We start from the raw sequence: 63404 nt of genomic DNA, 5'->3' as shown, positions 1-63404 counted from the left end.
AGGGTGAAATGAAATGCTGGAATGTAAGAAGGAGTATACTTAAGGGAGGGAAGACAAAGGGCAATGAGGTGGAGTTAAAGGCATGACAGTTGCACCATGTTTTCTATCCCTAGCCCTTCTTTTTCAGAACATCTGAGCCAGTCATGGTGTGAGGAAGTCAGCCTGGTCCTGCACCCTCCACTGGCTCTGGACTCTGGATGTTTTGAGCTTTGGGTGCAAGGCTGATCAGTCACTCAAGAAAATTTCAAAGGTCTGGAGGAAGATGCTATTAGAAGCCCTGTTTAAATATTACAAAATTAGTTAATGATTTTGACCATAGAGGGTCTGGTTTATGTTTACTGTTGCCACGCTGAGGGGGAAACCTGTACGCATGAATGTATGGAATTAAAGGAACAGTGGCAGTATGTATACCTCCCCGCTAGTACTTAGTGCAATACAGTCCACAAAGTGAGTCCCATGATTATCTGGGCAGGGACTACATGCCTGCTTTCCTTTCTGTGTATACCTGTATTTTTTCCCATTAAAGACTCTGGATTTGGCAAAGTATGAACCCACACTTAGCAAGTGAGATGTGTTTTTCAGTTTCCTGGTATAGGCTTGTCTATTGTGACCATCTCATGTGATTTCTTGCATTATTCAGGATATAGAACTTCTCTGAATTACTTCCTACATCATGTCCAATAGGTGTGGTTGTTAGCATAGTTTACAATTTGCAGGATTAAAGTCTTGTAAGGCAGTTTGAAAGCTGGCTTAAGGCTTAAGTCTCCTCACAAGTAATATACACTTCATTTTTAATATAAATTTCTGTAGGTTTAACTTTCAGTGACTGGAGTTTTGTGTACCAGACTGAAGAGACTGGGATTGTCTCCAAACATCCAGTATGACCAAAATTTTCCCCAAGCTTGTCTTGGTACTAGTCCTTATTTAAAGCTAGTTATGAGCTATAATAACTCTGCAATGCTTCAAGTTGCTCTAAAATTTCGTGTTCCAGGAAGTTTATGTATTTAGACTAATGAAAACTCAGAAATGAGTCAGTGCTTGGTCACAAACCAATATGTAAAGCAGGGATATGGTTGCACTCTTGAATGAATCAAGTTAGGTGTGTAATTCCAGCTAGGTCACCCAGCATGAGGTTTCATTTCAAATGCCTGATCTGTGTCAGGCATTTGTTCATCCATGACAGGCCCATAAATTGATAACCTAATTAAATTATTTATCAGGATTGTGGAATTAATATATTTCTCCAGGTGCACTAACACTGCTCTTTAGAACTTCTGAGGAAACAGCTTGCTCTGGGTGAGAGATTCCAATTTAGAGGACACAAACGCAGAGGAGTGTGGCTCCAGCTGCACCTGGGAGATCATATCTGATTCCAAAAGGCTGTGACTGTGTCCTGGCAGTCCCTAGCTCAGTGGAACAGAGGAGGACCTTAGGAACATCCAAATGCAGGTAGTTAATGAGCTAAGTTTTAACTTTGCATCTGTTTTACAGATTCAGTAGTTGTTTTCTTAACTTCTTGAATTCTTGAAATTCAGTCAAATAAACCTGATTTTACTTCTTGCCTAAATCTCAGCTGGTACTGAGAGTGATTTCAGTATATTGCAGGAAATGGAATGCTTCGGCATGGACAAACTGAAGGAAGGAAGGTACATTGAGTCATTCCAAAAATGTCTTAAATTCAGTCCTGCAGATTGCACAGTTGTTTCTTGTTTTGCTGAAAGGATTTACCTTGGGATTGATTACCTTGAGATTTGTTGTACTGAATCCCAAATAATGACGTTAATTTATGTATTTGACGGCCTCCATAGTGTCTTCTAGGGCTACGGAAAAAGAACATGATATTTATGACGTATGACAAGTTAAACTTGTACCTTTAACACTGTAAAATTTATATTGGTGATGATAAAGATCATTCTCTCCTTTGCTATAATACAGAGTCCTTGAACCCTCTTAAATAAAGAGAGTCCTTCTGCTCGATTAATATTTTCACTAGTCTGCCCTGAACACCAGATCTTCACATCTCTCAGAATCAGCTGCAACAGGTCAAATGCAAATCATCCTATCTCCTTAAAACTATGTTCTATTTTTCCATTCCTCCTAATAAGAATTATTTTAATTCAGTGTGTTCATGGTATTCACATGCTTTCTAAATTTCTCTGAGTCATTATTACCCCTGAAATAGTAAGGTTGCTTATTTATACAGCTTTGTTTCTTCTTCCTTACATATGCCCATGCTGAAATTGTAAGTCCAGAAAGCTGATTTCTTGTACTGATTTTTTACAGTAACTAGACAGCTATTGTAAGTGACACCCAGTATCAGGCACTTCTGTTACAGTTTAAAGGCTTTAAAATAGTTTTTCTAGTCTTAAATGTAAAAGAAAGCAAAGACAAATATTAAAATAACAAAGGCCTAATGGCACAAAATTAAAGTAATTGCATCTTCAATAAATTGAACTGGGAGCCAGGAAGGTGGCTGGCTTTAATGCAGGCTAATTTTTTGAGGAGAATGTCTGACTTGAGTCATCTCACTGTAAGTAATATTAAACAAAATATTAAACACAGTAAAAATTAAACGCAGTAATATTAAACACAGTAAACACAGTAAATATTAAACGCAGTAAAATTAAACACAGTAATATTAAACAAAAGATAACAACCTCCCAAATGCCTTTCAGAAGCAGAGAAAACCCTGGAGATATTTCATAGCATTTTCTTCCTTTAAATCATTGTCATTCGGCTGTCCTCCCAGCTTAAACCAATCCAAATATACGTCTAATAGTTCATAATGAGGTATTAGTGGGTATTTACTTTCCAGAACTCTCCTAATCTCATGTCACACCGATTTGTAACATATGAAAGAGTCTACAAGAATGAAATGCGTGATCCACAGACCACTTCGTTTTTACCAATTAGCAACCAACACCAGAATTAGACCTTACCATGACTTGTGTCTAATGTTAGCTTGTCCTAGCATTATTTTGCTTGAGATTTACAGTGGCAGGAAACCTGCTGAACATGCTCCTAAGTTTTGACTGAGATATGTCATGCTCTTAGAAAGGATATGCTTTAAACATATTTTTCCTGCTCCTGCCTGCATTACCTTGCACCTTGCCCATCATCTGGTCCAAAGCTCCAGCAAAGCTCTTCCCATGGCATTTGTGCAGCACAAAACTGGATTCATACAGATGCTTTGTCCCTGGGGCCATTCTGTGACCACTTGATTGTGCAGCTGCATAATTGGGTGTCTTGTGAGGCATTTATCTCTTGTTGAACCTGGGATTTCTAATGAGCTGTCCGTTGACAGAGTAAACAAACCTAGGTATTTTCTGTGACTCACCAACAGCACTGAGATGGTTTATTTTTATTCGAGGGATCCCAAATCTCAGACAGCTAGAGGACATATGAGATAATTTTAGTTAAGAACATTCTACTGCCCTGTTTGACATTAGGTTTTTCCGCAGCACCAAAACTGAAATCACACTCAGCCCATGAAGTAACACATCTGACACAATAGCTACTAAACTCTGTTCATTTCTTTATTACACTGAGATCAAAGCTGCACAGAGATTTCCAGCAGGGCTTCCAACGAGCTTAAAATTTGCTGAGAATACCCTTGCATGCTGTTCATAAATAGAGGAAACTTCTTTCAGATGCACATTTTTTTCAGTTTCCTTAATTCAAAAGCAGTCCCCTATATGTTTCATAATACTAAGAGTTTGAAGAAATGCCTAAGTGAGCGAGAACAGCCAAATCCTGTTGTTTTTCAATGGAATTCAATTCCTGAAAGGCGTCTGAATGCCTGCACCTGCTTTTGTACCAGGGGAGTTAGGCCCTGGTATCACTGCTGCCCTTTTGTTGAACATGTGGGTACAAGATGCTCTGCAGTTCCTGGATTTCCTTGCCAGAAATGCTTGAATAATGCAATCATTACTACATTATCTGAAGGTCTTATAACATAGTATCCCCTTAACATAGTATTCCTGACTATTGTACAACAAAGATGGTAAAAAGACAGAGATTGAACTGAATTGGTGTAGCAAGAGAGCCCTGCCTGCATTATATCCAGAGTGGGACAGAGCAGAAGGACTGATAAAACCTGACTTCAAATATTAACTGCACAAATTTTCCTACTTTTCTACAGCCTTTAGTGATTATGATTAGATGCTCACCAGTTCCTGACATAGATTATGAAGAATCCACACATGACAGAACCTCATGGTCAGACTTTTCTACCACAGCAGCCTGGTGACCATCCTGTGGTTCTCCCTTCTTCCCCATACTCCCCACACCCTTTTTTTTTTTTTTTTTTCCTTTTTCCTGAAGAAGTAATTTATTTTTTTTCTTTCAAGTATAGAATGAAGGCTGAATGAGGCGGACAGTCCCATTCTCTGACTGTCTGAGGGCATGTGAAGCAGGGATATAAGAGGGGGAAAAGTAGCCAAAAGCAGATGGTCTGTCCAGTATTTGAAGGCTGAAGGTTAGAGCAGTCTCACCAAATGGCCTTTGGATGCAAGGATTACTCATTACACAGGGATATCTTGCAGAATTTTCATCTTTTAAGCAGACCTTGTACAGAGAATGCAAATGTGCCTACTTACACTGCTCAGGTAGTGTAAAGGAAATGAATCCCTGTCTGTTCAGAATCTCCAGAGATATTATTTTTCACAGGAGTACACAGTCTGTTAAAACCATCCAAGTGCTGATATCACGAAAGAAACTCCAAGCTGGTCTCTTGTGCAGCAACCTAAAATGCATGCCAGGTCAGTATATTTCACACTGTGATCTCTGTTTCAGCCATAGCAAAGCGTTTATGTCAATCAAGATGACTTGTACTAGTTTTTGATGTTAGCATAACTCTTGCATAAGGGTCCACAGTCAAACACAGGGCATAGGAGGCCATGGAAAACATTTTGAACTGTGGCTTGTCACCCCACAAAGGAGTCAATAATGTAACATTTCCTAATGTTGATTCACCCTGGTCCCAAATCATCACTAACAAATGGAATCTCACCATCATAAAACACAATGTGAGGACTCTGGCAACCTATCAACTTAAGAAGGAATGTGACTATTTTAACAGACCCTATTTTATATTTGAAGCATGGTGCAAAGCGTTAAAAAATGTGTTTTTCTTAAGAAATTCTTATGTGCTTTCTTCCCCTTAAGGGTGGGTCATCACCCTAAGTACTTGTCTTATTTAAATAGATTGAGAAATCCTGGCAGAACAGAACTGTCCCATCAGTGTATGTATGACTACTTAAATTATGAAGGATGCTGAAGAGGCTGCCTCCCAAAGGCCAGGCTGCAGCATTGTCTGGAAGAAGGTGCAAGGCAGAAGTGTCCTTGAGGAGTCCAGCTACCAGGAGTGGCACTGAATCACTTTCAGGGGTTTTATATCACAAAGTCCGTGAGGCTGGTTGTATATAAGCCCCAGTGAGCAAAGACAGCACAAGCCCTCCCAGGCTCTGTGCACACATCTGCACCCGAAGAATAAACAGGGGCTCCATGGCTAGTGCAAAAAAAATCTGTATGAGCAGATAACTTTTTCTTGTCAGTACTGGGAAAGGAGACACTGCCAGTTCATGAGGACATTGCTAAAATAATTTAGAATTTAATATCACAGAATCACAGAATGATTTGGGTTGGAAGGGATCATCCAGTTCCAAGCCCCTTGCCATGGTCAGGGACCATTCCACTAGTCCAGGATGCTCAATGCCCCATCCAACCTGGCATGCTTAACTTTAAATCCCACCAGGACCATCATTTGCCTTACACCCAAAGAATGTGCCATACTACAAGAGCCTGACAGAAATGCAAATGATGATTTTAAAATATTGGAAAAGTATTCCTAATTATTTATATTTCATATGGCTGAACTAGGTGGAAAATTGTTGAGGTTTTGTTCCTAAATCACGTAAATTCTCTTTCGCTCGTTCCCTGAGTTTAGTTGCAAGAGCTGCAGTGCTTGATTCACTATTCTGGAATCCGTCCAAGCCATAGGTCAGGACACCGTGGGATGTCCCACAGAGACAGGTTGCCTTCTGAAAAGCACTCATGATGAGACAAGATGACTGACCACCTAATGCCTTCAACAAATTTCAAAGAACAGCTAGAAGGAAGACATTCCCTCTCTCGCAGAGAAAAAAAAAAAAAAAAAAAAAAAAAAAAAAGTTTTAACCTCTTTTTCTTCATTTTTAATCTCCAAATGATGACAGTTATGGAGCCAAGATGCTGTTTTGAGCCAGGAACAGCAAATACCAAGTTCAGACAGCATCCATACAGATGCCGTTGTGGGAAAAAGAATCTGCACTTGGCCAGCACCAAAACGGCCTTGAAAATCTTCATGGGAAAACTTCAGTAGCGTTACGACCCTGTGTTTTCACGCAGTAGCCCTTCACGCTGGGTGCCCGCTTCTCGTTTTTCCCTCGCGTTCCTTTAACAGGGAGGCGGGCGGACGGGGCTGCCCCCGGGGCGGCCCAGGCGAGGAGCGGCGCGGCACACGGATGCAGCCTCTCTCCCTTGCCCGCTCCACGTCCCGCCGAACGCCCAGCCGGGCACCCCGCGCCCCTTCCCGGTGGCAGGAGCGCCCTCCCCCGGCGGTTTGGGCGGCTCCGCGGCGGCCGTCGGGGGCGGACCGCGGCCACTCCCCGCCTCCGGCCCCCCGCCGGGCGCCGGCTTTAAATGCGGGGCGGCGGGGCGGCACTAGTGCTTTTGCCATCTCCAGCACCGTGTTTGGAACACGTAGCCGGCCGCCATGGTCGAGGCTTTCTGCGCCACCTGGAAGCTAGTAGACAGCCACAACTTCGACGAGTACATGAAGGCACTGGGTAGGTACGGCCGGGCGGCGGCATGTTAGGAAACATTGGAATTTTCACCATCTGGAAAAAAAAAAAAAATGAAAAGGCTCCCCGCAGTTTCCAGAGGTGTAAGTGAGACATTGGCAGTGGTGGTGATGGACGGGGTGGTTTTGGCGGCTGTGCTTCTATCCATAGAGCTAATTCGATGCAAATCATTCACCTGGGGGAGACGGTGTGTTTGTGTGGGAGAGGCTCGGGGAAATGCCCCCGGGCTAAGGGAAGCATGTGAAAACGAGCACGTGCTGCCTGCGGATAAGTTTGCAGCAAACAAGTAAGAAAGAAATCATAAGGCTGGAGTGATAAAGAACAGAAACTCTGAGCAGCGGAAGAGATCGCGGCCGCGTGTGTGACCGCGGACGGAGCGCGGTGCTGCCTTGCTCGGTGGCGCGGGAGGGCGCGGAGCTGCAGCGGGCAGGACAGTAGCGATAGATACTCTCGGTACAAGGGCACGAGAGAAGCAGAAAGCAGCGTTTCACAGGGATAGCTTACAGCTGTAGAGCGGGGTGAAAAACCTCTGTACTTCGATATGTGGGGGGAAAAAAAAATCCCGAAGTTTGATGTATTTCTCTTTTCCCTTGAATGGTCTAGGAGTGGGGTTTGCAACACGACAGGTGGGGAATGTGACTAAACCCACTGTGATTATCAGCAGCGAGGGGGACAAAGTAGTGATCAGAACTCAAAGCACTTTCAAAAACACAGAAATCAGCTTTAAACTCGGAGAGGAATTTGATGAAACTACCCCCGATGACAGAAACTGCAAAGTAAGTGAACTCTGGGGCTGCAGCCGCCTCTCTCTTTTTCTTCCCTCCCCCACTCCCCAGGCTCTTGCATTCGTAGGGTCAAAAAAAAAAAAAAAAAAAAGTAACTTCTGCTGCTACCAGTTACAGCACCGCAAAGGACAGGAGAAAAAAAAAAAAAAAAAAAAAAGAGGAGAGAGAGAGAGAGACAAGATTGAGTCTTGCCCTGGCTGCTTACACCATGCCTTTTCTGAATGTATCAGGTTGCAGCTCCCTGTCTTCAGTGTCAATTGATTGTGTTCCTGGCCAGCTTTTCTCACAAGCCAAATATCATTTGGCATTACTTTTCCCAGTCAAAATAGTCAGATGCTTCTTTACCTGCACCTTTGGTGGCTTAACATCAAATATTATTCCAAGGCACATCTGGAGTAGGTTCTTGTGAGACTGGAACTCAAAGGAAACAACTTTTTCATCCTTCGACACAAACAAGAATTGTGTGGATTTCATGCTTAAAAACGAGGATGATTCATAGCCTTGGCTTTAAAATGGCTGGGACTACTTTATCATTCTAGATCCACATCCATCTATTGAAGAGAATTCAATACAACAGTGCATGCTGAATGTGTGAGCAGAATCCCAAGTACCCTAAATAAAGGCATGTCTTTGTGTTTCTTGGTATCTCGCAGTCAGTTGTGACCCTGGATGGAGAGAAGCTAGTGCACGTACAGAAATGGGATGGCAAAGAGACAAACTTTGTGAGAGAAATTAAGGATGGCAAAATGGTAATGGTAAGTATAGAGCACACTGAACATTTGCATGCACTGCAAACACTTCCAACTTACCCTTATCTCAAGCTTTGTGAACAGTGGGACAGAGACACAAACCCTTAAACTGATTGGTGGGGAAAGCTAATGGGGATTTTAAAAATATTTCTTTTGGTTTGGTTTCTGTCTTGTTTTGCTGGCAATTAAAAAATTGCTAGTGACTTTAGAAACGCCAGCCTGTGGATTTCCGGAGTATAGATGTTCTCTTTCTAGACTTTTGTGTAAATACCCAAGAAAAAAGTCCTGGTGAGCTTGTAAATGATACAAGGTTCTTGATGATATAGGAAATTATCTGTTGCCAGTGGCAATTTAGACTTCTTTAAAATTTTGTTTTATGTATGCACACATAAATAGTAAATACTTACACAGAACAAGTAGTTTCCTGTGAAAATAAAATTACAATATTGCAGGAACTAATAGCATTTTCATATTTAATAATAAAGGGTTTAGTCCTCCTGTCTTGTTAAGAAATATGATAAACAGCAATTGTGTGGAGAAAAGTCTGAGTTTAAATTCACCTGCTTTTCCTGACTTTTTAGAAACAAGACTATGTGGTGAATAAATATTGTAAGTTACTATAGCTAATGTCCAGGATAGCACCTTTCATGACACAGGAGATGTAGCTTTCAAAAGTAAAATGTCTTCAGCTATACTAATTTATCAGACTTGGTTGTTGGAGAAGACCAGTTATTTTGTTTCCTAGTTACTTCAGAGAGTATCTGTGTGGATAAAGACTTGCAAATAATACCAACTTTAAAGCATATTGAAACACAACTTGGCAAGTGTTTCAAGGGAAAACATATTTTCCTCTTGGAAGCAGCTATGCACTAATCACACTGATACAGAAAATCTTGTCCTTTGGAATTTGAATGAGGTGCCCCGTTCTACTTCAGGAAATACCTCCAGAATGCACACTGTAGTTGGTGTTCTGCTCAACTGCAGTGACTAGAGTATTTGGTAGTTCTAGCGACACAAGCTACAGAATGCATTTTTTAAAGACAAGGTTCTCCCGGAGTTTATATTTATGTATAACAGTATAGAGGCCTTATAATTTCAGGCTGCACATCTTAGTGGGATAAGCTTTGGGAAAATAAGTGGTAAGTCTGTATTAAAACAATGCTGTATTTAAAAAAATTAAACAGAAAGTTAAATTTTTAATTGCTGCCTTGTAAATTTGCATTATGTGTTTCTTGGGTGTGAAAGCAGCAAGGAGAAAGTGTCATATCTTATGGGAACCATAAGAAAGCTAAGGCTTGGCTTCTTATTCATTTAAAATGTCAGTAACTTAGATCTATTTGTTTTTCTATAAATTACATAATGTAAACCAACCTTGATCTAGCACGGACTTCATAATGTGTTAAACCATTGCAGAAGATGGTCCAGCCTCTAACACGTCTCTCTTTTCTTTGGACTTGCAGACTCTCACCTTTGGTGATGTGGTTGCTGTTCGCCACTATGAGAAGGCATAGAGTATACCTGACTTCTGTCCTGATGTTACTTCTGCTGGATGGATTAATGTCCTGTCCATGATTGAAGATAGCTAAAATGTACATTTCTGTCATGAAAGGTTAATAAAGATTTTTTCCTTTTTTTTTTTTTTTTTTTTTTTTTGGGGGGGGGGGGGGTGGAGGTGTTTTTTACAAAAAAAAAAAAAGTTATGCCATCAAATTGGCATGCTTGTGCTGTGTACCGAAGCAGGTTAAACTTGGCATTAAATTTCTGAAACACTTGCTTTTTTTTTTTTTTTTTTTTTTTTACAGTAAATGGAAAATATTTGAATTCTTTTGCAGTGCAGCTAAAACAAATTAAAACATTTTTTGAACCTGTGCTCCTTTTGTATTTAATCAGCTAATATTCCTGTGTCTCGGAGGGAGGTGTTCAAAGTGCCTTTTTCTGAGTTAAAGGCCAGAAAAGCATGTGGGTGGTACACAATGATGCAGCAGCCTTTCTATGCTGTGTAGAGTACTTGGGGAAATGAAAAATTGACTTTGGTGGCTTTTCGTTGGAGAAATCTAAACTTAACTGTATTTATGTAGACAGAGAAGTGAGATGTTCATGTAAGTTTCAGCTCTTGTCTTCACTGGGAACTTGTTACTATGTGCAGCTTAAAGTCAGTAGATTGACAGATGATGTTCCAGAGTTTGTAGAGTTTTGGTTTTAATAGTTAAAGAGTTTTAAATTTGTTTTGACAGATTTGGTTTTGGTTTTTTGGTTTGGTGTTTTTTGTTTTGTTGTTTTTTGGGGTTTTTTTTGGTTTTTGTTGTTTGTTTTTTTTTTGCTAATATGCAAATATTGAAGTCTTTCACAGGGTAGGAGGAAAGGGTCAACATGGTAACTCCCTTAGATCAATCTCCACAGGAACTGGGAGGAAAATAGTACCTCATGAACCTACTGCACTTCCCTCTCAGGATTGTTGTTTCATAGCTAATATGTACAAGAGATAACAATTTGTACTGTGAGCAATTTAAAATAAAATGCTTCTTATATGAGAAATCAAAATTTCTGCCTAAACAATATATCCCTAGAAGGCCAGAGTGGGAAAAACTGCCTTATGCTTAGGAAAACTGAAATTTTGAGATTTTTTTGCAGCATGGAGGAGATTGTTTGGAGAGTCCATGTTTTCTGCACACTTGACTCAGAAAACTACATAGAGGTGTAGCTACCTACAGCCTTGTAAACAAAGGCAAAGCTGAGCTGTGGATTTAGCTGGTCATTGCTCTGTGAGTGGTATGGGTGACTGCAGCCAGAGGTGCAGGAGAGGCATCTTGCCCAACTTCCCAGGCCTCATCCTTCAGCTCTGCCATGGGATATAGGAAGAGCTTCTTGCTTCCCTGTATAGATAACATGGGGAACTCATCTGATAAAAGTTCACACATAACTGGCTCCTATCCCACACAAAATTCAATGTTGTTAGCTTTTTTTTTTCCCACAAAAACCAATTTGAAACAAATGAAGTCTGTTTTCTCTTGTGGGGAACAGTATGCAGCTGGAAGACAGAGCCCTTCATTATAAACCCTTATAAATATGTTTTATTTGGTGGGCATTGATAGCTTTTAAAATCTAAAAGCTATCTCTTTTTAATCAGAGAAATGAAAAATAGAAAGTGATCCAGTGGTATGGGGAGCTCCACTCTCTGTGTTTTGGGCTGTTTCATGGGTATTGTGCAAGTTATTTTTAAGCAGCATCTTCTGCCCTTTGGTTTTATCAATATATTTAATCCTCAGCTTCAGTACCTAATACAGCCTTCATCTGCCTCCCCTCTGCTGCTGCCTGCTTGCCTGTGGGTGCATTTGATGCATGACTGTCCTTACCAGCCACCTTTTCTCACAAAGTTGGGAGTAGCTGCTTTTCCATCTTCACTGGAGTAAACAGACTTGCTTTTCCAATACTGCCATTTATCTGCACAACAAATGATTTGTGGGCTCATGAATTGAAAAAACTAGTTTTTTTGCGTTTTGGGTTTTTTTGTTTGGTTGGGTTTTTTTTTAATTACTAGGAAAGGAATGCAGAGGGAAATTGTTAAGACTTGGTTTACAAATAAACCCTGAATGGTAAATATTATGCATTACAGTCACTTTTAAACAGATAAGTAGCCCTTTAAACAAAAGCTACTTTTCCCTATTTAAATATAAACAATATTAGTGTCAAATTAAATAAGGAAGAGAAGAGTGGAGAAGTTCTGCCTGTAAAGTAACTGCTGCTGCTCAGAGGAGTGAAAAGAGAGGAATATACTGACACATGGGGCTTCCAGCTGCTGCTGATACAGCTTTGCAGAGCCCTGACAGGAACAGCTCAGTGTGTCATGGGACATTTCAGGGTAGCCACAGGCACCATGACATTATTATTGTGATCTTCTCCTAAAACTGACACCAAGTACTCTTCCTTTATATAGAACTACTCTGACTTCAATAGACAGCAGTTCTGAAAGCCTTGGCAGTGGAGACTTATATTTACAATATATCCCATCACTCCCCTTAAGCTGTATTAAAGGCGTACTCGGATAATATTTTTCATCAAGCTGGGTGTTTTTGGGGTTTTGTTTTGTTTCTTAAAGCCTAATAGGTAATCGGGATCTGTTTTTATATGTATGCCATGAGAAACCTTCCCTCCACGAGATGCTTCAGACTGGTGTGGGCTATCGAGCACAGCCTTCCTTCTGGCTGCCTCACAGCAGCCGGTGCCTCGACTTCAGCCCTGCCCGCGGCCAGGCCTGGCTCCTGCGAGCTCCTTAGCGCTGACCCAGGGGGTGGCACCTCCTGAAGGTCACCCCGGGCACGGCCGGCTCCAGGCGACAGCCCGAGCCGTCGTCCGACAGCGGGTTGTTGGCCTGGGGCGGCTTCTGGCCCCGAGCGGTGCGGGCGGGGCGCGCTGGTTTCCGGCAGCCCCGCGGAGGGCCGGGGCTTGCACAAGCCGCCCGGGGCTCGCATCTTTTCCGGCCGCCGGGGCGGTCACACGAGGAGAGCCGTCGGAGGGCCGGGCGCTCCCGCACGGCGGACATGGAGCTGAGGGTAGCCCTCGGGCTGGCGCTCCTCTGCTCCGCGCTGGAGTCGGCGCCGGCCGGCCCGCAGCGGCCCCGCTCCGCCGTGGGTGAGTCGGCCGGGGGTCAGCGGCTGAGGGGCCCGGCCGGGACCGCCCGTGGAGGGAGGGGGAGGCGGGTGAAGAGCGGCCGGCGAGGGAGGCCCGGCCGGGGACCGCTGCCAGCCCGGCGGAGGGGAGCGGGGGGGCGGGCTGCGCCGTCCCCGCTTGCGGCTCCTCTCCCTCCCCCTGGCGCTGCTTCCCGCACATAACCCGCTGCCGTAGCGTTCCCTGTCCCAACTGGCTTCGGCCACACGTGACTGCTAGATCAGTCAACGTAGCTCTTTTCAGGTACGGGGGTTATACGGGGTTTATATTTAGTTGTCCGGGCAGGCCAGCGGGTGAGGTGAGGTGAGGTGAGGTGAGGCGAGCCCTTGGCACGCACTGCAAACACCGCGTTTGGGGCTGTGCTCTGCTCTGCTCTGCTCTGCTGTGCTCTCCTGTACTGTGCTGGCAGCAAACACACGCTCCGCCTGGCCTGATCCCGTCGGGGCGTGCGTGCAGGTGAGTGCTCCCAAATGGTGTCCCACAGAATTCTCATTCCACGTTACTCACTCTTGCCTCGGAACAAGCACGCAGGAGTTTCCCGGCATTTGTCTTGTGTCCTGTCTCCTCCTCTCTGAAAATTTTACAGATTTGGAGGTTCACCTCTAGTCTTTGATTCCTGAAATGGGGTACAGTCGTGTGGTGCCTGCTCAGCCAAAAAGTGAGCATGTGACCTTGGGAAAAATCAATTAGTATCTGTCCCTCTTTCACAACCACTGCCCCAGATACACGTATCCCTTAACCAAGTGCTTTGAAACTGACAGAAAGACATTACTCTTATTTTACATGAAACTTGAAGACTGATAGTCTAACAGACTTCGTTCATCTTATTCAGCACATTCCTATACTTCTCAGCTCCTTTATCCATGCAGTGCTATGTAACAATGGCTGAGAGCATGTCAGCCTGAAATGAAGTAAGTAAGACTGAGACACTGCTCTGTGGTGAGAAGCCCAGTCTCTGCACACATGCTGTTTCCTGCCTTTCTTTCTAAACATCTTTCTTGTCATCTTTTACAGTAGCTTCCAGCCAGGGAAGGTCTAGAAAAATAATTAAAATGCAGCTCCCTTTCTTTTCAAGTGGAGTGGAGAAGTCCTTCTATTGCTTCCTCTACTACCTGGTTTCCAGATTGCTGTTAACGAAAAGAAGCTGATTTTTCAGTTCCTTCCAATCTCCATTTCATTTTTGGTGAATAGCATAAACCCATGCCTCTGCTTCTGTTTTTGTTTTTTCTAAGCAGTCTACTTGAAGGACTTGTCAGGAAGAACTTGCCTACACTTACAGGCTAATCAACAATCTGTTAACTTTAAATAGGAGTAGCAGTAGATAAACTGGAGTAAACTTGGCATTACCCTTGTATATCTAGTTCAAATGCAAATAATGCATTTCCTTTAACCTTTGTTTTCTGAAAACAGGACAATTCTGGCATGTATCTGACCTACATTTAGATCCGACTTACCGTATTACCCCTGATCGCTCCAAAGTTTGTTCTTCTTCCAAAGGAGCCAATGCCTCCAACCCAGGCCCTTTTGGAGACTTTTTATGTGATTCTCCTTATCAACTTATTTTGTCAGCATTTGAATTCATGAAGGATTCAAAAGAGCAGGTTTCATTCATGATTTGGACAGGGTAAGTGCTCAAGTCACTCTGCAGTTAAAGCTGGATAGCGAAATAGTGTGGCAACTCACAAGTTTGTATTTGCACCAATAGGTTTAAGTTCAGTATCTCACAAATGCTAGTTGTCCCTTTAATTGTCCAAATGGCTACTAAGTGGAATACTGGGTGGGAATACAATGCCTCAGGAACAGGCTTTGATCTCTGTAATAACTGCTGGACTGTTCATCGTGATATTTAGCACACAGCTGTATTAGTGTGAGTTAATAGAAATGGTGCAGGGAGCGTAGGAAGTAGAAAAAGCAAAAAGAATGGTCAGGGCAGTAACTGATTCATTGCAGGCCTCTGTTGAGTAAGAACATTTGCCTTTTCTGTTCCACTCTTCATTATTATTAAGTGGGCTTAATAATACTCTCTCACAGAGATGTTACCTGTGAGGCTTTGTATGCCTTAGCAGTGGGACCAGACAAAGAAGACCAGACAAAGAAGATTTACTCTTCTGTCACAGCAGAATTCTCAATTCCACCATGACACAATTTTTTTAAGGCACACATCGATAGATAATTTATCAGAGATTAGTATTTTTGAGTGTGAGAACTAGTTTGTTTATATGAACTAGTATGTTATATTACTTTTTTTTTTGTGGGAAAGAGTGTTAGGAAATATGAAGTCGAGTGCCGAATTTATTTCACTTACCTTATTGTACTGAATTTTCAACAGGATATTGTTAAAAGGGAAAAAAAATCCCTAGCAATGATGTGCAGGTGATGAAAGATGTATAACTCAAACTTCACAGTAGCTCAAAATGATGACTTTAATTTCCAAGAAATCTTCATTATGATAAATATGAAATCATAGGATAGACATTGTCTAAATAAGATTACTTGTTCTTGGGGTTTTTTTAAGCAAAAGCCTTTGCAGAGAGCTTTTGATTCTGTGATTTTAATTAAAGTGTACAGTGGTGTTACATGCTAGAATGTGGATGTGTTTGCACAGTTTTGTGCTTTCCTTGTGTTGCTAACAAACCTTTGTTAATCAAGCCTTTTCCTTTATCAGAGATAGCCCTCCTCATGTTCCTGTAAAAGAGCTCTCCACGAAGTTGGTCATTAACATCATCGGTAATCTGAGTTCTACAATCCGTAATTTCTTTCCAGATCTTCAGGTTTTCCCAGCCTTAGGCAATCATGACTACTGGCCACAGGTAAAACAAGTTAGAAATTTGTTCATAGATCATATTGAGTGTGTTCCTAACTCCTGGGAAAGCACATCTGAAAAATAAGAGTTAATTATGTGTAACTGTTATTCTGGAAACAGGATTCTACAGCTCTTCAGTTAGCATTTAATATTATAAATAGTTCCACTGTAGAACAGGAACTAACTCACTCTCTCTGTGCTCTTGCTTAAGAAAACATTGATGCCAGGTAGAATCTGTACATGGCCTGAGGTCACACAAATTCGCTAATCATTGCTCATGGCTTAGAAGCACCAGATGTCATGACATGGTTGACACTAGTAACATAGTTAATACACACATACTTTTCCTTACTGTGTATGTCATGCATGTGTATACAGTCCCTTAGTCTAGCAGAAGTGACATCATTAATGGACCTGTGAACCTGTGGTAAGTTTCAAAGCCTACTCAAAGGCCTCCTGGAAGTCTGTCAGCTGGCATCTCTAGATTTTTTGTTGTTGTCGTTTTTTAACTAAAGTAATGGCAGAATTTTTCTTTAAGTTCCCATAGTTTTGCCACTACTGTTAAAAATATGTCTGCTTTTCTTTCCTCATTGGACATTTAGAAATAATCACATTGATGATTCACTAGTTATGTGCAGCTGAGGATGGTGCTTTTTCACTTTGACTGTGCTGAATATTGTTCTTGGCATACTCAAAAGTAAACAGTTGCTTCATTTGTCCTTTAAAGTGTGTTGCGGGTCGATCTGGCAGCACACTGGATCAGAAGCAAATGCTGTCATTGGATGTGAGGGGATCAGAAGGGATATGAAGCAGGTCAACTGAAGAATTTTGTTTAAAATTCCTCAGGGGAATTCAGTAACCCCCGCTTCACACTCTCAAGGCTTGTATTCCAGCTTTCTGTGGTATTTATTAGGCCTGTCAGGGTGTAGGTTGGTGCAGCAGGTGATTATGTGGTGGCCTGTGTCATTGCTGGAGTTAGTGGTTCCCAAATAGGGGCATAGCAGAGGTGCTGAGAGACAAGACAAAGGAAATGGGAGAGACAAAATAACAGCTAGATGTATATTGGAAGTGTAACTGCACAAACCAAACTGTGACTCTAGTCCTTTGTGTTCTTACTGTGGTAGTAAAGCTATGGCTTTTCATGTGCACTGACATGGGGACAGGTTGATTCACTAGAAACCACTAGGAAAGTATTTTGATAAATAACACCTTAACTGAGGTGTCACACAGTGTTTTGTGTTCACTTTATTTCATTTTTTAAAATGTCTTAGCAGAGAATTGTTGTCATTCACCAATCTCCTTTGATAGAGGAAAAAACCCTACAAAAACCTTGTAAACAACAAATGTAGGGACTTCTTCTACAAATATGAATTTTGTTTGTGAAATTAAATCTGAAGACAGAAAGAAAAGATGCTCAGGAGAGGCAGATGGGCAACAAGTAGAAAATTGAAACATGCTGGTGATTGGAATAACTGGTGATTGTTGTTAGTTCTCCCTGCACAAAGCCACTCAGGAGTGTTTCTGTGATACTTTGAAATGACATGCTCCACCAATGTGCAGAACTGACGTGCTTTTCAGTTAGTGTTTGAAAAAGACATGGGATCATACAGTCCCCACTGTGGGGTCATTACAACTTGTTTGATTTTTTAATGTTTGTTTTTGCTCTTTATGACTTTTCTTTTTTTCATGTGGATAGGCTTGGCAAATGTCCTGTAGACTGGAAGCAATATGGAACAAGCCATACACTGTAGGCTGTTCCAAAGAGGTGTAAAAGCTGTGCACTCACCATGAACCAAAGAATTTTGTTGCTCTCTTGTGTTCTGAGCTGTCTGTCTTAACAACTGAACAGTCCTGGGTGATTTTTCTTGCAGAACATGTTAAAAATACTACTCAGGTTAATCAAGCATTTGGATACCTTCAAGCTCACATATTGTGACCTCGGCCTTTCTGCACAGTCTTACTTGTTTCACACCCTTGCTCCAGCTTACAACAAATCCCCAAACTGCTTCTAGCAGTTCAGAGAACACTGACTTGCCTAAGCCCAAAGCACCTTCAGTCCATAACATGGCCTCTTATCTGGCATCAGTTTTGCTGCTCTGTTAGTGACTGTTAGCTCTGGCTCAAAGCTGTCCTAACAATTCGTGTCTGGGCTCTGCAATCAACAAATGTCTTAACAACAGAAGTCTGATTGCTCTGCTCCTAGACAGAGACTTACTGCCTAAACCTCTAATAATGTAGGTTTAGTTTCAGAGATTTTAGAAAGGTCAAATTTTATGTTTAAGAAAACATGAACTGCAACTTTTTCAATCCCTGGGGTTTTTTTTCCTTCTAGCACCAAGAGTCCAGATATTTTAGAAAAGGCAAGGACAGGCTGGTATCTTCCTGTCAGGGTTAGATCAGGCTGTGGCTCAGACTGAAGAGTGCTACGGTCCTAATTAGAGCCAGTGGGAGAAAACGTTGATAAAACTTTCCCTTCTACATTTTAAAATGCTTTCTTACTAGAAAAAAGAACATCATGAAAACATTTGTGAATTTCACCAGAATGTTTCTGAGGGCCAAAGTGGAGTTTTGTGGAGGTACTATGAAACCCAAATTACTTGAAGAAGAAACTTATATTTGTCCAAAGGACTTTTATTTTTAGACTTTGACTTGCCAGTTGATATATTTATTAATTTTGCAGAATGTATGGTTTTCCATCCTGCTGTATTCTTAAGGCTTGACATATTTCTGGCATTAGTTTAATAATGCATTGTCGAGGCCTTGCAATCAGTTCTAAATTTAGGCTTTTGTTCCTGATGAGCAATACTGGATATTCAGAAGCTGATTTTTCCTTTCTTGAATTCCTCCTCATGATGACTGGATACACGTACATGTAATGTAAGAGGTCAGGCAGGATAAGTTAGTGGGTTTTTTTGTCTGTGTGTCTGAATACTAAGACTTAGGCAGGTTCTCCTCTCTCACAGGACCAGCTTCCTGTAACTACCAGTGAGGTTTACAATGCTGTAGCAGATTTCTGGAAACCTTGGCTAGGTGATGAAGCAATCAAAACCTTCAGAAAAGGTAAAGTATGGCAGTAATCCATTGTGAAGCTAGGGCTGAGAGAATTAGTGTTTCTGTGGGTTTATCCTGTTTGTCTAGCTAACTCTAAGAGTCAGAATAGATTATCTGTGATGCTTCTCCTGAAGAAGTTACTTACCTTTTTGAATGGCAGTGCCTATATTCAGCTTACATTTATTACTTTCTGATGCAATATTTATCACTTCTTGTAACATGTTGAGTGTTACTGACTTTGTACCAATGCATGTGAAATATTTTTCTGCTTTCCAGACCTCATTGCACTTTTTAGATGAGGGCAAATGATGCACACAAAAACTTTACTTTGATGGGAAAAAACTATAAAAATGTTGTTTCTGTTTTAATGGCATATGTATTTCAGAGCATACTGAATAGGTGCATTTTTATTCAGGTTATGGTAGCACATAGCTGTGGTGATTATGCTATTAATATTTGTGTGCAACTTAAACTGGCAGAATAATTGTATCCTAATTAGATTTTTTCTTTTTAGCAATGGACTTAAAAGTTCAACCCAATTTCCAATCCACTCAAACATTACGAATTTGGAAGTTTAGTTTGTGTTTTTGTGTCCTGAACAAGAGCAAACTCTGGATAAGAGAGGAAGTAGAAACTTGAATAAGGATAATAAAACTCAAAGAGGGAGACCTTAAGTTAAATTATATTGTTATGCTTCTGTTGCTGTGGCTCCATTGAAGTCCATGAACTATGAAGTTATACCTATTGAAGAAGCTCAGCATGCCATGGAAAATTTTGGGAGCAAGGTTTGAAAAATGTGATCCTTACTTTTCACTATATCATCAGTCTGAAGTTAAATGACTTTCAAAGTACGAGGCTACTAAACTCAAAAACAATTCTTCCTGAAGCAACCTGTATGTTTGCTGTATTTTCAAGAAGTATGGACCTTTAACAACTACTGTAAATGCCAATGTGGAAGAAATATTACAGGGCATTTTTGCATGTCAGTTGGATAGTTGTATCGAAAATACTGTCAAATAAACACAAAGATAATAGATGCAAGAATTCATAAATAATTCAGAGTCAGCTTCTACCAAAATGTGGCTGAAAACATTGTTGACATGTTCTGTTGTGCTAAGGTGACATGAATAAGCATGTGGCTTGAATAAGCATGATACTCTATTCGAAGGAGGAAGGTTGGGTATTTGGTCAGTGGTGTACTTTGATTGTAACATTGTACTTTGAAGCCTTTAATTTGTCATATGATGTTCATCTTATTTTCACAGGTGGCTTCTACACACAGCTGTTTGAATCCACTAGTAGCCATCAACCACTCAGGATAATCAGTCTGAACACAAATTTATATTACAGCCCCAACAAGGTAACTGTGAATATCACTGACCCAGCCAATCAGTTTGCCTGGCTGGAGGAAATACTTGAGACCTCTTCACAAAAGAAGGAAAAGGTAGGGATCAGGAACAGATGCTATCATTATTTGTTCTAATTTTGACAAAAACAAACAAACAAAAACAAACAAAAAACCTAGTGATAATAAAAGTATAAACATGCTCCTAGAAGAAAATAATGCTGCCAAAGATACTACAAAGCTAAATTTTTTTTAATAATTCTTTCTTTAATATGCACATTTTGCTGCAATTAATAAACTAGTTGAATGAAGTTTCTCAAATTACACAGTAAAACACCTCTTCTTTCCTACCATGTAAAATACTGTAGAAGTCAGTTTCTGACCTTTTTACAAATAGCCTTTAATTTTAAAACATATGCTCTTGGCCTAAGACAAAAGGTAACATATTTTATTTGCATTGTAATGTAATTTAAAGTATCAAAAATAGAAATTAGAAAAGAGCTTATCAGGTACAAAATTTACCCAAGCTGCAGTAATTGCTATGATTTGAGTGTTATAATAACTTGTCTTATAATGCACAATGAAGTGAAGGTTGAAATTGTTGGCTCCTGATTGATTGAATGATTCATGTGGGGATTGGATCATCACCTGAGCAACACTGTTTAATTTGAAACTTTTACATTTTGCTACAGTGTTGCAATTTTAGAGTAGTATATTACAGTCAGGAGAGAGGAGAGATTTCCCTTCCTCAGGAAACCCTGCAGCATGTTAGTTGGTGTGTGCAGTTGACACTAAGTCTTTACCTCTGAGGGGTTTTAACCATTTATCCATGTTTCTGGTGACTCTCTGACTCTCTGGTGCAGACTCTGTAATACTCAAACATAATTTTTTTTCTTCTGTCCTCTTGAGATGGCAAATTATAAGCCTTGCCCTAGTAACATATTTTTTCATTTGAAGTAATTGATAACATTTTCCTTAGACCTAAAATCATGCATAGATTTATTGGAACATCTTTTCTCCTCAATAAGATACTAAATTGATATTATGAACTTAAGCGATCTTACTGTTGGGATTTTATATTAAGAAAACTGTCATGATTTACAGCTTTTAGAATGCCACTTTTAAAGGCAGCATTACTATGAAACTGTGGTAACCACAGCTAAGATGCTAAGTTTCAAATAAAGGTGCTAATTGTGCTTTCTGTATTTAATTCCTTAGGTGTATATAATAGGTCATGTCCCAGTAGGATACTTGCCATTTGCAAGGAATACTACAGCTATCAGGGAGTATTACAATGAGAGACTGGTAAAGATTTTTCGCAGATACAGTAGTGTTATTGTGGGCCAGTTTTTTGGACATACACATAGAGATAGTATCATGGTCCTCCTGGATGAAGAAGGTAATGATGCTTGTTGACTCCTGAACTTTTTCTTCCTGATTAAAAGCAAGTTAATACTTACATGCATGCTCTTTTTCTAGTCAGCCTGTGGTATAAATAATTGAAAAAAGGAAATCGGGGAAATACTGATATTTATCTGCAAGAGTTCAAGTCTCACACGCTCCAATTTTATTTCCAAAGAGAACCTTGCAGTGGTGACCGTCTTTTTCTGTTGATGTCAGCAGGGACTGCCCAAGCTTCCTATTTTTTTTTTTTAATTTTTTTTTTTTTTTTTTTTTTTTTTTTTAATGAATGCTTATGCCTAGACAAGAATTTCTAGTCTTTCCTCTCTGCTCTCTCACTGACATGGGCAAATTATACCAGCCAGTTGCTATTGTGTAATGTGTCAAGGGGAATGTTCTCAGGCCAGCTAGACATGCTCTATGTTCTTGTATTTCCTGCATCATTACTGTGCCTCTCTGCTGAGTTCCCTGCTGCTTCAAAGTTAATTAAGATAAGGGTAAGCAGGAGGTAGGGGAAAGAAAGTCTCTGCCTGTTGCATCTCTTAGATCAGCTAATTTCCCTTCAAGAAAATCACCCACGTTGAAATTTTTGTTTATTGCATTGAAATCCCTTAGTTCTAAGCATGGGCATGGCCAAATGGAGTAGTCATAACATCTCCAACAGAAGGGCTGTAACAGTTTTTTTGTTCACCATAGAACAGTAAGAGGTTCATTGCTTTGATTTATATAAAATGCCCAAATGTTAAATGGCTTTTCATCTATGATTTATATAAACTCATATCAACAATGCCCAAAGTGCTGACTAGGTAATACTATTTCAGATTTTTACCTTTTTACATGGTGTTAATCTCTAGTAAAAAAGGATCCAGCCCAGTGAGAGAACTGGCTTCTTTATTTTTTTTTTTAATGATGCTCAATGCCATCTTATACCTATATTTTTTTACACTGTCCCTTTTGTTCATGGAATCATTATCTCTACTGTAAATTTCACTGGGAACAGACTGAACTTGGTGTTTGTCATTAAAGTTTGCATGTGCAAGTAACTACTTCCCAATTATTTTAGTAATTTTGCATCTTTTGACAAAATTTAAATAGTAATCAAATACACATTGTGTTTGTCTCTACAGTTTTAGATTGTCTTCTATTCAGGATATTTTCCTCTTGACAAAATTCCAGAGAATTCAAGATAAATGCAATATTGCAGCCAACACCAGTGTACTGAAATAGAGTTCAGCTGTGTTTTCTCCAGAAGAATCTACTGATTTCCAAACTTTCTAAACTTCTGCCTATATGTGGAGGCTGACCTTGTGATTTCACCGCTGTGATGATGTCAGAGATGAGAATAGTTAGGGCTTCCTTTTTGTTCCACAGAGAACTTCTCAATGTTCTCGCCTCATTCTTTTCAATAAAATTCACTACATCCTCAATGTTTCAGTTGGTGTAAACGTCGGTGTTTACACAGTAGGTGCTGGGCTACTCAAGGTCAGGTGGTGAAACAGACCGTGGTGTTTCTAATAATATCATAAACACATAAAGCAACATGTAAAATACACTATGGAAACAGCAACTAAAGTTTTTAAATATTTCTTTAATAGAAATATACAAAGTACAGAGACTTTACAAATAGGCAAGACCATTTTGCAGTTGAATTGGTTGGGAAGCCTGTAGTATAGAAAGGCTTAAGTGGTAGACACTGGAGTGGTACTGTGGTATTTCACACTGGGTTAGGTCTATCCATTGGCAGTATAGCAGTTCACAGTCATACAGCTAAATCAGGTGAAAAAAATTCTAATATCTTTTAGCCTGTCACTCTTGTTTTGCTGTGTTGGTACTCTACAAAAACATTTGTTTGAAAAAGAAATGATTGAAAGGAGACTGTCTCCTCAACTTCCCTTTTTCTGCAGAAAAGCCAGTCAACTCCTTGTTTGTGGCACCTGCTGTAACTCCCGTGAAGGATGTCTGGCAAATGGAGTCCAATAACCCTGGTGTCAGATTGTATCAATATGATCTTTTTGACTATAGCTTGCTGGTAAGTAAAGATTTTAAAGCATTGTTTATGATTTTATAGTGTCAGTAAAAATTACAGCGAGATGTCAGCCTTTGTAGTATTATGGCTGCTGGTGATGGAACTTTAGTGGCTACTCTTAGTTTTTCTTCCTAGGCAAAGAGGAAATCTGAAAGAAAACGTGGTTGGTCTTTCTGTGCCTGCGGAACTGCACAGTCTTTCTGCTCTGTACCGAATATTCTTACGATGTAGGATCAAAGACAGAATTTTTCTGGGCAAAATCCTAAAACTATTTGCAGGGAGCTCTGCAAGGGTGAAAGAGGTTCACCTAAATCCTGGGTGTGCTTACATACCAATGTTTGCTGGTGATAGCCTGAGTTTTGAGATGCAGCCCATGAAGTGTTTCTTAAAGGGTGTAAATGGGCTGATGAAGAAAGCACTTTTATAATCATGTACCTTCCTCTATAGGGTTTTTATAGGAAATGTTAGAGAAATTTAGAAGGAAAATAAAAAGCAGAAGGTTTCTACTTTGTAGTTTCAGGTGATTTCTGGAGATAAAGTGAATCCTGTGTAATTATTTTGGCTGTGAATGGTTTAGACTTTCTCTCTGTAATTCAGGATAAAATCTTGACCCTGCCTAGTTCAGTGACAATGCACCCTGCAGCTTGATTGGGACTGGGGTTTCTCTCTGGAGACCTATGCTAATTCAGGCTGCTCCTTTCTTATGCAGATTTCACTCCTGCGTCGACATCCCTCGTTTTCCTTAAGTTCTCCCTGGGCCGTTCTTTTTCGGTCCAGTCTGCCCCTCGAGTGCCCACAGAAAGGAAACCTATGGCTCTCACCCTTTTTGCCCCACTCTTGAGGCAGCCATGAGCGCTGTGGAGTTTGGACAGGAGAGACCTCTAACACTGCCAGTGTTGCCTTTGTGGCTCCTTTTTCTTCTCCTCCCCATCCCCCCACCATTACCGCTCTGCAACTACCAGCTTTGGGTGTAAGCCCAGCTCTTGGGGTGGGACGTGACCTTCTATTCACATGTGAATAATGAGGAGTGACAGCTTCCTAATCAATATATCACTCCCCAGACTTAATGAAGCAGGGAAGAAAGTAATACAGCAGTGCCTATTTTTTCTTGCTTTCTTCTTTTTTTCCCTATTTTTTTTTTTTTTAACTGTAGGATCTTTGGCAGTTTTACTTGGACCTCAGAGACGCCAACAAGAAAAATGAATCGAACTGGAAATTAGAATACATCCTGACTAAAACTTACGGCATTGAAGACTTGAAGCCAGAAAGCCTATATGAAATGGCCAAGCAGTTGTCTATGCCACACAGCACACTGTTCGAGCAGTATTACAGTAACTATATTGTGAGTTATGACAAAACTATTCTCTGTGAAGAGGGGTGTAAGACATGCCAAATATGTTCAATCCGGTATTTAGATTACTCCTCATACACAGATTGCATCAATCAGGAGGCAAGATGGAGATGAAATCCCTGCAGTTAATGCAGATAGTGACTTTAGCCTGTGATTTAAAGAACCTGCTTGTTCTTTTGCTCAAGCACTTGACATGCTGATAGGGAGCCTGTGGGACTTCTCTACATTTCAGGGGAGCAGTAAACCTCCCTAGATCTTTCTTCTTGCAAATATGTTTTCCTTTATCATCTAAATAAAAGTTTATTTGCTATGTAATAGTGACCAGATACTTTGCTTTGTCTCAAGTGTTCTGTACCCTCTGTAACAGGCATCCCAGTGTGTGGGAATAGAAGCTACTCAGTCAGGTCTTTGTATATCCAAGTCTTATTTCTCAGGGTGTGTAAACATAGGCAATGCCATTTCAGGCATGGGATATTTATGGGGGCAGGTTTCAACCACTGGCTGTCAAAATTTGCAAAGTGAAGTCTGCAAAAGCTGCATTTGCTGTGACTTGAGTGCAGTTGTGTTGTTGATGCAATGCCAGTATTAGATATCTCTCTGTGCCAAGTTTTCCTTGTTAATCCCTCAAACCCACTTCTTAGGGACATTTTCAAATGATGGCAATAAAAGTGATTTAATGGAACACAAATCTCAATCCTCTAAATGCTTAATCTAATTTTTCACAATATCTTTGCCCAGCACAGTGCTTTTTTCTTACAGTGGAACTATGTACATTGATACAGCTGTCAAGGAATGTCCTGCTATGAGATTTTGCATCAGATCATAAATGAGGTTTAAATTGATCAACATCAGTAACTGGACTCAGCATATACATTCTGTGTGTGGCATGGGTAAACATTTACTTGTCATGCTGTTTCTTAGGTTTCTTTTTTTTTCATAGAGCAGTCTAGTACTTAATATAAAAATTATCACATGTTCAAATTTACAATTGCTGAGATTGCTTCTTCCTCTTCTTATGATTAAATATGTGCCCAAGATGATGCTATTAAGATGGCCATTTATTTGGTGTGCGTATAACCAAGAAAGACTTTTACCCATTTTTCTGCCCCACGAAGAGCTATATTTTTGGAAACTTTGGTCAATAAAATACAACACAGACCCTGCTCTGTATTATCCCTGAGTAAGGGGAGCTGTAGAAGTGGCTATGAAACAAATCCAATTGATAGGTTTTTTATAATGAGATTAGAGTCTTTACTGCAGCTGTTGAAGAACTTCCTGGGTTTGTTTCTACTCAAGCTTGAAATATTCAGAAAATTTTCAGATAAATTTTTGGAGTCTGTAGCATGCACAGCTGTAGATGCAGATACCTCAGATTTCTCATGCGTCAGTCATCCACAGAGGAAATGGTTGGTTTGTTAAATTTGCATTCAGAAACAAGTCCTCTAGTGCACAGCAGGCAGTCTGTATTTTAAATTCAGTGCTTGCAGAAGATATGGTGAGCATGTAAACTCTTTAGAGCTATCTGCTCTGCCTGGCCTCAAATGGATCTGGATATGTAAATAACCTAAATTAACATGGGCACTGTACAGACTGTGAGTGTACAGACTGTGAGGAAATGTCATAAAGTTTCCGTTCTGAAAGCTCCCGACGCCCTGTGTGTTCTATGTGTCCCTTGGTTGTGATTCTCATGAGTGTGTTTATTAAAAAAATGCCTGTTACCAGTACCCATTTTCCAAGGGAAGCAAGCAGAGTTGTGGGTGGATAGCATAAGGGCGATTGGAGTTGGTAGGATAGCTGAGCTTCCTCCAATTTGCCAGATGGATTTTGTTCAGTTCAGTCTTGAGCTTTCAACCATGCTGGTTTGTTTCTGTGAGTTCTGTGGCTTCTATTTAAGCTTAATGCCTATAAGACATCCTGGAAACACTATAAAAATTATCTAGGTGTATTCTTCCATTACAGGCTTCTTTATTGCTAAACTTTAGGGAGAGCTGGACCATGTGGTGAATTAGCAGTTACAGAATTCTAGGAAGAGGGATATGCTGCTGGTGGGATGTTGGGCATCCTTCTTACTAGATTACTTTTTTTTTTTCTTCTTTTTTTCTTTTTTTTTTTTTTGTGTCTGTGTATCAGTAGATGTTGTTCAATGAACATGAACAAATGAATGCCTACAAACGTCTAAACAGCAAGCTATGTTCCAGGCTTTTATTTTTTTTTTTTTTAATGTGGACTTCAATTGAAGCCAAGATTTGAATGGCACCGGCCAAGGTGTTTTTTGTTTCTGACAGAGGGTTTTAGCCACCAGGGTTACATTTAGCCACAGTTACATTTAGTGTATCCCCCAAGATACATCCTGTTATGTAGGCTGACATTCTCTGCTTTTTCTGTATGTAACTATAGCCATGGAAGTGCAAGCATAACTGGATAAGATCCAGCTATATGTTTGACTGCATCATCTTGTAACTTGGACATAAACCAAGGAGAGAGCTTCCAGAGATGTCGCAGTCGGAAATACATGACATAAATCACAAGATACCTAGGCAGAATGCCTGGGTATAGGGGGAAATAGAGGGAGACTGTGATGTTTTTATTTTGGGTTCCTACTTTATTCCTTCATGGATCTAGGAATGCTCTACCATAATGCTCTACCATGTGCTGACAGAAGCTTTTCTAAGGAGTCATGGAAAACATCAAAGAAGCATGACCTGATAAAGTAGCTGACCCTCGTAGACCAGATTCCTGCTTCACTTTTCAGATGTTTTTTTTAATGGCCCCATCTTGAAATGAAGAATTAGGGGGGATATTTCTAAGGCCACATTTGACAGAAAGACAAATTACACCACCTAGTGGAGCAAAAAGGTTTTAATTTATTTGCAGTTGAGCTAGAGTCATATAAGCAAGGATCTTTCAAATATTCTAGGATTTAACTCCTAGCTTTTGAAGGTGACTAGTTTTCGAAGGAAATGCTACGTCTTTGTAGCAGTAGTGCCATGTTGCACACTTCTTCTGGGTATTAAATGGTTGCTTGCTTCTAGAGGCCATGTCACTTGATGGATCCTGAACCCGGGGGTCGGTACACATCTCAGCCCCCATCCCGGGAAGAACTGCATTCTGTGGAGGCTTGCGTCTACATTAACAGGAACTTCAGCTTATTAGGAGTGCCGTTTTTAACAGGATTGTTCGTGCTGAGGAGCTGATCTCACTGCTGCGCATTTCAGTAGCAGTTGAAGGATGTTAGATGTGCCCTTGAAATGCAGCTGCCAGCTGCAGTTACATCTGAATGAACACTCTCCAAGAGCACCCTGCAACATGAATAAAGGCACAGTAAGTGAGGGTGACCAGTAAACTGTGTTCAGAGGTCTGTTTCTGATCCAAACCAAAGTGAAGGTGCATCCAGATGGGCATGTCAATTGCTTTAGACTGCACTCATTAGTGTCTGGATGTGATCTCATCACTTCTATTGTTTTCACTTGCCAGCCTGAAGAAATGAAATGACTGAAGGAGATGGGGCTGGAGAATATATGCGTAATGTATTGTTAGTAAAATTGGTGAGTCTAAAACCAGAAGTAGGTAACTAAGTACATGTTTTGAGATGAAATGGAAAAATGATGAGCACACAGCATCTCCAAGGATAAGTATCTAGTTTAATGCTGTATCCAAGTTCCCTCCATGAAAAAGCAATCTCAAGAAGGTGAGCTGTTACGTTGGTCTAAGAATAAAATAAAACTTGTGGAAGTCTCTCTCATGCCCAGTCAAAAGGAACTATGACAATGTCAATGAAGAAAGGAACTTTCAAGATTGCTTTTCTTCCTCATTTTCCAAAAGCTAAAGACTAGATTCTATATGCTTACCACTAGAGCTTTCAACAAGAAAATACTGCTTTAGGTAATTCATTTCTCATCTGTCAGCTCTAGGTTTCTTGTTCTGCTGGAGGAGCATCCTACCTAGGAATTCCACCAGTTCAGTTATTTAGTTATTTCCTGGTCTGCAAAGTTAAGGTGAATGTTTTTTTTTCATACTGTGTGTGGAATATCACAACTGTAGGAACTCAAATTAAAAAACCAAAAACACATAGCGAAAAAATAACCAAAAATTTAAAGTCCCCTATGTATGCTTAATTAGTTTCTGGTGGTTGTGGGAATAGTGAAGGCATTGTACTCAACACTGCTATTGTCCAACTGATCACAGTATATGAATTCCTGCCAAAGTAGGTATTAGGAAAATGTAGGATGGAACATATAGGATGGAACATGCAGTAAATTGGTAGATGACTGAAAATACAACAAGGGAATCAACTAAAAAAATGCTGAAAGGAAAACTACTGGAAATGTGGCAACCTCAGCCTTAAAGGCTTAGTGAAGCAGTGGAAAGAGCACAGACATGCGTACAGATGTGGCTAAGTTGCAGCTTTCCAAATTCAACTTACATTGCCTTCAGTGATAGAGCTGTATTTACAGAACATCTAGAAATTTGCTTCTATTATCTGCATTTCTATTGAATTTAATCAATTTTTATCTGGATCTACCTGTCAAATATGTTACAGCTAATTACTGAAATATTCCCCCATCATGTCTTCTAGCTTCCACTGGATAAGAAAACTGGACACCAGTCTCATACCCTACAAACTCTTTGGTTGATTTGAAAGCAACCACTCGGACATCAGGAATAACTGAGCTGGAGAAGTTGCAAATGTGGACCTGGGCAGAAAAAGTTTCCCCCATGCTGAAAAGCATCCTGAGATTTCAGTATTTCCACTGGAATGAAACCACGACTGTGTCAAGGTTTTAGGCAGGGAGAAATGCAAAGTGGGGATTTGCACTTGAGCCTGTCACCTTCCCCCTCAAGCACTTGCTGTGCATAGTCATGGTGTTGATTATGCTTTCTCCTTCTACCCTGGAACTAAACTTTCTAAATAAAAATTTCCATTGTTTATATAAAAAAATCTGATAGTGATGCAATGTTTTCCACTGAAACTGTTAAGCAACTCTAAAAACTTCTCCCACATGCTATATAATGTTTGACACCTTGCCTGTCCAACAGAGTACATGCCAATGGGTGTCAGTAAAGCTACAGCAGCTTTATTAGTCCTGAATAGTCTAAGAGTTTTGATATTTTGTGCAGATCAGATGATCAGCTGGTAAATACTGACTTCAGAGCACTGAAATTAGTAAAGTGATGAATTAATAAAGATATGAATAGTTCTACTTGAGATTCAGGAATGGGTTTTCAAATATGCCTAAAAAGTATTTCCTTGTGACATAATGCGTCCTTCCTGGAACTGAATAAGCAGACTCAGGTAGCAGTAACAGAGTATCTGTATCAGTATAGTGCTTTTCCTGGAATAATTCCTCTTGTAGCCCAGAGTGACATGATAAGACAGCTGTCCTGCTTTCCCTTCCAAGTTACCCTGGATGTTTGCTAGTTTAATGTTGATTTATGGCATGCAGATACATACCAACAGACTTAAGTGATGCACTCTGCATCCTGTGGATAGGAGTTTACAAGACAATTTAGGCATGCCTAAGGCTGCTCAAGAATAGCAGTTTCGCTATGATCTTATATAAGCTTTGAAACCCAAATCTCCAGTATTCAGTCTAGCAGGATTTTCCTTCAAGTGGGGATGGTGATACAAGCCTGTCATTGTGTCATTCAAAATACATGCAGAAAGACTCCTCTTCCAGATGGGTAGAATGCCTTAAAACTCTTGCATGCTGCTCAGGCCTTTTTTTCCTGTATAAAATGGGAAGCATCCATTTTTAAACATTCAAAAATATTCCCCGGCCAATTTCTCATTCCTATTTTGTTGGATTTTTAGGCAGAACTTGTCTGATATATTAGAGCATTTTACACCTATGAAAGCTGCCACCTGCCACAGAGCCAGCTGAAATTTGAGACCTTAGTAAAATATGCTAAAAGATTCTGAGGTTGTTGCAGCTGGTTGCAATGAAATGTGCATTCTTACCTATCCTTAACTGAGTCACTGCAAAGAACATTTAACTTAGTCTCTCACAGGATATTTGATGTTGTTTTTACATCAACCTAGCTGAAACCTTCCAGCATTTCTAACAGACTTTGTTGATAGCTAACAAGACATGTTTCAAGCTGTCTGTTCTTAACAAAGTCTCCTCATTTGTTGTTTCTGGTTTTGTTTTTTAAATCTAATTGAAAGTATTTATACAGAGCTTGAAATTCTAGACAGGCACAGCATTTGCTCAGAATAATTGCCAGCGTACAATGGAGGGCTTTTCTATAGTATTTTTTTAATATATTTCCCCTCCTCCAAGCCCCTGGCCAAAGTAAATTTCTGCAAAGCAATGTCAAAAAACCATAGCAACTATCTTGTGACAGAGCTGAGGAGGTTTTGTTCTGCAGAGGACCCATTAATCACTACACTGCCCCAAGCCCACAGTCTCATCCAATGTAATGCTGGGAATTTTCTGCTGAAAACGACTGCTAAATATTTGTAGGGATGAAGAGCTCCCCTCAAAGTGACCCACAGGAGGAAGGGGAGTGTGTTACTTGTAGTGTGTGAGACTCAAGGGATGGATGGAGGAGTTCCCATCAGCAGGAAACGAGGGTTTTCCCTTTAGTCTGGTCAGGGGAAAAAGGATTAGTAGCAGGGCGTTTGCCGGGGAGTGGGTCAGAGGCAGGCTGGTGGGGCAGCAGGGCAGAGCAGAACACTCTCACTGTGCTCCTCAGGGCATTTGTTCAGCGGTTCTCCATCGGGTTCAGGTGCTGGGGCTGCAGTGCTGCTCAGTAGGTGCCACTGCTCAGAGCAGTAACGTGAGCTCCCTGCCCTCAGCAGCTCCCTGGGCCGCCCCCACCCCTCTCCTAAGCCCATCCCTCTACTCAGGATTTTAAAGTCACTTCTCTAAGGCCCCAGGTTCTTCCCTGTCATAGAATCACGGAATGGTTTAGCTGGAAGCTAAAAGATCATCTAGTTCCAATACCCCTGCTATGGTCAGGGACACCTTCTACTAGAACAGGTGGCTCAAAACCCCATCCAACTTGGCCTTGAATACTTCCAGGAATGATGTATCCACAGCTTCTCTCAGCAACCTTCTCTGTTACCCAGTCATATTTCCTCTTTTATTTAATTGCTAAATGTCAGCTATTATTTGCTAGTTTTTGCATAGTATCAGTTCAAGTTTCCAGGGGAGTCCAGCATTCAAAATATGACTGCAATTAAAGTTCGATCCATTGAAACGGTCAAAAAATTCCCACTCACTCACTGCATTTACTTGCTTACTTAGTCCATAAGACTTTACAGCTGCAGTAGAAATCCATCCCACTGGAGTTTGTATTGAATACATTAGCTGCACTGACACAGTGTCATAGTGCCTTGAATGACTTTGGAAACTTATAATCCAGAAAATCAACAATTGGGAAATCTGAACATGGCTCTTCCTGTATCCCAGTTATCAGTATTTACCATGCATATACAAACAATATACTCCTTACAACCCTTATCTTATTTGCTACTTTCATATAGTTACACAGAAAAGCAATTGCTGTGTGAGCAGCTGGATAGAGGCAAGAGTGGTTGTTTGTGCATGGAAGAGTGGTGGCCCTCAGCTTCTGGAGTGCCTTTTGGATGGAAAATAGAATCCTGTCTTGCCTAATGATTTATGTGAAAACATGTCAGTGCTTCTCAATGCCTCCAAGGGGATGTTTTCCCACAGAAATTTGCATATCTGCCCTGGTGCTGTCTTCACATCTTTTCACCAGGCCGTGTTTTGCCGCCACTTCTCTTCACGGGACAAAGATGGTATTAACAGCCAGGGCCTCATGGTGTGCCAGTTCCTTGCAGAAACGTTGATTCCCTTTTGAGGCCCCTAACTGCATTCAGGGTCTATTTGCTTTGCTTTCCCTCCCGAAGAAGAGCTAAAGCCATTTGAGAGAGACATGCCCCTTCTCCTCTAAGCCAGGGGAAGTCATATCATGACCAGGGGGGGTGAAAATCTCTTGCTTCTGCTGCAGTTGCACAATTGTTATCATATTGCTGCTAAATAAAACCTCACAGTAGGTCTGGGGGTTTTAGGGCTCTGTCTCTGATACCCCTTTTCTTAGGTGTGTTTTTTTTTTTTGTTTTTTTTTTTTTGTTTTTTTTTTTTTTTTTTTTTAGGTGAAAATTTTTTCTCAACACTTTGTTTGTAGGTGTGGTGACAGACCAGTGTCCTGTGCTTAAATTGCAAAAGGTTAAAACCCTGTGTAGTGTATTGCATGTTCAGCTATTTCCTTTCTTTATGTATAAGGCCCATCTCTCAGCTTATGCCAACCTAAGGAGTGTTTAGCTTCCTTTTAGAAACCCAACTTTGGGAATTTTTGTTTGTTCACATTTATGAGCAATGGCAGTGTATTCCTGAAGAAACAGTTTGAAAAACAAGGTAAGGAGTGGTGAAAAATGTGAATTAACCAGCGCTAATTGGTTAGGCTGACACCTAGGTTGGCATGTTTAGAGTCTGGTGCAACTCCAGTGAGGTCAGGATGAAGTCTACATCTACATCATCTACATAATTTAACCCAGGATATGAGAAAGCAAATAATACGTAGACTGCAAACTATGTTTTTCAATAATTTGTCAGGAGAAAAAAAGCCTTCAACATACATGCCAAATATAGAACTAGAAATAGCAATTATATTTTAAACTTTCTTATTGTGCAACTAGACAGGTCCTATACTTGTTGAATTTGTTGCTTCATCCAATGCTTTCAATTGTGGTTTTTAGTGTCTGGCCAACTTTTATTTCAAGAATATCCTTTTATTTTTGCCTTTCTGAACTTAGACATTTTCACCCATTGGTATGCAAAATGATAAACCATTGAATTTAGTGGTTAAGGAACAGATTCTAAGCTTTATACATACTATATGCAATGCATGTAAAAGAGTGAAAAAATCCATCTCTTTTCCAGTGCACGTCTTCAGGTGCTCAGAATCAGTAATAATTTTGGTTTCCTTGTACAGCTGTTATAAATTACCTGATCTCACTATTTTACTCTCACACTCTCTGTTCTGCCTTCATCCCTCTCCCAGTTATGAATTACTAGCATTATGAAGGAGGCACACTCTTCGTTTTGTTGAATGTTGAAAAATATTCATCAGAATCATATAAGAATTTGTTCTGCTGCTGGCAGAAGGCAGCTCCATAAACAATGTGCTCCTTTGTTTGCCCAAAGCATAGTAACAAATGGATTATGTGTAACAACCATCTATAGGGCTTTTATTTCATCTCCATTCAGGCTGTGTGTGTTTTGCACTGCTTTTAATGAGCCTGCCTGAACTATGGTAACCCCATGGTACATTTGTAAGCAAGAGATATTGGATGAATCAGCCCCTTCCAGAACTGCATTATGAGGTGATCTGCTTTCATTACAGGATTTATTTTATAGGTGGTAGACCTCAGCCAGAGGATGCTGCAGGCATAAGCAGCACTTACCCGATCTGTAAGGCCAAGTTCAGGGTCTGCATGAATGTGAATCTGCTTTCCCACAGTCAAATCTTTCATTGCATGTCTTGAAACACAACCATTTTTGTGCATGACCTCTCCTTTGCTTCCCCTCTGCTTCAGACTCATACAGGAGTGATTGATAGTCCTTTATAAAATACTCCATAAAGAACTATTTTACTTCCCCATGAGCATGAAAGCTTGGGTCCCCACACACATAACAAGTACAAAACCCAGCATCTCACAGCAGAATGAAAAGCCTCTTCTGCTTTCTGCCTTTCTGAAGTGTGAAGGTTTCCCTTTTGGAACTGGAAATGTTTATTCCCTACAGTGGAGCTCACTGTTGTCAAAGCTAACCAAACACATATTTATATAAGTACACATAGATGGCTTTTTTTTTTTTTTTCCCTCTGGAGGCCTATGTGGGTTTTACTTTTATTTTTTTTTTTCATAATTTATGAATTTTACCAAAGCCATCCATGATTCTCAAGTGGCATAGTGCTCTGGTTATCTTTTGTGGTTTGTTTGAATATTTTCACTTCCTTCTGTTTGTTCTGCTGCTTTTCAGTCTCTATCAGTATCAACATTGGGTAGTTTTTGCCTAGGAAAACCTGTTGCAATACAATTGTAAGCACGATAACAAAGTAGATAAAACCAAAGAAACATGCTTTGTTCACAGGTCTCACCTTCTCTTGCTAGACACATTTTCTGTATGTCACTTGAAATGTTTAGATGTTAAAAACTATAGCTCAAGAAATACTTGACTTTGCTTAGAGGACCCAGTAAAAAAAGTGGTTGGAGAAATACAAGGGATCATAGAATCACTGAATGGTTTGTCTTGGAAGAAACCTTGAAAATCATTAGTTCCACCCCTCTACAGTGCGGAGGGACATCTTCCACTAGATCAGGTTGCTCAGAGCCCCATCCAACCCAGCCGTGAACACTGCCAGGGATGGGGCATGCACATCCAGAAGCCATTTCTTTGGATAACATCCAGAATAGGACTAACCCTTAAGAAATCACTGTTGTTAGGTTTTTCAGGTTTCATGTTGGAAAGGTGGCTTTGGGAAAGAATTACTAGCAGTGAGGTAAAATCAGGTTGAAATGTGAATTGCCAAGTCAAAATGAGAATCCCAAAAATACAGGACTGAAAGTAACACCTTGTGCAAATTGTAGTCTTTGCTAGAGAGTAGAGCACTGAGATGAAAAGTACCATGAAGAAAAAGGGTAATGTCATACAACATAGCTTGTTATTATAGGAAAAGAAAAAAGTTTACTGATGAAGACATATTAATTAACAAAGAAAACTACTTGGGGGAAGACTGAAATTTTCCAGGTTGCGACTTGTTTAGGTTTGTTTTTTTTTTCCTTTTTTTTTTTTTTTTTTTTTTCTTTCAATAACAAATCAACCCCAAACACTCCTCTCCTCAGCTCTGTTTTCTGTAAGAACACACAGTGGCAGGCTCAGGAAATTCACCAGCTATTGTTAGTTTTACTTTTTAATACAGAAATCTTTTCCAATTTCCAAGCACTTCTAATTTCTGATGTTACTAGTGCAATTGTAGCCCCTCTACTGCATACATTTCCTGCTGTCATAAACATCTGTGTGTGCACATGTATGAGATACAGCACGGTAAAGAGACAGACCCTGAATGTCATGGTGGGTGCATGGCTTTGCTGTAAATCTCAGTTTTGGCACCAAAACTGTCAATCTCCAAATGCCACTGAGAGACTGAACTGCCCACAAGACAATTTCTGATCTCCCAAATGAAAATGTTCATTACACTTCTTGTGCATGCATTGTATGTCACTGAGCTGCAGAAACAGGCAGCACCTGTACACTCTTGAGAAATGGATGTAGCAGATAGAAATTTGCAAATGTACTGTGAAGCACTTAAAAGTCTGATGACAAAGCTGAGGGGAGGGCTTTTTTGACGAATATTTGTGTTGCTCGGTGATAATCAGGGCTTTTCTGTCTATTGTTTCTTTGTGTTTTAATGAATATAAAGGCATGCAGGTTAGCTACCTGGGCACTTATTTTCATTACAATTAACAATTAATTAATTTACAACCTATAATTTGGCTGAATTTAAATACAGTACCTTTCAAACACAAGGCTTTGGAAGGCACGTAAAACATGCATGCTGTCTGACACTCCTTAACAAATTTAAATGATACCACAATGTCTTGGGAAGCTGCATCTGAAAAGTACGTTGACTAATACTTTGGGGAGGTGTTTCAGATAACATGGAATACACAATTCCTCCCACTTGTCATTCTCCTCTTTCACTTAGGTCTAATATTTTCTCAGAAAAATTTGGCTATGTGCTTTCAGTACCCCTCTGAAAACAAGCTGCAAACTTCCACTGCTTTTCATTCCCCACGGATCTTTCAAGAGGCTGTAAGAGAGAACAGTGTTTGAATGTGTCACCTCAGGAGTCAGTCTTTAGTAGGCAGAGTGAAGGCAGAATGAAGAATGAAAAACTAGAGCAATTTTACCAGTTTGTTAGCAGGGATAAATCCTGTATTTACTACTTTCTACTGTGAAGAAACCCCAAATATTTGGAGGTTTGCATTCTGTGTTGGTGTCTGGCAAGATGACACAACAAGCCTGAGAATTATTCACTGTCTTTCTTTCTTCCGCAACCTATCTCTAGTTGTAATAATGTAACTCATTTTCGAAATTAAAATTGGAAACTTGACAAGCAATCACCAAAGGATTGACTAAGGACTTTTTTTTCCCCATTGAGAATAATAAGGATTTTTCAGGCAAAATGAAATTTCAAAAATGGCAAAAAATGCAGACTGGTTTTAAACCTACTGCCTTAATGTTTCTGATTGAATGTATGTTAGTAGACACAATTAGCTTACTAATTGCCCAACAAGAAACTGTGCAACAGTTGTAGAGATAAACTGCCTTCGGTTATCTGACATCATGGACCGGGTTTTGTGCTGCTCTATACGTGAATGCATCTGCCGCTGGCGGCAATGAGGCTACGCCGATTTACATCGGTTGAGATCTGCGAAACGAAAACAAATTTGGTTTTCTCCCTTCTGCGCTTACTCCCCCAGCCAGCCCCAACTTCACAAAATCCCGTTCCACCCGCTAATAATGATCGCCATCATCATCATCACATCCGCAGCCGCAGGCAGGCTCCCCTGCGTGAGCCGGGAAGCGTGCGGGCTGCGTGCGGGCTGCGGACGGGCGGGCGCTCGGGTGAGAGCTGGGAGCCGTGCATGTGCCCAGGGGGAGATCCCCTTGCACTTCATGCTTGGCTGGCACTTTGTCCGCCGCTGAATGGTCCCCCCTCGGAGCCTTTGTGCGGCGGGAACCAGGCGATGGCCACGCCATGCCTGGACAGAGCATGACCAGTCTGGCTGCAGCCACTCACGGCCGCGCTTCTTGTTACATCACCGTCAGCCCATGGCTTGGCGAGACGGAGCCTAACAGGCTCCTCGTTGTTTTTCCTCTTTTCATGGACAAGAAGAAAGCCTGGGAAAAGAGCAGGGATCCCAGACCTTCCTTGAGAACAGCCGAATATTGTCTGCATGGTAATGAAGGGAACAAAACCGCAAACACACAGAGCTCTCTCCCCCGGCAAGCCAGGACACACAAAAGCGGGGTGTGTAATCGGAAGGACCGGGCGAGGGCAGCGCAGTGTGCGGAGGAAATAACCTCCAGTAACCCCCAGCGGAGAGCCCGCTGCGGCTCCTGGGAAGAGCAAGCACTTCCCTTTATCCTGTTTTTCATGGCAATGTCCTCACAATTGATTGGGAGAGTCTGTGTCAATATGGTAGCACAGCAGCCAGATCTGTTTCAAAAAAAATATTGTAACACATGGTGTGCATTTATGATTCCAGTTTTCTATTACACCCACAAAGTCAAGATGGGTACATTCTCACAGCTCGTCCTTGTTTTTGCAAGCTCCTGGTATTTTCGTAAGAGAAAGTGATTCTTTCTTTGCTCTGTTTTGAAATTCAAAAGAAGCTTATTTTTTTCTGTTTGCAATGTGGTTTTCATTGTTGCTTCTTTCAAAGGTGGAAAAATGGATTCACATTGTATATACTTTGGACACCACGAGCACCTGAATCATTTCCATCTGTTGGGGACAGGTCCAGCTTCTGTGAACATTCTGTTTCTCACAGAAGTCCATCTCTTCACAGCCAGGCATAGTGTCCCTATGGAGGAAAAACACGGTTGTCATGGGAAACTGTGATCATGGAAAGAAAAACAAGTTTTGTGAGCGGTTATGGGACTTGTCTCTCTGTACCATGAGGGCAGGCAGCAAGCTTGTCCTTCTTTGGAAACCAGAACAGAGTTTGGCCATGGGGTGGTGAGCTCTTGGAGGACTTCTGCTGTTGGACTCTTCCACCACACCTCTGCATGGGCTGTCTTCTAGGACTCTCCAGGCAGACATCCTCCTCACGCCTGCCTTTGTTCCCTAGTTCTGTTTCTGCTTCATGTGATACTCCTTCTAAAATATCAATAAGTAGGATGCCATCCAGATGGCTAGAGGAACCCCTTTTACCCTAAAGCATCTGTTGGAGTTGCTAAACGAAAACTGTGATGCAGAGTTGGATGTATATCAAAATCAAACCCTAGGATGTGTTACATATGTGTTCATTGCATACAAGACGTCCATCAACTCAAAAGTTTCAGGGCTGCTAAGCAGTCTTCCTCTGATATCTCCGCTTTATTTTTAAAATTTTATATTTTTGGTCAGGGTTGACCAGAACAGTGGGCCAGAACTGTATCAGTGACCTATAAAGTGGCATTCATGCCTCTCCATCTCTGTTAGCATTTCTTTTCCTCATGTGCACTGCATACCATTGCCTCATAACTCTCCTGTGACTGACCAACAAACCCAGGTTTACTCCTGCTTTATTACATGCTGCACAGTATGAAAACTAGAAAAAAAGGTCCTTAGAAAAATATAGAAGTTGTGCTTTGTTGAACTGAGTGCTGTTCATAAAGCCTTCCTGATCTCTGCAGTGATAAATTCATCCACCAGTGCATGAGATCTGATTATAGCCTTGGACCATGACAAATGTTACCACTGGTTACAGAATTATTCACTAATTAAAAAGAAGTTGCTATAATTAAAAGAGTCTTCATTCAGATGTGCTTGTACAAAGAAAGACCTCAGTTCAAGTTCTGAGCTGTGATAGTGGACTCTGACAGGCAGAAAATGGGAAGAATTGTCTCAGCTTCATATGCTACTCTGAGCTTGATGGTAATTAATTATGTAAATAGTTGTGTGTTTTTCATTTCTGTCGACAGAACACACATGCACATGAAGATTAATCATGGCTTCCCATAAGGAGCTAACAAGTGCAGTAAGTTTGCAAATAGTCTTGCAGGAGATTTCTTGACAGTGCAGAAATGGTTGCAGTCGATTGTCCAAACTGACACTATCCAAGAACTGTGTCAGAACTGTGGCATTAGCCCAGGTAGAACAAGGATCTTATAACTGATTTTTTTTTAATCCTAAAACATAATTTGATTGACTAGAGACAAATAAAACTAATGCCTAAAAACACTAGTCTTGTTCAAACCACGTCTACTTCTCTCAGAGTCCAACATATTCCTAGAAAACTATTGACAGGGATGTATTTTTCCTTACTTGGCCGCAAGATTAGATAAAGTACAAAAGAAAAGCTTGGCTTTAGCATCTTTTACCAACCATTAAGGAAGCAGTTCCGGCAACTACAATAGGCTGTATCAAAGCTTTTTTTTTCATTCAAAAAGTGTACATGCTGAGCCTGAAATCATTGTTCAGCCAATTTACATGTTGGACAAAGCATTGCTTCAGCTTTCAGATCTATGCGTAACTCTTTAGTGCCCTCCCCTGTCCCAGTGTGGAAATGCCTATGTTTGTTAGGGAAACTGTTTAAATATGGTTAAGAAAATAATATTGTGACTTTATTACTAAATTGAAATGTTACTGTTGTCTGTTTTATCTCTCAAATCCATCTGTTTGTCTTAAAAGTGGGGAAGGGGGCATTTAATTTATTCAGAGAGCAAGAAATCAAAACCATCGAACGACCGTGCATGTGCCAGTTTTTTGTTTTACATATTGTTTTCCAGGGGTCATAGTGATATTAACTTCTCACTGAAGTATGTCAGAGAGGCAAGTGGAAAAAAATAAGTTAACAGTTATACTTGCAACTCACTAGGTCAGTCAGATATTCTTCCATGTGGGTCATTTAGCATTGTGTGCATTTCCCCTGGATGAAAGGGAGGCCAGGTGTGCTGTGTGTGCTCTCTAAATCAACACATTGCTCCGAGAAAGAATGAACGTAAAGGCGGTGGAGCCAGTGTACAGGAGAATGAAGTCAAATATCTACTGTGTGTGCAGATGCAGGAGACTCACCTCATCCATACTTTTAGATGGCTTAACTGGCCCTGTGGAGAGCCAGGGCAGCATCTCCATAGCCTCTCTGCCCTGGGACCACATCCCTGAAGCCTCACTGTGTGCTACTCTGTGCCAGTCCCATGCAAGAGCAAGAAGGTTTGATGTGCAGTCAGGAGACTCAGATTTCCTTGAACTTTTGGGAGATGTTATCTGAAATAGCTGTGGTCCTTGCTTGGAAAAGGACTGTTGATTCACACCCTTGGACCAGTGCTTCTATAGTGTTTCCTTCCATAATATCTGTCTCATTTCTTTCCTAGTAAAGAACAATTTCCCCTAATGATACTCTCTCATCTGCCTGTCACATCTCCCTGCAGGAATTGGAATTCACTGATAAATTAAATTGCCACATTCCTGTCTGTACTTTCTCCTTGATAATATGTAGCTTTTGATGAGCATGTAACCAACACTGATATGAAAAGTATCAATACAAGCAGCATGAAGGCAGTTTTGTGGATTTTGGGGGTTGGTTTGTTTGGTGGATTTTTTTTTTTTTTTTTTTTTTTTTTTTTTTTGTTGTTGTTAGTTTTGTTTTATCTTATTTCATTATAATTTTCTGGGTTAATTCTGTGATTGTAATTTTCTGGGGTAGAGAGAAATTCAAGTCCTGCTTTCCACCGGTTTCCTTCTGCCATGCAATATGTGCTAAAATAAGAGTCTGTCCATCTGTCTTCCTGTGGTACACAGGTACTTTTTGCATGACTAAAATTGGATCTAATGTCCCACAAGACACTTATATGGGTTAGCTTGTCTTAACATGCTTTAAAACCAAGTGAATGGAAGAAAGAGACAGTAACTAGAATATATAGGTCAAAGATTTCTTCATCCTTCAGATAATCCAGTTATTTTAAAAAGTAGCAGGAAGTAATCCTAAAAGCTGAGCTTTTCCAAATCAATTATAAACATTGCTTTGAAATCCCTCATGGGTTTATTTTAAATTTCAAAATAGTTTTGTAAATGTTGTGTGTCTCGGTTGATATCCAACAAAAAACTTGTTTATTTGCTGTGTAGAGTTCACTTTAGGATTAAGGCTTCAAGACCTTCACATGCACTGCAGACATACTCACAGACATCTAGATAGATGTCTGCCCGTAGCTGTTCAAAACTAAATGGAAGAGGGTATTCTCTTCTCAGATATGGCTAATTAGGAAAAGGGGCGGGGGTGGGGGTGCGGGGGTGGGGAGGATGTTATTACAAAACAAAAGCAGTATTCCAGAAATGCAGCATGAAAGACGAGTAAGACCATGTTTCAAGGTCTTGTTGAGCATAAATCCTTACCATTGTTTGGATGTTGTATATTTCAGAGCACTCACCCACTGACAGGATTTCCAAGGGCAGCACTACTGTGGTCTCTCCCTCCTCCTGCAGCCAGCTTATCCTGTTGTGCTGTCTGTCCATAGTGACTCCTGAGTCAATTCCTTTTCTGTCACTGCACCTCTTTGAAGCTGAAGAACTAAAATATGATAACTATTATGCTGCTTTTTCTTTATCTCAAAACACCAGGGTAATTTATCTTTATCTGCCTTTTGCTGAAATAGATATTGGGGCACAGGGCTGGATGTGGCTGCTGTTCGCAGCAATGAGAAATTCTGTAGCTGTTGCTAAGTGTTCAAAACCAGGATGTTATAGTTGGCCAGATGTCATTAAATGCTTCTAGGTTTAACAAAAGGTTTTTGTGAGGGATAAAGGTAAGAAAAGATTATGCATCTGTAGGTATTCAGAAAGCTGAAACGAAAATAGTTTCTAGCTGAAAAAGAGACAGCACAAATGGGTTTTGCAATATGATTATGTTCAAATCTGTGGGATGCAGAATGACAGAAATAGCCAAGAGAAAAGTTTACAAAAGACAATTATAAACAGGCATGGATGAAAACAGAGAAAGAATTCTAACTGTTGTTCAAAAGGGACAACCTTTACCTGTTTGCTGAGAAACTTGCTCTTGATGTTTATTTTCTCTTGCACTGAGGAAAGGTGGCTTTGAACATTTTTTGTAATAAGCTAATTTAGATTCAAGATATGCTGGCCTCTGGGAGTTTCTCCTGCATTTGAAATAACTCACAAGACCCCAGACTCCTGGGTCTCTGCTCAGGCCAGAAAGAGGTAACAACTTTTTTCTTTGAAAGAGAAATCCATTGCATTTCTATATTAATCCAGAAATAACATGAATTGTGTAGTATTAGTGTTCCTTACCGAGCTGGAGTAAGTTTCTATATTGCTGGATAAGTGCATGGCAAGCAGAAAACCAGTCCATTGCCTGTGCCTCACCAGAGTCTCAGCACACAGAAATCAGAATCACAGCCACTGCACTTTCCAACTCCATCTGAAAAGCAGGAAGGATTAACCAGAACCTCTCAGCAGATGACTATGATGTATTGGAAGGCAGTGTAGAAAATATTGTAGGTTTCTAAGTATGCAAATATCTTGCTGTTATGATTTACAAATTAGATTCCTCAATTCTACTGGGAACACATGTATTTCCAACTGTAGGGTTCTCAGACAGACTATCCTGCTTCTACAATCTCTCTGAATTTTTAGCAGGAACAAGTTTTCAAATCGTAGTTGATTTATATTGGCAAAATGCAGCTTTACTTTCTTTTCAGTTCAGAAGTGCCTTTGACTTGTTGGGCTGCAGCCTGAAGCTAGAAAATTTCACACAGGAGCTTGAACAAAACTAATATACTGATGTTCAGCAGTGGTTGTGAAAGGGTTAGGCTTTCTCAGTTGCTAGATTTTTCTGCTTTGCTCAAAATTTTGCTCTTCTAGAAGAGACACATTATTTTTGAACCACATGCTTGGGAAAACCTAAACTTAGTTTCACAAGGCAGAAGCCCCTAAAGGTCTTTGATAGCATCCAGATCAAATGCTCTCAAATGTAGTCTATTTCCCATTCATCATTCGCCATTTGTGCGGTTGCCATCAGCTGAAACTGCCAGCTCTTTGGAATGCCCTGCTGCTCTTCCTCACAAAGGTGTAGAGCCTGATGCCATGAACTTTGTTTCAGCCTTCCTTTTCTAGGGAAGAAAGCTCTTCGCTTTTTCAGGTGACACTGTTGCTTGTCCTAAGTTATTGATTAATGGTATATTCAACAACAGAAAGGCAAACTAGCTAGTTGCATGTTAGATTAAATATAATTGTGTTCTTGTTTTAGGACTAAGAACTCTTCTAGTTGCTGAACTCTGAAAAATTTCTGTATTTTATGTTGCATTACTGAGGCAAAGACACCTGCACAGCAGATATAAAGCAATTCTTTCTCCTCAAAGCTGCAAAAGTTAATGAAGGGTAAACATTTCTTGTGAAGAGATCTCCATTTTTAACACGCATAAATTAGGTTATCTGGTAAAAATTAAATATATTTGAAGTTTATATTAATTAGGTATATTTAGCATGCGTTTCAAGTGTTGCGCCACCGAAAGACATCAGAGCAGCAAGAAGGTAGGCCAGGCTGCCAGGAGAGATGGTGATTGGCATATTCACAGGATTCAGTGAAGTTAAAATGAAACCATTTTAGTTCAATACGATCCAGAGCTCTTACCAAATCTCAAAAATAATAAATTGCAAGCTATTTTTTGGACACAAAATTAGCTGTTATCTTTCTTTAAGATTATCTGCACTGTAAGAGGCATTTGAAGACATGTTTGCCTAAATATTCACTATTTTTTTTTTCTCCTTTTGACTCAGGCCATATGGTGTTTTGGGTATTTTTCCTAACTTTTTCTCCAACAGATTTCAAAACCCCCAACAACAAATCACTTCTCTGATCTCTCCTTCTGATTGTTTCTTCTGTTTCCTGTAGGTGACATTTTCCACCACCAAGTTTTGTCTTTGAGAGCAGTGGTTTCTTTCCTCCAAACAATTTCCTTGATGTATTTTACTTTCTGTTGAGTAGTTTTTGCCAGAATTTCTGGGGCTTGCTGAATTTTTCTCTCTCACCTATATTTAACAGCACACTTATATGTCTTCTCATCCTCATTCTCTTTTGCTCTAAATTTGACCATAGAATTTCATTCTTCTTCCTTAAAAGCTTTTTCGTTTTGATTCCCTAATCCATTCCTCCATCAACTGATCCAGGATTTCTTAAGATCTTTGAAGCTTTTGTTCTGTAGCAAATCTTTTGCTAAAGCTCATCAGCTTTGACCTGGCAATTAACTTCAGGTGCCCATGTCTTGCCTCTGTGCTGGATCAACTCCTGTCTCTTCTTCTTTTCTTCAGTTTCTTTCAAAGACCTTTTCTCAAAAGCCCATGAAGCCTTGCATCTGAGCAGATTATAGTTCAGGTCTGTAGTATCTTTCTCCATGATCTACTTCTTTCTCAGTTGTTTTTCATGGAAACATTTCCTGTACTCATCTTAGAGCTTTGATCTTTTAAGCTTTTCCTTGTGCTTTGTTTCTTTCTCGTGTTCCAGTCTTTGTCATCTCATCTCCTGTAAGGCCATTTCTTTCACCCTGTTCAGACTGTTGCCACTCCCCTGGACTTTGCCCAGCAGCTGCCATCTCTTTCTCTTTCTCTTTCTCTTTCTCTTTCTCTTTCTCTTTCTCTTTCTCTTTCTCTTTCTCTTTCTCTTTCTCTTTCTCTTTCTCTTTCTCTTTCTCTTTTTCTCTTTCTCTTTCTCTTTTCTCTTTCCCCTTCCCTTCCCTTCCCTTCCCTTCCCTTCCCTTCCCTTCCCTTCCCTTCCCTTCCCTTCCCTTCCCTTCCCTTCCCTTCCCTTCCCTTCCCTTCCCTTCCCTTCCCTTCCCTTCCCTTCCCTTCCCCATGAGAATCATCTGTGGGGCTTTGTGGGCTCAGACCTAGTAGTAGCCGCAGCTGTGAGTGGTGCTGGTACTTAAGTCTAACAACTTAAGGACCTGAAGAGGAATTTTTAGCCTTAAATCCCTTTGTGAATATAGCCTCTAACAGCTCTTCCAACAGGGAGCTCTTGGACCATCTGCTGGGAAAGCTCACCATGGAGCTCAGCACTATACCACAGAAGGCTGGTTGGCTTCTTTGCTTTGGAGTCATGCTAGGGAGCAGATCTCTGGGGGATCATGGTCTTCAAGGCTGGTACCATTACAAGAGGTTGTTGGGATTTACACCAGCAGAAGCACTTTACAATATCCGCATGTGCATTAAGCAGTATAATGAGGAGTACTGATTCACTCTGGAAGTTATGAAGATGTAGGTTGCTGTGACTATGTCTTTAATCAAAAATCAAGAGCCACAGTCTTCTCAGAGGCAGCTTTCTCTTAAACCCTCACTGAAAGAAGCTGGTTTTTTTGTTAGTCCTATAAATGATTTTTAGCTGATTTTAACAAGAAACATTTTATTTTCAATATTATTATGATATAGATATTTTAGTCAGTTTTTTAATATCTGAAAATCAAAGTACTGTATAAAATTTCTTCAAATTATTGACTTTATTTCCTTGATTTTTCAGCATAAGCTCTGTTTGGTGGCTGAGGAGTCTCCATTGGACATATTCTTTAACTTGTCTTCAGCATTAAATAAGTATTGCATACTCTCTTGGGTGCTTTGGTGTGAGTTTTCTTCGGAAATACTCCATTGTTTAGAACTCAACTCAGAAATCTTGATTATTTCAGTACTCTGGTACAGTTTCTTTTCACTTGCAGTTTTTTTTAAATGTAAAAAAGATTCCCTAAAACTGTGAGTGAACAATAATGCCGGTTCATCCCTCCATTTTGTGTATATCTGCCCCTCTCCTGCAACATATAGAATGTTTCATAATGAGAAGAGTTCCTGTCCTCGCAAGTAACAGAGATAATTCAGTCTTTGGACTGTGTATTAGGCAGCTGCTAAACTTAACCTCAGATAAGAGAGCACACGGAGAATGATGCAAATGAAAGCAGACGTCCTTCTCAAACTATTTATCTCTGAATGCATGAAGTTGTGTGTGGAAATGTTATGTATGGAGATGAATTACAGAGGGACCAGTTGTGTCTTATGTAAAAATCATGTTGATGGAAACAAGGGGAAGAAATTGCAGTGCTATTGATCAAAATGCTTGTCAGCGTGTTGAAAATTGGAGCATCTTTATCCTGAAACAGCAACATTCCTTGTGGAAAAACAATTTCAATGAAATGAAGATATTTATACTAATGCTATTCATATTGTTCCTAAGAAACTCATACATCTCCCTAATGTGTAAAAAAATACATTCATCTCAGTTTTAGAGATGAGGAACAAATGAACACAGCAAATCTCTGCTGAGCAAACAGAGCTCCTGTCTTTCCTGACAGGTTAGCACTGATGTGCTCTTCCTCTCTGACGTGATATCTAAACGTGTGTATTTGTAACATAGTTTTGATATGCATTGGCATAACTGCAGCCTAAGTTACTTGCCATACACGTTTACATCATCAGTGATGGCACTCATTCAGAACTGAATTAGGCTCCTTTCTTCATGTTGTGACAGGTGGTGGGGAAATTTGTCTTAAGGTTGACCTAAGATATACATATCTTCTCTGCACCATATTTTTGTCTGAAGTATTAAAGGATCAGCGTTTTGCTGAAGAAACACCTTAAAAAAAATAGGTGTGAGCATTAGTTCCTTGGTCCCTCACATCATTTGGAGGAGACAGCTTCAGAAGGGATGCTGGACTCACAAACAGTGGCTTGGCGATTTGTGAGAGAGCACGAAAGCTCCTCTGCATCTCTTTCTTTATCCATGACATATACTTCACTGATGCTGATATTTTGGCCACAGTTTGTGTGCCATATCCTTTCAGTAAGCTACAACACTACTTGAAATAGGCAAGAATATGTTTTTTGAAGGTGATATTAATGGTAGGAATTATATAATTTACATAATAGTAGCATTTATTAAGTCACATAAAAGTGCCACTGTGCTGCCTATTTAGTCTCTTAAACTATAAAAGGGAAATGGTCTTATGCTGGTGATCAAAATGGACTCCTAAAAGTTAATCAAATCACTGTCCTTTTACTCTTCTTTTCTGCACAATATTATGGAGATGCAGAATAATTTGTGTAGTCAGTCATACAACAAATCTGTAGGTACTTGAATATCAAAATATCTGTACAAATAAAGTACCACCCTAAATAAGAGCCAAAGACAAATATTTTGTGATATTTCATTCCTTGTACCCAGGATGGCTACATAAGGAAGGAGGTCAGACTTCCTTCTCACCTACTTGCGAGTTGCAGCCGTTCAAACACATTTATCACTAAATAGCATCAGTAATATACAGCTAAGAGAGCTAAAGGAGAAGTGTTTTATGGTTTCCTGCTGTCACTGTTTGCTACTCCTGCAGTTTAGTTACAACCTTTGGCTGCTGATGTTATGTGTTTGTTTCACAGGATATGAAATAGAGGTGTGGGGTTCATGCTTTGGGTTAAATATAGCTGGCTGTAAAACTTCACTACGAAACCAGGCCACAGTTAGAATGCATCTTTCATGCTGCAGTCAGATACAGTCAGTGGGACTGAAGGAGATAAGAGAATTAAAGACACTGAAATTTTTTTTTTCTATTTATTTTCCTGAGGAAATATATTAAGTATATGAAGCAATTGCTCTCTGTTATGAGAATTGCTGGAGGTGAAAGATTTCCCACATTTGGACCAAGGCAGAAGTTCAGGTGGATTGCTTGTGTCACATGTAGTAAACAGCAGGTGGCTGCAAGCATAAGGGAAAAGAATGTGTATTTGACAACCTTATATTAAAACTAAATAAACCAGTTCTTCAGCTGGCATAGAAAGGTGTCTATTGATTCTGACAGAGATTTACTGGTGTGCATGTGGCTTGTCCTGAGAAAATGTTTCTCTAAATATCAGTGGGTGGTCGGAGGTTTTACACACAGAGATAGAGCTGATCAATACAATAAATATTTAACCTGCCTCAGAATATTTGCAGCCTGGATGTTCGTTCCACTTAAGCCAGAGAAGAAGCTAACTTTGACATTTGGATCCCTGTCTGAGGGTTTCGAATCTGCTGTTACAAAGGCAGTCACTTGTAAGCTGTCCTATGCTAGCCCATCTGCTGGGAGAGAAGCCACCTACCCGAGCAAAATGAAACCTTTGTCCCTTGATGGTACACAGGTATGAACTGTGAAAGCAAACGCTCTCATTGCTGATGGTCACATTTGTTTTGACTATCTCAAAGTTCCAAAAAAAGATCAAAATTTTGGAAGACAAGGCTGAAGGGTTCATGGAGAAGGAATTCCTCTTTCCTCATCCAAGCAGCTCAGCCCGTGTGGGTTTGCTATCATACCCACCTTTTTCCCTTAAAGCTGCCTTGGAAGTGAGAGGCATTCTGGATGGACTCCAGTAGGGAGCACTAGGAGGCTATTGCACATGCAGCTGCTGGGGAATTGCACTGAGATCAAACGGCTTGAGCATTAATTTGTTTCTGCTATTTTGTCTTTTAAAGGTGACTGTATTTATCTAGAAAACAAGAGTACCTTTTATGAGTGATCAAAGCTGTCATGTGAGAAATTGCCAGAAATTTAGCATACTCCAGTTATCACCATGCTGGGTCGGACCACTTTCCTGAGAGAGGCACTTTAAATTCAATTTCAGTTTGAGAACCCCCCATGATTGCAGCAGAATCATTCATAATGTGATTGGGGTCAGAGATTTTATCTCAAAGTATGTCCCACTAGTGACTGGGTTTCGTGTGTTATTGGTTGTGAGGAAGACTCTAATTACGTTTCCACGCTGTGTGGGGACTGGTTAACACAAAGAAATCTCATCTCCTTTTGTGTTGTGCTCAGCCCAGCAGTTACTTTTGTTCTAAATTGGGCCTGGCAGCCTCTAGGGTGGATGATTGACATGTCAATGTGCTAACAGAAGCCAGAACCAATTGTCTTGTCTGACACCTCCTTTCCTGCTCCGAATATTAATGATGAGTGACCCAGCTGAATGAATGAAAAGTGCACACATCCCTTGTGGCTCTGTGCAGATGCTCAGAGATGACAGCAGGATTTGCCCAGAAGAGGACACAAGCCCATAAAGCCATCTGGTATTATGTAGTGAGCTTAATGTGTTCATTGACTTGGCCAAATGTTTGGTAAATCAAAAGTTGACAGGGAAGGATTAATAATATTTATGCTTAAAATGCAGTCAAAACATCACTGGGAAAAATAGGAGTCCTAGATGAATTCCTATAAAAACAGAAAGTAGTAAAGCTCAAATTTTGAGCTGGGAAGATGGGCAAGGAAAATATAAAAATATTTTAGTTAAATACGTGTCGCAAAGCAGTGATCGGCTCTAAAAGTGCCTTCAGTTACCCCATGATTGATTTCAGATAATACAGATTTTTGATGATCACCACAGGCTTTTATAGTACAAGTTCCCAAAATGTCCAGATGAGCCAGCATTGTAAGCCATTTTGCAGTCACTTGATATTTATCAGTTCTTTATTCTGATATGGTTGAATCAAATAATCTCCTCTTTCTTAGTCTGGATAACCATAATATTTATGGTTATATTACCGACTGAGACTATTAAATGTGTAATCAGACTGTTAAGACTAGGTGGTATAATGCATAACCAAGGAGCAGATTTCTTTATTTAATCATGTAAAATTTATTTAGTTTTTCAGTGAAATAGATTCCCTTTTATAGTCTATGATTTAAGATTTTCCTCGTAAATGTTTCTTTTATCTCTAGTATCTCAGCCAGAAATTCTGCCCCAACAGACAACCAGAAAAAATCCATGTTAACATGCAATAGACTTTTTCTCTTTGTGAGGTTTAGATCTGGTTCAAAGACAAAAAAAAATCTTTTCTCACTCTATTTGGCATATCATATTTTTTATCTCCACTACAGTAAAAATGCAACCCATTTTCACCTTTAGTGCCTTCCTCATCTTTTGAAGATATTGCGGTTGAATATCCTTTGTATTTTCACAATATCCCAAAGATTGGCAACTCTTTTGCATCCATACAGGAGACTCTTGCATCCATGCATTGAGCAACTTTTGCAGCAATTATTGCAAACCTTTTCCCTTTCTCTATTTTCTCTTATACTGTATGACAGCCCAGTCAGACTCACCTGGTTGCTGTGAAACCATTTTGTCTTGCTCTTCAAATCCTTTTGTGTTGCCCCACTTAATTACCTCATTATGTTATTTCCCATCTTCCACATTTTTCCTATTACCCCAAAGGCCCTTCGCAGTTTGCTTTTATTTCTCAGCTGTTGGTGTTGCTTCCATTTTCGCTTTGCAAGCCATATATTGCACCTCACTTTGCTGTCTAAAACCTGTATGTCTAATTTAAACCACATCTTTCAGTTCTCCTATAGTTAGTGGAGAGAAAAGATACCTTCAGAGCACATTTGTTTTGTCTCAGTCTAAGATAAACACCTACGTTAATTGTGATGAATTGCCCTCTGGGTATTCTTTCCATACACAGGAAATCCAGACAATCAGTTTGGTTCCTACCTTACGAAGTAGGGAAAATGAATCCCTGTTCAAATCAGTTTGCTCAGAGTTTTCCCAGGTGCCTGATTCCCTTCTGCCTTAGTATCTTAACTCCCTCCCTGGAATCCATTTGATACCATTTTCTCAAACTTAGTTTGCTATTAAAATTTAAGCCTTCAAGGGAATAAACTGCTATTGTAAACATCCACTTAGGAAAAGCAAAAATAGAGAATTCTAAAATAATTTTTTGTTGACTTCACAATGCTTCATACTGAACTTATGTTTGTGGGGCATTGGGGTATTACCTTGTTCCTGTGAGAGAGTGCCTTTCTGTTTGTGTTGTATAAAGGCTTTATTAGCAGAAGGGTTCAAGCTTACAGATTAAACCAGCAATTTGCGGCAGAAACCTGAGTAACACCTGTTACAGCAGTCCCCTAGAGGCACGGTACACTTGATGGCCAGCACTGCCACATGCAGACTGATGATTCTGGCCTGAGGTGGCCATACAGCATGGGAAATATTTTTTTGTGTAAGTATCTGTTTGAACAGAACCCTTTCACTACATTACAGTAGTAAAATCAATAACCTTAAAAAACTGCCTGTAACATAATATTATTTTAGAAAAAAAATCTGACAAAATGTTAAGTTAAAAAGATTCTTTACTCTGGCATCTTAAAAATAGATGAGTAGCTAATTTCTAAACAATTACAAGGAGAATCACTCTGGGATTAGACCTTTGAATGACAAAATTTAGCTGCAAGCACTTTTATTATTTTTTTCTTTTTTTCTATGTAAATGAATAACTAAATAATTGTGCCACAGAAACAGTAGGTCCAAGGTTCATAAAGAAAGTAGATCTGCACTTCACAGATTTATGACAACTCAATGATCAGTGTCACTGAAAAGCAAGAATGAACTTTTCATCTATTGTTTGCAGTCATATGGGTTGTGCCCTCCAATCTGAAGCAAGACAAGATGATGATATCTTTTAATGACAAAATAATAAAAAAATTATTTTTTTAATGTAGCTTCTTCTACTAGAATTAAAAAATATATAATAATTATCTTATTCCAAAGGGCATTAACTTGCTTCAGTAAAAATGTTTGGTCTCTTTTGTGCATACCAGTTTCAGCTTTGAAACTCATAGAAAGGGTTTAATTTCATAGAATCACAGAATGGTTAGGGTTGGAATGGACACTGGAGATTATCTGGTTCTAACCCCCACTGCCATGGGCAGGGACACCCACTAGACCAGATTGCTCAGAGCCCCATCCAACCTGTCTCTAAACACTCCCAGGGATGGGGCAACCACAGCTTCTCTGGGCAACTTGTTCCAGTGCCTCACCACCTTCGCAGCAAAGAATTTCTTTCTAGTATCTAATCTAAATTTAATCTCTTTCAGTTTGAGGCCATTCCTCCTTGTCCCATCACTGCATGTCCTTGGGAAAAGTCCCTCTGCAGCTCTCCTGCAGACCTCTTAAGTGTTGAAAGGCTGCTCTAAGGCCTCCTTGGACAGTGAGCAGGTTTTCTGTGGGCTCTGCCTCCACCGTGTTCAGCCAAGGTAGTTTTTCAGAAACTGAATGGAGATCACGGAGTTTTCTCACACTGATGTGGACAAATTCTGCCTGTGAAAGACCAAAAAGGGTGTGTGTACATATCAATTCTTCTGGGCAAGCCACTCTCAAAAATGAAATACAAACAAAAAATCTGGCAGGAGAACAAAGTTCAGTCTGGGAAAGCTTGTCTCACAACACAAAGTCCAGACCCCTCCAACAAAGAGAGTATCAGATTAGTGCCAAATTATTGAAGACTCAGCGGCATTGTTCCACGATTAAATGCTAAGACAATTTGTCCTGTTAGGGTTAGATTTAGGGAGGGGTGGGAGTGGGGACAAGTTGAGTTTCCAGCTGCCATGGCCCAAGCAGAGAACCTGTGCAGGTGGGGAAAGTCTCAGCTGAATGGTAGGGGGCATGCTGATTGTTGATACATTTACACCATGGGACACATCTCTGTATCTCTGGGATGTTTAGAATATGATATTGGGTTGTTTTCTGTCCACTGCCAGGGAAAACAAAAAATACCTTGGAGTAGAGGGAGAGGGATGCCCTCCCAGACTGGAATTAAGACAGTTTCAAATGGTCTGAACCACCAGAGAAGGGGTTCCTCTTTCCTCTTCTATTAAATGAGATCTTAATTTTAAACTATTAAGTTTGGTCTACTAAATTTTCCCCTCAAACACATGACTCCAAGAGCAGGAGGAGCAGTACAGGAATACAGCTTGGGAGCAGTCAGGAATGTGGCTTTGGCCACGGCTATACATGTCTGCTCACAACGAACTTTGAGACCTGTGGGAAGACTTCCCATGCTACTAGGATACTCACTGCTCTCAGGACAATGCTTTTCACAGGCTTCTGGGAGGAATCAGGGGTCTGTACATGTCTGTGCCATGCCTAAAGCAAAGGGAGTTAGAACAAATCCATTCAAATATGGGTAAAGGACCCAAAATCAGGAAAGAAAAAATGAACAAGGATGTATTATACAGGCTAGAGAGCTGCTTCTTCCATGCAATTTTCTTCTGCTCAGTTAATGTTAATTAGGTTTTGGTGTGGGGCCCTTTCAGGATATGAATGAATATATTAGCCATTGACAGCTATGAACAGACTATTTGGAGTTATAAATGGAAATAATTTATTTACTGGCATGATGAAACCTGGAAACCTTTAGTGAAAGACAGCAATTAAGGGACACAGCAATAAAACTGGCAGAGGGAAGGAAAGAAGATATATTACTGGAAAAGGGGCTTTTTATTCTACATTTGAAAAGGAGTAAACATGAATGATAAAACATGCAGCATGGATTGAAGGGAGATAAGGAGCTTAAGCCTGCTACATCAGCAACAACTGGTGCTTCACATCCGCTCCTGTGGCATCTGATGGGGCTGAGTTTGTGTCACTGCACAGGAGACCCAGGCACCAGACAGGGAAAGGAAAGCAATCCCTTTATCAGCTGGGCACACCACAAACTCTGGCTTTCCTGTTTCCCCTGCAGGTTAAGTAAGAGTAATGAGAGCTTATCAGTGCCTTGATTAGACACAAGGCCAAGCATTATCCTTTCCCTGGCAAAATTAACCTTTCTGGTGAAGAAGTGGTTCTGACTGAACTACGTGGGTTGCTTTTTTTTTTACAACTAAAATCAATACAAAAACCGCTGGGAACATTTTTACTCAGGTGGAAAGCAGATTATTTCAAATGTTTAGTTGATGCTTATTTCTAAGTAGAAGAAATCCTACTTCAACAGAAAAAAAACCCAACTCTCAACTCCTACATAAGCAATGAACAAAAACTGCTTAAAAAAGCTTTTTTTTTTTTTTTTTTTTTTTAAACTGTTGTAATTTTGGGAACAGATAGGGTCTCATTCAAGGGTGCAATGTCTCAATTCCATGAGTGTCCTCATGCTAGCAAAATTCTTAACAATAAATTACTCAGAATATAAGTTCTGCTTGAGTAATGTTTATAGAAGCAGGCTCTGGGTTTCTCTGCTGACTGTGCTAACAAGAGTGTCAGCTGTGATTTTGCTTCTTGTGATATGGATTAGATCCAAGCTGAATTTGACTTTTTTCCAAGTCAATTATGAATTATCTGAGAACCAAAGCAGCCAAATGAAATTGTCCTGAACTTGAAAAAGAAATTAAATTTCTTGTATGCTCCGGAAAGAAGAGAATCTTGCTATTTTTAAGAGGTAGGAAACAAATTCATTTTGTGGCTGGAGCTGTTCATAAGAAGATGCTCAGATATTCTGTTGAAGAAGTGTCAGTTAAATAAAGAGAAATGGAAGCAGAGAGGAAGAAATTGTGCAACCAGAAAATTTCATAGGCCAATTGCTGTGTAACATTTCAAGCCATGCACTACAAGCCCATTTCTTTAGGCAAATTAAAAAAACCCAAGCAACAAATCAGCAGTGCTCAGAAAACGGTGTCTTGTGGCCTTGATGTATGAAACACCTGTGCAGCTTGGGTTTACCCTAGATGAGAAAACCAACTTCTGATTCCTTCCCAGCTCTAATTTGCTCTGTGTCACAGCACTTTCCTACCTCAGGTTTTACTATCAGTACAACTGGAATTAATAAAGTGTAAGGCTTAATGTTAATAGGTTTGAAGCACATGCATCTCTGACTAAAAAAAAATTAATCTAACATAGCTGCATGGGCAGAATTGCATGAAACAACAACAGATGTCTTCATCCCACCCGTAGTGCCATTTTCATTCTCTGCTGCTCTGTCACTGCAAAGCAGGTGAGATATTCTACAGTACTTTCTATTCTGAACATGGGCTAAATGACTGAAAATTTGTTGAGAGATCTGTAAGTGAATTCTATTGTCAACATCTTTTTTACATCCATAAAGATCCAATTGTAGCAAGAGCTGAGAATAAATGATAATCCATCCCAGCTGAAGGCAGTGATAAAATGCTCTTGGACTTCAGTGGGTGAAATTTTTATTTTAAAATGTTTTTAATTAATTTGGTTTTGATTTTGTTCTTTCAGTGGAACAAAAATGTGAGAGAAATAAATAAATTATATTCCACCTGCACCTTCATTAATTTATGAATCCATCAAATCTAGTTTACCTTCATTTTATTTCTTTCATCGATACTTATAAGCAGAGTTTTACTGATCAACTTTTTACCATCCTCTTTGTATTTCCTTGGGAATAGATCTGCTTCTAAATCAGGCAGATATTGCGACTATCATCAAATACTTAATGATTTTTTCTTATCTTTGTGTCTTGAAATAATTCTGAAAAAGATTTATGTGTCCATTAATACATTATTGTTTGCTTAGTGGCAAATGAAAGTTCAAATAATGCTAGTGAGAAGAATATTGAAAAATTTTAAAAGCTGTAATTTTTCACATGTTGAATTACTAAACCGTTATTTTTTAAAGCTGTATTTATTAAAATTCCCCCTTCCCTTGTGTGTTGGGCTATGATATACATTTTTCTCCTCCTTTGTTATGCCCAAAATGTCATCAGAGTTTATTATGATTTAAGTTTTGGTTTTATCATCAAGAAATTATTGTGTTTTTTTCCCTTCTGGTCTTCATATAATCATCTTTTCTTCTTATCAGACCTACCAATATTAATGGAAAAATTTCCTAATATTGAAATAAATGGATTTCAGCTATTGAGAAGTTTATGTCACGTGAAATGACCAGAAAATACAGTTGAGGAAGGCTGCATTAAGCTAAATTACCTCTGTCCACTGATGCTTCCTAGTAATAGATATTAATTTCCAAAGTCATTCTGTGCATTAAAAAAGAAGTAATTATGCCAGTAATATCCAGGTAAAATTGCCAAGATTCTGGCAGTGATCCTGCAGAGAGGAAGGCAGTACAGACCTGCAGCAGTAGCAGTATTGTTTTATGTGCAGACACCAACTTTCTCTTCAGCATAGTATGCTGTAAAGTAAAACCAGTTTTCACATCCCCAAACCCAGTCAATTCTATCATCAAAATGGATTTTATGTATTGGTCATTCAAGACACCCTTTTGATTTCCTTGGATAGTGAGAAGTTTAAGAATAAAAGATTCTTTCACTTCAGAATACAAGAACTTTTGCCTGTTCCAAAAGGATGAGACATCTGTGTGAGGTAGGATCAAATCCTTATTTTTATTCTGAGTGAAAGAGTCCATAAATAAGAATGGATTCCTCTTGGACTAAAGGTTTTTTTTTTTTTTAAATTTTTTATAGATATACATCTAGATATCTACATATCTAGATATCTATCTTTAATGTCATCAGTTTCTGAGTTAGGGAGTTGGAGAGACAGTAAAACACAGCATGAAGTCTCCTACCTTCCTGTTCCATTTGTGGGTAATGAACATAGCATGACACCTTGTAAGTTTTTCTGTAGAAAACTGTTGCTCAGTCCCAGTAATGTGATGATCAATTTATAGAAGTAGAGAGGACCCCCTGCATGGGCTTGTGCTGTTTAGTCCTCATTCTGCCGAGATGTTTGTGTAATGATTTTTGGCTGAACTTGTTCTGCGAGAAAATTTTACACACAGGCTCACACTACTTGTGCTCTAACCTTCCAAACCAAAATGCAGATGGTAGCCAATAAAGATACCCAGAAGAAACAACCAAGGGCAGAGCCTGGCAACCTTGTCTAAGATTTATGGAGAATAAGGACAGTAATGCTATGAGATGAGTGACCCCACAGTAATAATTGTTTGGCTCCTAAAGGGAGCCTTAGAAGGTGTGGACAAACACCAACCTGTCATTGCTTTTCAAGAGGAAGCCAAAGAACACAGTGAGGATCCACAGTAACTGTTGTTCCTTTCCCCCTGGGCTGCATGCAAGAAATCCTGAACATACACCTTCCTCTTGACACATTCCTCTTTATTCTTTTAAGTGTTTTGGCTTGAGAAGATGAGCAAGTGCCAACCTGTGACAGATCCTACTTCTCCTTCCATAAGGTCTCACCCTGAGTCTTGGTACATTAACTGCTGAGACAACCATGAGCATAACCTAGACAAACAGTCCATGGCAAGGCAAACATCAGGAGGACTTGCTTCAAACACAAGAAATTGATTGTTTCAGAGCAATTTTATGCTATTTCTTTAATTCCTTTTGGAACTGAACAGGGTGAAGTTTTTTTACCTGAGTTTTTTAAAGGCAGTCCTCAACAGAGAACTACTAAGAAGGTGAAAGTACAATGGTGACGGTTGGGAAAATCAGAAGCAACTGTAGCAGCTACAGAGCTTCATTAGTGCTTCAAAAATGGCTGCTCTCACTACTGGGCAGTGACAGATACTTTTTAGTTCATTTGCTTGTCTTTGGCATTCAACTTGATTCCAAAATTTTCTTGAAAGCTGCCACTCCTGGTTTTTGGTAGCACAGTGCTAAACAAGAGACTGTACAGGATAACCCCTATAACTGATTAGACAGTACATGTTCACTGAATGAACATTAATTGAATATTACAACTATATTTTTGGTTAAGTCAAAGTCAAAATCAAAGTTAATAACAGGATGTTAGGAACAAGAATAGAAGGATGGATGGATGCTTTTTTCATAATATAGCAGGAAAGATTAAAACACATAATCCTGTCTTTTGCTATTAGACTTTTATGTGCTTTTTCAAAACACGGTCATTTTATTTTTTTTCAAACATGGTCAATCCTTTTTGCTTCATTGTTTTCCCCTGTAAGTATTTAATTTTATCCAAACAAAGGTAGTACAAGGGACCTGGAGAATTTCTGCATCTCTTGCTTCAGGAGGTGCTGTCTGAAGCCCTATTTCTAAATCCAAGATTTACTTTTATTGTCTGTCAGACAGTGTTGATTACTTAGTTAGAGAAATTGATTCATGAGGAAAGGTTAAGGAGCTAAATACAAATAGCTTGGCTGCACGATGACTAAGACAGATGGGAGCATCATAATAGGCAGTAGAGTACGGTTGCACTGAGAAGGAAGGGCCTCTGGGGGAAGGCATAAAACATAATCTGGCTCATTTTGAGTCTTCCAATTGTCACCAGAACCATTATGGTGAAAAGGGAAGCAGGTGGCTGCTTTACATACTATTTTGAATTTAAACAAGTCTCAGCAGAAGCACTTGGTGTAGTGTGGGTTATCACAAGAGCGCAATATTTGCCCTGCTCCTTTAGATCAAAGCTCTATCCACCTCTAAATCCTGCCTCCTGCAATGGCATGAATCTGATGCTCTGGAGCTGAGAAAATGTGCAGGGTTCCTCCCTTTGGTCTTCTCCCAGTTCCCAGCAATTTGTGGCATAGGATTTTCTTAAGGTTTTATTAAGACCATTACATTTAACAACCACAAATTAACCCAGTCCTCCATTATTCCTCTACTTTAAAGCCCATTATTATTTTTGACACTGGAAGTAATTTCCCCAGTTTAGTTATGCATGGAATGCAGCTGTTGTCTAATCAGTAGATTGTGTGTTCTTGGCTGTTATGTTGAAAGAGTCAGTGGTTGTTTTTTCAGTCCTATGAAAAAAAGACTGTTTCATTTGACCTTTTTCTAGGCTGTGTGGTTGTGGTCTGTGTGGTCATTTTTCTTAAATTCCTCCCCTAAACAGCTATTCCACACTTCCCATTATGTTTGTTGCCTTTTTTTTTTTTTTTTTTTTTTTTTTTTTTTTTTTTTTTTTTGTCCCCTTTTAAAAATCAACTATGTGTTTTTCTTATATTGTATATCTGGGGTGTATCCAGTATTCAAGATGTGAGGCTGTCATAAACTGTGATCCTCTTATTTGTGGATTTTTTGACTGCTGCTGAGCAGGGATGACATTCACAATGCTATACTGAGCATCTCTTTCCTACATAGTGATAATAAATCATATTGTGTTTGTGTCAGTGTGGTTGTTTTGTCCCTGGTGTTTTACCTTGGAGCACTAGATATTGAAAATGGCTTATTTTCTCTCCCAGTCTAATATTTGGAGATGTGCAGCAGGGGGAGATAACTCTTTTACTTCTCTGTCACCAAGTATAAAAAAGCATATTTTTCTTTCCTTGTCCAAAGTTAAGCTTTCATGGAGATGTTGGATTTTAAAAGGATAATTCTTGCCTTGGTCCAAGAGCCAGAGTCATGGCATTATTGGACAGGCAAGAATTCTTATTTTCAATGTTCTTTCTCTGTTTGCAACAGCTTGCTCCATTCAGGAGCAGTTATGATGTGAGAAAGATGAAGAATGGAGGATTTGTATGGGTGGAAAAGAGGGAGAGAAGCAGCAGATTTGCAGAGGGGAAGACAACGGAGAAAAGGCAAGTCCGTTCACTGCTTCTTCTGTAAAATATCTACAGGTTACTTTAGACCATGTGGGATGCACAGAGCATTGATAGGGTTGGAAGCTATTCAGCACAGATATAAAAGCAAAGTCCAATTAAACCCATGTACAAGCTGCCAGAGTTTGCAAGGAGCTTTGTCAATCAGTGCACAAACCTTTATTTTGCAATGAATGTAACTTTAACCTAGAGAGTAGCATACATGATTTCTAAAATCTCTCTTATAAAACCTTTTTGAAACTGAAAGGAATGCAAGTTCCATTTACATCAATACCCTCCTAAACAAGCAGAACCTGTAGAAGAACGTGTTCTTGCTAAAAAGAAACAGTTTCTGTTCAAAGATACTCACAAGATTAGAAGAATAAAGGATTCTGGGAGAAAGTGCATTAGTATACGTATGTAGTTTGTGCTATTCAGTAGCTGCCATACTATATGTAAAAAGTGATGTTCAAGCAATTAACATATTAATGCTAACATCTCAAACTATAATTTAACTGAAGCTTTATGGCTGAGACACAATAAAGATAAGAAATTGTCAGTCACTCACTGTTCTTTAGGAAATGTAAAATTGAGAATGTAACTTGAATATGTCGTGGTACTCATTTCACTTTATAATCTTTAGAGGCTTTCCAGAAAAACCCCTCAAGTATCTGTATTTTGATCCTTACATATGTAACAGAATATCTCCTTTTGTTATGATTGTGAGCTGGAAAGCTGTAGCTGGATGAAAAAGATTTCCTTAAGTAAAAACAAAATGCTGCCTAGTGTACTAATATGTGAAATTGTTCATGAAAAGCACTTTTCATATGAAATCCTAATTGTAAATTATGATTTTCAACAAAATCATGACATGAATTAAACACAGAGTCAATATAATGCAGTTTCATTGATAGTACTATGATGGATGCTGTGTGTAATATTTTCAAAACCACTGACAAGCAACTCTGGGTAATTTTGTAAAAACTAATAGAATTGCACCTTCATATGCATGAAATACATTATAAATATGGATTTTATCCAAAAATTTTGACATCCACTTTCAATGAACTCCACCTCCACAAAGTGCAAAAGAGACATTTGTAACCTAAAAAAAAATCAACCTACCAAGCATTTAGTTGCAGGGTATCAACTGCCACTTATGACAAACTACTTTCTCTACATCTCTGTTTTCCTGTAATCAACTTACAAATGGAGTCATGTTTTTTTTCATAATATGTCATTGGATACAGAGAGAGCCACTGTAATTTGATATGCTCTAAATTTCTGTGCTTTCTTTCACCATCTAGCCTAGTGAAGAAAAAGACAAATGTTACACCATTTCCAGATTTTTTTCTTTATTTTAGGAGGAAATTTATCTCTACAGACCTGGATGTCTTTAGTATTATGATTTTGATTTGGCATGGCGAATTAAGAAACTGATGAGCATGAACCCTTTTTTACATGAAGGAAAAGATGCATGAGCTATTTTTCTGTTTTGCTCTATGGGAACAAATCCAAGCTCTGCTGGTTCATATACAGCACTGTGAAATAAGACAGTTCGAATACTGAATGCAATTGCTTTCCTTTTGGATTTTTTTTTTTTTGTGATGTTCCTCATTTTCAGGATTCATGGACTTCATGATAAAGAAAAAAGAAAAGCTAAATATTACTATGTAACTTCTATTTTAAAACCACTTGTACTTTTATACAATGCTTCAGAAGGAAGATTAACAAAGCTGCCTTCTAATTAATGTCTTTCATGTTCCTGGAACTACAAGAAATGCTGAAATAAAAGTGATATTGGGATACATTTGTGTATGCCATATCCACCATTGGCTTAATTTTTTAACTCTTACAATTTTTTTTAATGTCCTTGCTAATTCTTTTCTGTTTGACAGAATATCAGCCAATAAATGAGGTCAAAGGAATCAATTTCCCACTGTATCACCACAGTATTTTTTGTATTTAAGTTTTGCTCTAGACAAAGTCATGTGCTGTTCTAATTCTTTTCTCGTGCATCAGGCTTACATTACTCATCTTTGCAGCCAGTCCCCTGAAAGTGTAGCCTATTTGTCATCTCTCATTTGAAGTGACAATGTCAACAACTGCTTTTGCTGAACCCACAATCACAGTCTCCATTAATTCTTATTTTAAATTTACTGACAAGTATCTGGTGCTGCCCTCTTTCTTGGAATAATACAATTTTTAGATTACCTTCAGATTTTTTTAAGAATATTTTTTCCAGATATATGTGCAAAGCATCTTCATTGCTCTTTTTCAGTCTCTCTTCTGCATGTGGTGACTACCAAAGCCTACAAGAATATTTAAGCCACTGCCAGTTTTTCCACTGACCTTTGCATTGAAATGTTGAATGTCTTTGCAAGGCTCAAAACAACAGCCTGACTGACAATTGCAAACGAAAATCAGAGTCAGAGCGTAAGTGACTTTCTTTATGAACAAAACCCACAAAATTGCAGTAAGAGCAAGTGCTGGTGAATGTATTAGATGAGACTGAAAGAGCCAAGGGGGAAGTACCTTGGAGCATTGCTTTTAAAGCCAAGTTGTTGGTTGTGTTAAGTTTTCAGTGAAGTCTGGGGAATTCAAAGGAGAACATGCTGCTGGCATATTGACCTGCAGGCTGCCCCCCCCAAACCACCCTCGAGCTCTCAGGAGCTTGTTTCATAACTTACAGCTCTAAAAAGCACTAGCTGGGACAAAAAGCACATGTCTCTAAGAAAAGATGTTTGTTCTATCCAGGACCTTCTCATGCCTAAAGACAAGCACTTAGAGACTGAGCACTGTTTTCAGTGTCCAGCTTTACTGCAAGCAAGGCCAGACAGATCCACTTTGGCTCAGGGAACAGTAATTACTTTTCCTACCATAAAAGTAGCTCATTCAGCTCCCTTTTCCTGAGATACAGAGAAGCCGTTTTTTTCTCAAGTAAAGGGAACTTGTCTGTGTATAAATGCACCATATTTTTCCCTAAAGCATCTTTTCAAAGAAGCACTTGCTGCAAACAAAAATCATTAGTGTTCACAATATCTAATAGGATCAATAAGGATTTGGATTTTGAATATATTTGTCTGGCTGCTATTAAAGCTGCATGCAATGTTCATAACCTGAAGTGAAAGATCCTGACAGCTGTTTTGGTAGTCATGGAAGACCAAGGACAAGAGCTGGGATGGATTCACAATGGGAAGATTCAGAACCTGAGGCTGCTGCTCTTAGAGGAGCCGAGTAATGAATAAAACTACAGTGAGTGTTCTTTCAGAGTCAGTGGCCTCTTTTCTAATGGTTTTAGTGGAAATACCAGTCAATCTCTGGGAGGAATCCCATGTAAAAAGTTGTTAGCATTTGGCCTTCATATTGTACTTACATGAAC

General features: G+C 39.7%; 2 protein-coding genes across 3 annotated transcripts; both read left to right on the top strand.

Moving 5' to 3' along the window:
- The first annotated feature begins 6701 nt into the window (after window positions 1-6701).
- On the top strand, window positions 6702-10245 carry FABP7 (fatty acid binding protein 7). The gene is made up of 4 exons (XM_066179315.1): window positions 6702-6827; window positions 7446-7618; window positions 8281-8382; window positions 9837-10245. Exons 1-4 carry the CDS (start codon window positions 6755-6757, stop codon window positions 9885-9887), a joined length of 399 nt encoding a protein of 132 aa, XP_066035412.1. The 5' UTR covers window positions 6702-6754; the 3' UTR covers window positions 9888-10245.
- A 2586-nt stretch (window positions 10246-12831) lies between these two features.
- On the top strand, window positions 12832-30014 carry SMPDL3A (sphingomyelin phosphodiesterase acid like 3A). 2 transcript variants are annotated; one of them, XM_066179314.1, is made up of 9 exons: window positions 12832-13005; window positions 14452-14665; window positions 15707-15851; window positions 18808-18904; window positions 20161-20339; window positions 21459-21639; window positions 23546-23670; window positions 24821-25009; window positions 29595-30014. In XM_066179314.1, exons 1-9 carry the CDS (start codon window positions 12915-12917, stop codon window positions 29655-29657), a joined length of 1284 nt encoding a protein of 427 aa, XP_066035411.1. In that variant the 5' UTR covers window positions 12832-12914; the 3' UTR covers window positions 29658-30014. The 2 variants fall into 2 exon arrangements, with proteins under 2 accessions (XP_066035411.1, XP_066035410.1); XM_066179313.1 differs by lacking the exon at window positions 29595-30014 and having other exon boundaries at window positions 24821-26658.
- Window positions 30015-63404: the final 33390 nt, after the last annotated feature.

The sequence above is a fragment of the Chamaea fasciata genome, unplaced genomic scaffold (assembly GCF_029207755.1).
Source record: "Chamaea fasciata isolate MVZ Bird 193981 ecotype frontalis unplaced genomic scaffold, bChaFas1.0.hap1 SCAF_3, whole genome shotgun sequence".
Lineage (NCBI taxonomy): Eukaryota > Metazoa > Chordata > Aves > Passeriformes > Sylviidae > Chamaea > Chamaea fasciata.
This window is presented reverse-complemented; position numbering and strand designations above follow the sequence as displayed.

Excerpts from the sequence above, each read along its gene's own strand:
- FABP7 (XM_066179315.1), top strand. The coding sequence starts at position 6,755 with ATGGTCGAGGCTTTCTGCGCCACCTGGAAGCTAGTAGACAGCCACAAC. Across the intron at positions 6,828-7,445 it reads CGAGTACATGAAGGCACTGG|GAGTGGGGTTTGCAACACGA; the intron begins GTAGGTACGGCC and ends TGAATGGTCTAG. Across the intron at positions 8,383-9,836 it reads AGGATGGCAAAATGGTAATG|ACTCTCACCTTTGGTGATGT; the intron begins GTAAGTATAGAG and ends TTGGACTTGCAG.
- SMPDL3A (XM_066179313.1), top strand. The coding sequence starts at position 12,915 with ATGGAGCTGAGGGTAGCCCTCGGGCTGGCGCTCCTCTGCTCCGCGCTG. Across the intron at positions 13,006-14,451 it reads GCGGCCCCGCTCCGCCGTGG|GACAATTCTGGCATGTATCT; the intron begins GTGAGTCGGCCG and ends TTCTGAAAACAG. Across the intron at positions 18,905-20,160 it reads AATCAAAACCTTCAGAAAAG|GTGGCTTCTACACACAGCTG; the intron begins GTAAAGTATGGC and ends TTATTTTCACAG.